Source organism: Aegilops tauschii, chromosome 3, assembly GCF_002575655.3.
Source record: "Aegilops tauschii subsp. strangulata cultivar AL8/78 chromosome 3, Aet v6.0, whole genome shotgun sequence".
NCBI classification, from domain to species: Eukaryota; Viridiplantae; Streptophyta; class Magnoliopsida; order Poales; family Poaceae; genus Aegilops; species Aegilops tauschii.
In genome coordinates this window covers 176,203,880-176,275,968 of record NC_053037.3, presented here as the reverse complement: position 1 = coordinate 176,275,968, position 72,089 = coordinate 176,203,880, and positions in this window count along the sequence as shown.

Below are 72,089 nucleotides of genomic sequence, written 5' to 3'. Positions count from 1 at the left end.
TAATGGTTTACCTTGCATGCCAACATGCTATTAAAATGGTTGTGATGTGGTATGATAGGGTGGTATCCTCCTTTGAACGATTCGAGTGACTCGACTTGGCACATGTTCACGCATGTAGTTGAAACAAAATCAACATAGACTCTATGATATTTATGTTCATGGTGGATTATATCCTACTCATGCTTGCACTCAATTTTTATTAATTTTAATGCAGGTTCATGACTGTTGTCGCTCTCTAGCTGGTCGCTTCCCAGTCTTTTGCTAGCCTTCACTTGTACTAAGCGGGAATACTGCTTGTGCATCCAATCCCTTAAACCCCAAAGTTATTCCATATGAGTCCACCATACCTTCCTATATGCGGTATCTACCTGCCGTTCCAAGTAAATTTGTATGTGCCAAACTCTAAACCTTCAAATGAAATTCTGTTTTGTATGCTCGAACAGCTCATATATCAACTAGGGTTGTCTGTATCTTCCATGCTAGGCGGGTTATTCTCAAGAGGAGTGGACTCGGCTCCTCACTCACGAGAAAATGGCTGGTCACCGGGATGCCCAGTCCCATGCTTTAAGCAAATCAAATCAAAATAATTGCAAACAAAACTCCCCCAGGGCTGTTTCTAGTTGGAGGCACTCGTTGTTTCGAGCAAGCCATGGATTGATGCTTGTTGGTGGAGGGGGAGTATAAACTTTACCATTCTGTTTGGGAACTGCCTATAATGTGTGTAGCATGGAAGATATCGAGATCTCTCAGTTGTTATGTTGACAATGAAAGTATAGCACTCAAAATATTATTTATCTCTATTTTAAAATCGAGCTCTGGCACCTCTACAAATCCCTGCTTCCCTCTGCGAAGGGCCTATCTATTTACTTTTATGTTGAGTCATCACCCTCTTATTAAAAAGCACCAGTTGGAGAGCACCGCTGTCATTTGCATCCATTACTATTAATTTATATTGAGTATGACCGGATCTCTTTTACCATGAATTACAATGTCTAGTCGGTCCTTGATCTTTAAAGGTGCTCTGCATTTATGTTTTGCGGTCTCAGAAAGGGCTAGCGAGATACCATCTTGTTATATCATATTATGATTGTTTTGAGAAAGTGTTGTCATCCAAGATTTATTATTATTGCTCGCTAGTTGATTATGTCATTGATATGAGTAAACATGAGACCCAAATGTTATTGTGAATATGGTTAGTTCATGATCTTTTCTGAAAACTTGAATGCTGGCTTTACATATTTACAACAACAAGAGCAAACAGAGTTTGTAAAAGTTTTTCTTTATCACTTTCAGTTTATCAACTGAATTGCTTGAGGAGAAGCAAAGGTTTAAGCTTGGGGGAGTTGATACGTCTCCGTCGTATCTACTTTTCCAAACACTTTTGCCCTTCTTTTGGACTCTAACTTGCATGATTTGAATGGAACTAACCCGGACTGACGTTGTTTTCAGTAGAATTGCCATGGTGTTATTTTTGTGCAGAAATAAAAGTTCTCGGAATGACCTGAAACTTCACGGAGATTATTTTTGGAAATAATAAAAAATACTGGCGAAAGAATCAATGCCAGGGGACCCACACCCTGTCCACGACGGTGGGGGGGCGCGCCTACCCCCTGGGCGCGCCCCCCTGCCTCGAGGGCCCCCTGGTGCTCCACCGACCTCAACTCCAACTCTATATATTCACGTTCGGGGAGAAAAAAATCAGAGAGAAGGATTCATCGCGTTTTACGATACGGAGCCGCCGCCAAGCCCTAATCTCTCTCGGGAGGGCTGATCTGGATTCCGTTCGGGGCTCCAGAGAGGGGAATCCGTCGCCATCGTCATCATCAACCATCCTCCATCACCAATTTCATGATGCTCACCGCAGTGCGTGAGTAATTCCATCGTAGGCTTGCTGGACGGTGATGGGTTGGATGAGATTTATCATGTAATCGAGTTAGTTTTGTTAGGGTTTGATCCCTAGTATCCACTATGTTCTAAGATTGATGTTGCTATGACTTTGCTATGCTTAACGCTTGTCACTAGGGCCCGAGTGCCATGATTTCAGATCTGAACCTATTATGTTTTCATGAATATATGTGAGTTATCGATCCTATCTTGCAAGTCTATAGTCACCTACTATGTGTTATGATCCGACAACCCCGAAGTGACAATAATCGGGACCACTCCTGGTGATGACCGTAGTTTGAGGAGTTCATGTATTCACTATGTGTTAATGCTTTGGTCCGGTACTCTATTAAAGGAGGCCTTAATATCCCTTAGTTTCCAATAGGACCCCGCTGCACGGGAGGGTAGGACAAAAGATGTCATGCAAGTTCTTTTCCATAAGCACGTATGACTATATTCGGAATACATGCCTACATTACATTGATGAACTGGAGCTAGTTCTGTGTCACCCTATGTTATAACTGTTGCATGAATAATCGCATCCGACATAACTATCCATCACCGATCCAATGCCTACGAGCTTTTCACATATTGCTCTTCGCTTAGTTACTTTACCGTTGCCACTGTTACAATTACTACAAAACTGCTACTGTTACTTTTGCCACCATTACCGTTACTTCCATACTACTTTGCTACTAAACACTTTGCTGCAGATATTAAGTTATCCAGGTGTGGTTGAATTGACAACTCAGCTGCTAATACTTGAGAATATTCTTTGGCTCCCCTTGTGTCGAATCAATAAATTTGGGGTGAATACTCTACCCTCGAAAACTGTTGCGATCCCCTATACTTGTGGGTTATCATCATGGTTCACATGTTTCAAATGATTCATAATCAAGTGATTCCAAAAGTCCATTGACATGGAGTTTCTTCATGCGCCTTACACCAATATGACCTAACCAGCAGTGCCACAAGTATGTGGTACTATCATCATTGACTTTGCATCTTTTGGCATCGATATTTTGAATATGTGTATCACTACGATCGAGATTCAACAAGAATAAACCATTCACAAGGGTGCATGCCCATAAAAGATATTGTTCATATAAATAGAACAACCATTATTCTCTGACTTAAATGAATAATCATCTCACAGTAAACAAGATCCAGATATAGTGTTCATGCTTAACGCAGGCACCAAGTAACAATTATTTAGGTTTAAAACTAATCTCGAAGGTAGACGTAGAGGGAGCGTGCCGACGGCGATCACATCAACCTTGGAGCCATTTCCAACGCGCATCGTCACCTCATCCTTAGCTAGTCTCCGTTTATTCTGCAGCTCCTGTTTCGAGTTACAAATATTATCAACCGAACCAGTATCAATTACCTAGACACTACTACGAGCACTAGTAAAGTACACATCAATAACATGTATATCAAATATACCTTTGTTGACATTGCCAGCCTTCTTATCTGCCAAGTACTTGGTGCAGTTCCGCTTCCAGTGATCATTCCCCTTGCAATAGAAGCACTCAATCTCAGGTTTGGGTCCAACCTTGGGTTTCTTCACGGGAGTGGCAACTTGCTTGCCATTCTTCTTGAAGTTCCCTTTCTTTCCCTTGCATTTCTTGAAACTAGTGGTCTTGTTAACCATCAACAATTGATGCTCCTTCTTGATTTCTACCTCCGCGGCCTTATGCATCGCGAAGAGATCAGTGATCATTTTCTCCATCCCTTGCATATTATAGTTCATCACCAAGCTCTTGTAGCTTAGTAGTAGTGAGTGAAGAACTCTATCAATCGCTACTTCATCCAGAAGATTAACTCCCAAGTGATTCAAGTGGTTGTAGTACCCAGACATCTTGAGCACGTGCTCACTAACGGAGCTGTTCTCCTCCATATTGCAGCTAAAGAACTTGTCAGAGGTTTCATACCTCTCGACCCGGGCATGAGCCTAAAATACCAATTTTAGCTCCTGGAACATCTCATATGCTCCGTGGTGCTCAAAACGTCTTTGGAGCCCCGGTTCTAAACCGTAAAGCATGGCGCACTGAACTATCGTGTAGTCATCATTCCTTGTCCGCTAGATGTTCATAGCGTCCACATTTGCGGGAGCAGGTGGTTCGCCTAGCAATGCATCAAGGACAAAAACTTTCTGCGCATCAGTGAGGATAATCCTCAAATTATGGATCCAGTCCGCATAGTTGCTTCCATCATCTTTCAACTTAGCTTTCTCTAGGAACGCATTAAAATTCAGGGGAGTAATATCGTGAGCCATTAATCTACAACGTAAATTTGCAAAGACATTTAGACTATGTTTATGGTAATTGGTTCATTTAATCAAATTACTAGTGAATTCCCACTTAAAACAACATCTCTCAAGTTGTCTAAGTGTTACATGATCCAAATCAACTACTCATGTCCGATCATCACGTGAGATGGGGTCGTCATCAATGGTGAACATCTCCATGTTGATCGTATCTACTATATGACTCATGTTAGACCTTTTGGTCCTCCGTGTTCCGAGACCATGTCTGTACATGCTAGGCTCGTCATGTTTAACCCAAGTATTCCGCATGTGTAAAACTGGCTTACACCCGTTGTATGTGAATGAAGAGTCTATCACACTCGATCATCACGAGGTGCTTCGAAATGACGAACTTTCGCAACGGTGCATACTTAGGAAGAACACTTTTATCTTGAAATTAAGTGAAGGGATCATCTTATAATGCTATCATCGTCCTAAGCAAAATAAGATGGGCAGAAAGATAAACATCACATGCAATCAATATGTGACATGATATGGCCATTATCATCTTGTGCTTCTGATCTCCATCTCCAAAGCACCGACATGATCTCCATCGTCACTGGCATGACACCATGATCTCCATCATCATGATGTCACGTGGTTGTCTCCACCAACTATTGCTTCTACAACTATCGCTAACGCATATCGATAAAGTAAAGCAATTACATGGCGTTTATTAATTGACACGTAGGTCATACAATAATTAAAGACAACCCTACGGCTCCTACCGGTTGCCATACTCATTGACATGCAAGTTGTGAACCTATTACAAAACATGATCATCTCATACTCAACATATATCATATCACGTTTTGGCCATACCACATCACAACATGCCCTGCAAAAACAAGTTAGACGTCCTCTACTTTGTTGTCACAATTTTATGTGGCTGCTAGGGCAAACCATAAGAGCCATTCTTATCTACACAAAACCACAACGGTGATATACAAGTTGCGTTTTAACCTTCTACAAGGACTGCCGTTCCCAAATCAGGTTAAACTAAAGTGGGAGAGATAGACACCCGCGAAGCCACTTTTATGCAATACTAGTTGCATGTCCGTCAGTGGAACCGGTCTCTTGTGCGAGGACAAGTAAGGTTGGTTTGAGCCGGTCACTACTAGGAAAATGCTTATACGTAGAACTTTACCAGTAGCGCCTATTTAGGCCCCCACGCTACTGGTAAGTACCAGCTGCGCTTGGTACAAAACGCGCTACTAGTATAACTTAGCAGCAGCGTTGGTTTTGCTCGGACGCGCTACTGGTAAGTGTGCCACACCGGACCCCCAGGTCAAGATATATTAGCAGCGTGGGTTTGCTAGGCCACGCTAGCACTAGCAATGTAGTGGTAGCGCGGGTCACTACATTGGGCTATAACTAAGCCCAGCCCACCTCCTCTGTAGACAACGCTCAGAGAACAACCTCTGCCACCGCTCAAAAAAAAAGAAGAAGAAGTGAACAACCTCTCTGCTTCCCACGGTCCTCGCCGCCGCCACCAACGCCGAACGATTCCGGCTACTTCCGGCGGCCCTCGCCGGAGCGCAGCACACCCACGAGCTCTCCTCGCGACGGTGCTTCCTTCCCTCTGGCCCGATCCGCTCCTCGCGGCCGCAAGCGCTCGCGCGCGACCCCTCCCCGCGATTAGGGTTTCGGCTGCCTCCAACTTCGGCACGGTGAGCTCTCCTCTTCCCTCGATTCATGCCGTCTCCTCTCACCTTCTTCCTTCTCTCCCCGCGCCCTCACTTAGTTTCTTCAATTCGGTGCAGCAGCCACCCTCCTCCATGGACGAGGACGATCACCACGGCCCGCACATGGTCGAGCTCGCCGTCGTCTGCTCCGGTGCGGTGCTGGGCCAACAACCTCCGTCTCCATGGCTCCTAGCTTGGGTAAGCACCCCCAATCTAGTTTGATAAGATTTTATGCCAACTAGATGGCTATGGAGTAAAAAAATAAGAATATACTTAACGACAACGTCGAGGATTCAATTGGTGTCTGATGATTAATTACTAGTGGTATTTATTGAGCAAGTTCTAGTAGGAATCTGAAGGAAGTTGTCGTTCTTGTTTTCTTGTTCTGTTTGGTTTATGGGTTCAGGAGTAGGAACAAAATGATTGCATTACCTATTTGCCTGTTGTATAATGCCTGAATAAATATGTGCCCGTCTTGAGAAGTAGAATATGAGGATTATTCATGCACTGAACTTGTCTCGTCGCGGGATGTGGGCAAACAAAACAGGGATACTTAGGATATCGTAACACCACTTTCTGTCGGATTTCGGGTTCCGGCAAAACCCTTAAGGTTCGAATTCTGGGGTGCGCGCGAAGATCTCTCCCTCACTGACCACGCCCTCACACGCTTCGCGATCTCTAGGCTAGCTCGACGAACTCGCAACAAAAGGGACACAAGATTTATACTGGTTCGGGCCACCGTTGTGGTGTAATACCCTACTCCAGTGTGTGGTGGTGGATTGCCTCTTGGGCTGAGGATGAACAGTACAAGGGGAAGAATAACCTCCTGAGGAGAGGTATTCTTGTGCTTGGTGAACTTGAGGGTGTGTGAGGATTGCTCTCGATGGGGTCCCCCTCCCTACTGTGGTCGCTAGTCCTATTTATAGAGGCCCTGGTCCTCTTCCCAAATAACGAGTGGGAAGGGATCCCACAATGGCCAGTTTGAAAGGGGACAACTAGTATAGCTTATCCTGACAAAAGTAGTCTTCGCCTGCCAAAGGCTCCGGTGGTGACTGTTGGGGAACGTAGTAATTTCAAAAAAATTCCTACGCACACGCAAGATCATGGTGATGCATAGCAACGAGAGGGGAGAGTGTTGTCCTCGTACCCTCATAGACCGAAAGCGGAAGCATTAGCACAACGCGGTTGATGTAGTCGTACGTCTTCACGATCCGACCGATCAAGTACCGAACGCACGACACCTCCGAGTTCAGCACACGTTCAGCCCGATGACGTCCCTCGAACTCCGATCCAGCCGAGTGTTGAGGGAGAGTTTCGTCAGCACGACGGTGTGGTGACGATGATGATGTTCTACCGATGCAGGGCTTCGCCTAAGCACCGCTACAGTATTATCGAGGTGGACTACGATGGAGGGGGGCACCGCACACGGCTAAAAGATCAAACGATCAATTGTTGTGCCTCCAAGGGGTGCCCCCCTCCCCGTATATAAAGGAGTGGAGGAGGGGGAGGGCTGGCCCTCTCTATGGCGCGCCCTAGGAGGAGTCCTACTCCTACCGGGAGTAGGATTCCCCCCTTCCAAGTAGTAGGAGTAGGAGTCAAGAAAGGGAAGAGGGAAGAGAAGGAAGGAGGGGGCGCCACCCCTCCCCCTAGTCCAATTCGGACTAGTCAATGGGGGGCGCGCGGCCTGCCTCTCCCTCTCCCCTAAAGCCCAATAAGGCCCATATACTTCTCCCCCCGTATTCCCGTAACTCCCCAGTACTCTGAAAAATACCCGAACCACTCGGAACCTTTCCGATGTCCGAATATAGTCGTCCAATATATCGATCTTTACGTCTCGACCATTTCGAGACTCCTCGTCATGTCCCCGATCTAATCCGGGACTCCGAACTACCTTAGGTACATCAAAACATATAAACTCATAATATAACTGTCATCGAAACGTTAAGCGTGCGGACCCTACGGGTTCGAGAACTATGTAGACATGACCGAGACACGTCTCCGGTCAATAACCAATAGTGGAACCTGGATGCTCATATTGGCTCCCACATATTCTACGAAGATCTTTATCGGTCAGACCGCATAACAACATACGTTGTTCCCTTTGTCATCGGTGTGTTACTTGCCCGAGATTCGATCGTCGGTATCTCAATACCTAGTTCAATCTCGTTACCGGCAAGTCTCTTTACTTGTTCCGTAATACATCATCCCGCAACTAACTCATTAGTTGCAATGCTTGCAAGGCTTAAGTGATGTGCATTACCGAGTGGGCCCAGAGATACCTCTCCGACAATCGGAGTGACAAATCCTAATCTCAAAATACGCCAACCCAACAAGTACCTTCGGAGACACCTGTAGAGCACCTTTATAATCACCCAGTTACGTTGTGACGTTTGGTAGCACACAAAGTGTTCCTCCGGTAAACGGGAGTTGCATAATCTCATAGTCATAGGAACATGTATAAGTCATGAAGAAAGCAATAGCAGAATACTAAACGATCAAGTGCTAAGCTAATGCAATGGGTCAAGTCAATCACATCATTCTCCTAATGATGTGATCCCGTTAATCAAATGACAACTCATGTTTATGGCTAGGAAACATAACCATCTTTGATCAACGAGCTAGTCAAGTAGAGGCATACTAGTGACACTCTGTTTGTCTATGTATTCACACAAGTATTATGTTTTCGATTAATACAATTCTAGCATGAATAATAAACATTTATCATGAAATAAGGAAATAAATAATAACTTTATTATTGCCTCTAGGGCATATTTCCTTTAGTCTCCCACTTGCACTAGAGTCAATAATCTAGATCACATCGCCATGTGATTTAACATCAATAGTTCACATCACCATGTGATTAACACCCATAGTTCACATCGTCATGTGACCAAAACCCAAAGGGTTTACTAGAGTCAATAATCTAGTTCTCATCGCTATGTGATTAACACCCAAAGAGTACTAAGGTGTGATCATGTTTTGCTTGTGAGAGAAGTTTAGTCAACGGGTCTGCCATCTTTAGATCCGTATGTATTTTGCAAATTTCTATGTCTACAATGCTCTGCACGGAGCTACTTTAGCTAATTGCTCCCACTTTCAATATGTATCCAGATGAAGACTTAGAGTTATCTGGATTAGTGCCAAAACTTGTATCGACGTAACCCTTTTACGACGAACCTTTTGTCACCTCCATAATCGAGAAACATATCCTTATTCCACTAAGGATAATTTTGACCGCTGTCCAGTGATCTACTCCTAGATCACTATTGTACTCCCTTGACAGAATCAGTGTAGGGTATACAATAGATCTGGTACATAGCATGGCATACTTTACAGAATCTATGGCTGAGGCATAGGGAATGACTTTCATTTCTTTCTATCTTCTGTCGTGGTCGGGCTTTGAGTCTTACTCAATTTCACACCTTGTAACACGGGCAAGAACTCTTTCTTTGACTGTTCCATTTTGAACTACTTCAAAATCTTGCCAAGGTATGTACTCATTGAAAAAACTTATCAAGCGTTTTGATCTATCTCTATAGATCTTGATGCTGAATATGGAAGCAGCTTCACCGAGGTCTTTCTTTGAAAAACTCCTTTCAAACACTCCTTTATGCTTTGCAGAATAATTCTACATTATTTCCGATCAATAATATGTCATTCACATATACTTATCAGAAATGTTGTAGTGCTCCCACTCACTTTCTTGTAAATACAGGCTTCACCACAAGTCTGCATAAAACTATATGCTTTGATCAACTCATCAAAGCGTATATTCCAACTCCGAGATGCTTGCACCAGTCCATAGATGGATCGCTGGAGCTTGCACATTTTGTTAACACCTTTAGGATCGACAAAAACTTCTGGTTGCATCATATACAACTCTTCTTTAATAAATCCATTAAGGAATGCAGTTTTGTTTATCCTTTTGCCAGATTTCATAAAATGCGGGAATTGCTAACATGATACGGACAGACTTAAGCATAGATACGAGTGAGAAACTCTCATCGTAGTCAACACCTTGAACTTGTCGAAAACCGTTTGCGACAATTCTAGCTTTGTAGATAGTAACACTACTATCAGTGTCCGTCTTCCTCTTGAAGATCCATTTAATCTCAATGGCTCGCCGATCATTTGGGCAAGTCAATCAAAGTCCATACTTTGTTCTCATACATGGATCCCATCTCAGATTTCATGGCCTCAAACCATTTCGCGGAATCTGGGCTCATCATCGCTTCCTCATAGTTCGTAGGTTCGTCATGGTCAAGTAACATGACCTCCAGAATAGGATTACCGTACCACTCTGGTGCGGATCTCACTCTGGTTGACCTACGAGGTTCGGTAGTAACTTGATTTGAAGTTACATGATCATCATCATTAGCTTCCTCACTAATTGGTGTAGGAGTCACAGGAACAGATTTCTGTGATGAACTACTTTCCAATAAGGGAGCAGGTACAGTTACCTCATCAAGTTCTACTTTCCTCCCACTCACTTCTTTCGAGAGAAATTCCTTCTCTAGAAAGGATCCATTCTTAGCAATGAATAACTTGCCTTCGGATCTGTGATAGAAGGTGTACCCAACAGTAACTTTTGGGTATCCTATGAAGACACACTTTTCCGATTTGGGTTTGAGCTTATCAGGATGAAACTTTTTCACATAAGCATCGCAACCCCAAACTTTAAGAAACGACAGCTTAGGTTTCTTGCCAAACCATAGTTCATACCGTGTTGTCTCAACGGATTAGACGGTGCCCTATTTAATGTGAATGCAGCTGTCTCTAATGCATAACCCCAGAACGATAGTAGTAAATTGGTAAGAGACATCATAGATTGTACTATATCCAATAAAGTACGGTTATGACGTTCGGACACACCATTATGCTGTGGTGTTCCAGGTGGCACGAATTTGTGAAACTATTCCACATTGTTTTAATTGAAGACCAAACTCGTAACTCAAATGTTTGTCTCCGCGATCAGATCGTAGAAACTTTATTTTCTTGTCACGATGATTTTCCACTTCACTCTGAAATTCTTTGAACTTTTCAAATGTTTCATACTTATGTTTCATCAAGTAGATATACCCATATCTGCTCAAATCATCTGTGAAGGTCAGAAAATAACGATACCCGCCGCGAGCCTCAACACTCATCTGATCGCATACATCAGTATGTATTATTTCCAATAAGCAGTTGCTTGCTCCATTGTTCCAGAGAACGGAGTTTTAGTCATCTTGCCCATAAGGCATGGTTCGCAAGCATCAAGTGATTCATAATCAAGTGATTCCAAAACCCCATCAGCATGGAGTTTCTTCATGCGCTTTACACCAATATGACCTAAACGGCAGTGCCACAAATAAGTTGCACTATCATTATTAACTTTGCATCTTTTGGCTTCAATATTATGAATATGTGTATCACTACGATCGAGATCCAACAAACCATTTTCGTTGGTGTGTATGACCATAGAAGGTTTTTATTCATGTAAACAGAACAACAATTGTTCTCTAACTTAAATGAATAACCGTATTGCAATAAACATGATCAAATCATATTCATGCTCAACACAAACACCAAATAACACTTACTTAGGTTCAATACTAATCCCGAAAGTATAGGGAGTCTGCGATGATGATCATATCAATCTTGGAACCACTTCCAACACACATCGTCACTTCACCCTTAACTAGTCTCTGTTTATTCTGCAACTCCCGTTTCGAGTTATTAATCTTAGCAACTGAACTAGTATTAAATACTGAGGGGTTGCTATAAACACTAGTAAAGTACACATCAATAACATGTATATCAAATATACCTTTGTTCACTTTGCCATCCTTCTTATCCGCCAAATACTTGGGGCAGTTCCGCTTCCAGTGACCAGTTCCTTTGCAGTAGAAGCACTCAGTCTTAGGCTTAGGTCCAGACTTGGGCTTCTTTGTTGGAAATATGCCCTAGAGGCAATAATAAATGGTTATTATTATATTTCTTTGTTCATGGTAATTGTCTATTGTTCATGCTATAATTGTATTGTCCGGAAATCGTAATACATGTGTGAATACATAGACCACAACGTGTCCCTAGTAAGCCTCTAGTTGACTAGCTCGTTGATCAACAGATAGTCATGGTTTCCTGACTATGGACATTGGATGTCATTGATAACGGGATCACATCATTAGGAGAATGATGTGATGGACAAGACCCAATCCTAAGCATAGCATAAAAGATCGTGTAGTTTCGTTTGCTAGAGCTTTTCCAATGTCAAGTATCTTTTCCTTAGACCATGAGATCGTGCAACTCCCGGATACCGTAGGAGTGCTTTGGGTGTGCCAAACGTCACAACGTAACTGGGTGACTATAAAGGTGCACTACGGGTATCTCCGAAAGTGTCTGTTGGGTTGGCACGGATCGAGACTGGGATTTGTCACTCCGTGTGACGGAGAGGTATCTCTGGGCCCACTCGGTAATGCATCATCATAATGAGCTCAATGTGACTAAGGCGTTAGTCACGTGATCATGCATTGCGGTACGAGTAAAGAGACTTGCCGGTAACGAGATTGAACAAGGTATTGGGATACCGATGATCGAATCTCGGGCAAGTAACATACCGATTGACAAAGGGAATTGCATACGGGATTGATTGAATCCTCGACACCGTGGTTCATCCGATGAGATCATCGTGGAACATGTGGGAGCCAACATGGGTATCCAGATCCCGCTGTTGGTTATTGACCGGAGAGGCGTCTCGGTCATGTCTGCATGTCTCCCGAACCCGTAGGGTCTACACACTTAAGGTTCGGTGACGCTAGGGTTGTAGAGATATGTGTATGCGGAAACCCGAAAGTTGTTCGGAGTCCCGGATGAGATCCCGGACGTCGCGGGGAGTTCCGGAATGGTCCGGAGGTGAAGAATTATATATAGGAAGTCAAGTTTCGGCCACCGGGAAAGTTTCGGGGGTTACCGGTATTGTACCGGGACCACCGAAAGGGTCCCGGGAGTCCACCGGGTGGGGCCTCCTATCCCGGAGGGCCCCGTGGGCTGAAGTGGGAAGGGAACCAGCCCCTAGTGGGCTGGGCGCCCCCCATGGGCCTCCCCCCTGCGCCTAGGGTTGGAAACCCTAGGGTGGGGGGGCGCCCCACTTGCCTTGGGGGGCAAGCCACCCCCTTTGGCCGCCGCCCCCCCTCCAGATGGATCTTGGCCGGCGGCCCCCCTCCCAGGGGGCCTATATAAAGGGGGGAGGGAGGGCAGCAATATTACAGCCTTGGGCGCCTCCCTCCTCCCCTGCTACACCTCTCCCTCTCGCAGAAGCTCGGCGAAGCCCTGCCGAGACCCGCTACATCCACCACCACGCCGTCGTGCTGCTGGATCTCCATCAACCTCTCCTTCCCCTTGCTGGATCAAGAAGGAGGAGACATCGCTGCACCGTACGTGTGTTGAACGCGGAGGTGCCGTCTGTTCGGCACTCGGTCATCGGTGATTTGGATCACGACGAGTACGACTCCGTCATCCACGTTCATTGGAACGCTTCCGCTCGCGATCTACAAGGGTATGTAGATGCACTCCTTCCCCTCGTTGCTAGTATACTCCATAGATGGATCTTGGTGAGCGTAGGAAAATTTTAAAATTATGCTACGATTCCCAACAGTGGCATCATGAACCAGGCCTATGCGTAGTTACTATGCACGAGTAGAACACAAAGCAGTTGTGGGCGTTGATGTTGCCAATTCTTCTTGCCGCTACTAGTCGTATCTTGTTTCGGCGGCATTGTGGGATGAAGCGGCCCGGACCGACCTTACACGTAAGCTTACGTGAGACAGGTTCCACCGACTGACATGCACTAGTTGCATAAGGTGGCTAGCGGGTGTCTGTCTCTCCTACTTTAGTCGGAACGGATTCGATGAAAAGGGTCCTTATGAAGGGTAAATAGAAATTGGCAAATCACGTTGTGGTCATACGTAGGTAAGAAACGTTCTTGCTAGAAACCTACAAACCACGTAAAAACTTGAAACAACAATTAGAGGACGTCTAACTTGTTTTTTTGCAGCATGTGTTATGTGATGTGATATGGCCAGAAGATGTGATGAATGATATATGTGATGTATGAGATTGATCATATTCTTGTAATAGGAATCACGACTTGCATGTCGATGAGTATGACAACCGGCAGGAGCCATAGGAGTTGTCTTTATTATTTTGCATGACCTGCGTGTCATTGAATAACGCCATGTAAATTACTTTACTTTGTTGCTAAACGCGTTAGCCATAGAAGTAGAAGTAATCGTTGGCGTGACGACTTCATGAAGACACAATGATGGAGATCATGATGATGGAGATCATGGTGTCATGCCGGTGACGAAGATGATCATGGTGCCCCGAAGATGGAGATCAAAGGAGCATAATGATATTGGCCATATCATGTCACTATTTGATTGCATGTGATGCTTATCATGTTTTTGCATCTTATTTGCTTAGAACGACGGTAGTAAGTAAGATGACCCCTTATAATAATTTCAAGAAAGTGTTCACCCTAACTGTGCACCGTTGCGAAGGTTCGTTGTTTCGAAGCACCACATGATGATCGGGTGTGATAGATTCTAACGTTCGCATACAACGGGTGTTGACAAGCCTAGCATGTACAGACATGGCCTCGGAACACACGCAATACACTTAGGTTGACTTGACGAGCCTAGCATGTACAGACATGGCCTCGGAACACGGAGGACCGAAAGGTCGAGCATGAGTCGTATAGAAGATACGATTAACATGGAGATGTTCACCGATCTTGACTAGTCCGTCTCACGTGATGATCGGACACGGCCTAGTTAACTCGGATCATGTTTCACTTAGACGACTAGAGGGATGTCTATCTGAGTGGGAGTTCATTAAATAATTTGATTATATGAACTTAATTATCATGAACTTAGTCTAAAATCTTTACACTATGTCTTGTAGATCAAATGGCCAACGTTGTCCTCAATTTCAACGCGTTCCTAGAGAAAACCAAGCTGAAAGATGATGGCAGCAACTATACGGACTGGGTCCGGAACCTGAGGATCATCCTCATAGTAGCCAAGAAAGATTATGTCTTAGAAGCACCGCTAGGTGAAGCACCAATCCCAGAGAACCAAGACGTTATGAACGCTTGGCAATCACGTGCTGATGATTACTCCCTCGTTCAGTGCGGCATGCTTTACAGCTTAGAACCGGGTCTCCAAAAGCGTTTTGAGAAACATGGAGCATATGAGATGTTCGAGGAGCTGAAAATGGTTTTCCAAGCTCATGCCCGGGTCGAGAGATATGATGTCTCCGACAAGGTCTTCAGCTGTAAAATGGAGGAGAATAGTTCTGTTAGTGAGCACATACTCAGAATGTCTGGGTTGCACAACCGCTTGACTCAGCTGGGAGTTAATATCCCGGATGACGCGGTCATTGACAGAATCCTCCAGTCGCTTCCACCAAGCTACAAGAGCTTTGTGATGAACTTCAATATGCAGGGGATGGAAAAGACCATTCCCGAGGTATATTCAATGCTGAAATCAGCAGAGGTGGAGATCAGAAAAGAACATCAAGTGTTGATGGTGAATTAAACCACTAAGTTCAAGAAGGGCAAGGGTAAGAAGAACTTCAAGAAGGACGGCAAGGGAGTTGCCGCGCCCGGTAAGCCAGTTGCCGGGAAGAAGCCAAGGAATAGACCCAAGCCTGAGACTGAGTGCTTTTATTGCAAGGGAGGTGGTCACTGGAAGCGGAACTGCCCCAAATACTTAGCGGACAAGAAGGCCGGCAACACCAAAGGTATATATGATATACATGTAATTGATGTGTACCTTACCAGTACTCGTAGTAGCTCCTGGGTATTTGATACCGGTGCGGTTGCTCATATTTGTAACTCAAAACAGGAACTACGGAATAAACGGAGACTGGCGAAGGACGAGGTGACGATGCGCGTCGGGAATGGTTCCAAGGTCGATGTGATCGCCGTCGGCACGCTACCTCTGCATCTACCTACGGGATTAGTTTTAAACCTCAATAATTGTTATTTAGTGCCAGCTTTGAGCATGAACATTGTATCTGGATCTCATTTAATTCGAGATGGCTACTCATTTAAATCCAAGAATAATGGTTGTTCTATTTATTTGAGAGATATGTTTTATGGTCATGCCCCGCTGGTCAATGGTTTATTCTTGATGAATCTCGAACGTGATGTTACACATATTCATAGTGTAAATACCAAAAGATGTAAAGTTTATAACGATAGTCCCACATACTTGTGGCACTGCCGCCTTGGTCACATCGGTGTCAAGCGCATGAAGAAGCTCCATGCAGATGGACTTTTGGAGTCTCTTGATTACGAATCATTTGACACGTATGAACCATGCCTCATGGGTAAGATGACCAAGACTCCGTTCTCCGGAACAATGGAGCGAGCAACCAACTTATTGGAAATCATACATACCGATGTGTGCGGTCCAATGAGTGTTGAGGCTCGCGGAGGATATCGTTATGTTCTCACTCTCACTAATGACTTAAGTAGATATGGGTATGTCTACCTAATGAAACACAAGTCTGAAACCTTTGAAAAGTTCAAGGAATTTCAGAGTGAAGTTGAGAATCAACATGACAGGAAAATAAAATTCTTATGATCAGATCGTGGTGGAGAATATTTAAGTCACGAATTTGGTACACACTTAAGGAAATGTGGAATAGTTTCACAACTCACGCCGCCTGGAACACCTCAGAGAAATGGTGTGTCCGAACATCGTAATCGCACTCTATTGGATATGGTGCGATCTATGATGTCTCTTACCGATTTACCACTCTCATTTTGGGGCTATGCTTTAGAGACTGCCGCATTCACTTTAAATAGGGCTCCGTCGAAATCCGTTGAGACGACACCGTATGAATTATGGTTTGGGAAGAAACCTAAGCTGTCGTTTCTAAAAGTTTGGGGATGCGATGCTTATGTCAAGAAACTTCAACCTGAAAAGCTCGAACCCAAGTCGGAGAAATGCGTCTTCATAGGATACCCTAAGGAAACCATTGGGTATACCTTCTACCTCAGATCCGAAGGCAAGATCTTCGTTGCCAAGAACGGGTCCTTTCTGGAGAAGGAGTTTCTCTCGAAAGAATTGAGTGGGAGGAAAGTGGAACTTGATGAGGTGATAGTCACCCCTTCCGAACCGGAAAGTAGCACAGCGCGGGAAGATGTTCCTGTGGTGCCTACACCGACTGGGGAGGAAGTTAATGATGATGATCATGAAGCTTCGGATCAAGTTACTACTGAACTTCGTAGGTCCACAAGGACACGTTCCGCACCAGAGTGGTACGGCAACCCTGTCCTAGAAATCATGTTGTTAGACAATGGTGAACCTTCGAACTATGAAGAAGCGATGGCGGGCCCGGATTCCGACAAATGGCTAGAAGCCATGAAATCCGAGATAGGATCCATGTATGAAAACGAAGTATGGACTTTGACGGACTTGCCCGATGATCGGCGAGCCATAGAAAACAAATGGATCTTTAAGAAGAAGACGGACGCGGATGGTAATGTGACCATCTACAAAGCTCGACTTGTCGCTAAGGGTTATCGACAAGTTCAAGGGGTTGACTACGATGAGACTTTCTCACCCGTAGCGAAGCTGAAGTCCGTCCGAATCATGTTAGCAATTGCCGCATACTATGATTATGAGATATGGCAGATGGACGTCAAAACGGAATTCCTTAATAGCTTCCTTAAGGAAGAGTTGTATATGATGCAGCCGGAAGGTTTTGTCGATCCTAAGAATGCTAACAAAGTATGCAAGCTCCAGCACTCAATCTATGGGATGGTGCAAGCATCTCGGAGTTGGAACATTCGCTTTGATGAGATGATCAAAGCGTTTGGGTTTACACAGACTTATGGAGAAGCCTGTGTTTACAAGAAAGTGAGTGGGAGCTCTGTAGCATTTCTCTTATTATATGTGGATGACATATTATTGATGGGAAATGATATAGAATTCTTGGAAAGTATAAAGGCCTATTTGAATAAGTGTTTTTCAATGAAGGACCTTGGAGAAGCTGCTTATATATTAGGCATCAAGATCTATAGAGATAGATCAAGACGCCTCATTGGTCTTTCACAGAGTACATACCTTGACAAGATATTAAAGAAGTTCAGTATGGATCAGTCCAAGAAGGGGTTCTTGCCTGTATTGCAAGGTGTGCAATTGAGCACGGCTCAATGCCCGACCGCGGCAGAAGATAGAGAAAAGATGAGTGTCATCCCGTATGCCTCGGCCATAGGGTCTATTATGTATGCCATGCTGTGTACCAGACCTGATGTAAACCTTGCAGTAAGTTTGGTAGGAAGGTACCAAAGTAATCCCGGCATGGAACACTGGACAGCGGTCAAGAATATCCTGAAGTACCTGAAGAGGACTAAGGATATGTTTCTCGTTTATGGAGGTGACGAAGAGCTCGTCGTAAAGGGTTACGTCGACGCTAGCTTCGACACAGATCTGGATGACTCGAAGTCACAAACCGGATACGTGTATATTTTGAATGGAGGAGCAGTAAGCTGGTGCAGTTGCAAGCAAAGCGTCGTGGCGGGATCTACATGTGAAGCGGAGTACATGGCAGCCTCGGAGGCAGCGCAGGCAGCAGTCCGGATGAAGGAGTTCATTACCGACCTAGGGGTGATTCCCAATGCGTCGGGCCCATTGACTCTCTTCTGTGACAACACTGGAGCTATTGCTCTTGCGAAGGAGCCCAAGTTGCACAGGAAGACCAGGCATATCAAGCGTCGCCTCAACTCCATTCATGAAAGTGTTCAAAATGGAGACATAGATATTTGTAAAGTACATACGGACCTGAATGTAGCAGATCCGTTGACTAAACCTCTCCCTAGGGCAACACATGATCAACACCAGGACGCAATGGGTGTTCGATTCATCACAATGTAACTAGATTATTGACTCTAGTGCAAGTGGGAGACTGTTGGAAATATGCCCTAGAGGCAATAATAAATGGTTATTATTATATTTCTTTGTTCATGGTAATTTTCTATTGTTCATGCTATAATTGTATTCTCCGGAAATCGTAATACATGTGTGAATACATAGACCACAATGTGTCCCTAGTAAGCCTCTAGTTGACTAGCTCGTTGATCAACAGATAGTCATGGTTTCCTGACTATGGACATTGGATGTCATTGATAACGGGATCACATCACTAGGAGAATGATGTGATGGACAAGACCCAATCCTAAGCATAGCATAAAAGATCGTGTAGTTTCGTTTGCTAGAGCTTTTCCAATGTCAAGTATCTTTTCCTTAGACCATGAGATCGTGCAACTCCGGATACCATAGGAGTGCTTTGGGTGTGCCAAACGTCACAACGTAACTGGGTGACTATAAAGGTGCACTACGGGTATCCCCAAAAGTGTCTGTTGGGTTGGCATGGATCGAGACTGGGATTTGTCACTCCGTGTGATGGAGAGGTATCTCTGGGCCCACTCGGTAATGCATCATCATAATGAGCTCTATGTGACTAAGGCGTTAGTCACGGGATCATGCATTGCGGTACGAGTAAAGAGACTTGCCGGTAACGAGATTGAACAAGGTATTGGGATACCGACGATCGAATCTCGGGCAAGTAACATACCGATTGACAAAGGGAATTGCATACGGGATTGATTGAATCCTCGACATCGTGGTTCATCCGATGAGATCATCATGGAACATGTGGGAGCCAACATGGGTATCCAGATCCCGCTGTTGGTTATTGACCGGAGAGGCGTCTCGGTCATGTCTGCATGTCTCCCGAACCCGTAGGGTCTACACACTTAAGGTTCGGTGACGCTAGGGTTGTAGAGATATGTGTATGTGGAAACCCGAAAGTTGTTCGGAGTCCCGGATGTCACGAGGAGTTCCGGAATGGTCCGGAGGTGAAGAATTATATATAGGAAGTCAAGTTTCGGCCACCGGGAAAGTTTCGGGGGTTACCGGTATTGTACCGGGACCACTGGAAGGGTCCCGGGGGTCCACCGGGTGGGGCCACCTATCCCGGAGGGCCCCGTGGGCTGAAGTGGGAAGGGAACCAGCCCCTAGTGGGCTGGGCGCCCCCCATGGGCCTCCCCCTGCGCCTAGGGTTGGAAACCCTAGGGTGGGGGGGCGCCCCACTTGCCTTGGGGGGCAAGCCACCCCCTTTGGCCGCCGCCCCCCCTCCAGATGGATCTTGGCCGGCGGCCCCCCTCCCAGGGGGCCTATATAAAGGGGGGAGGGAGGGCAGCAATATTACAGCCTTGGGCGCCTCCCTCCTCCCCTGCTACACCTCTCCCTCTCGCAGAAGCTCGGCGAAGCCCTGCCGAGACCCGCTACATCCACCACCACGCCGTCGTGCTGCTGGATCTCCATCAACCTCTCCTTCCCCTTGCTGGATCAAGAAGGAGGAGACGTCGCTGCACTGTACGTGTGTTGAACGCGGAGGTGCCGTCCGTTCGGCACTCGGTCATCGGTGATTTGGATCACGGCGAGTACGACTCCGTCATCCACGTTCATTGGAACGCTTCCGCTCGCGATCTACAAGGGTATGTAGATGCACTCCTTCCCCTCGTTGCTAGTATACTCCATAGATGGATCTTGGTGAGCGTAGGAAAATTTGAAAATTATGCTACGATTCCCAACATTCTTCACTTGAGCAACAACTCGCTTGCCGTTCTTCTTGAAGTTCCCCTTTTTCCCTTTGCCCTTTTCTTGAAACTAGTGGTCTTGTCAACCATCAACACTTGATGTTTTTCTTGATTTCTACCTTCGTCGATTTCAGCATCACGAAGAGCTTGGGAATCATTTCCGTTATCCCTTGCGTATTATAGTTCATCACGAAGTTCTAGTATCTTGGTGATAGTGACTAGAGAACTCTGTCAATCACTATCTTATCTGGAAGATTAACTCCCACTTGATTCAATTGATTGTAGTACTCGGACATTTTGAGCACATGCTCACTAGCTGAGCAATTCTCCTCCATTTTGTAGGCAAAGTACTGTCAGAGGTCTCATACCTCTCGACACGGGCATGAGTATGAAATACCAATTTCAACTCTTAGAACATCTTATATGCTCTGTGGCGTTCAAAACATTTTGAAGTCCCGGTTCTAAGCCGTAAAGCATGGTGCACTAAAATATCAAGTAGTCATCATACCGAGCTTTTGTCAAACGTTCATAACGTCTGCATCTGCTCCTGCAATAGGTCTGTCACCTAGCGGTGCATCAAGGACATAATACTTATGTGCAGCAATGAGGTTAATCCTCATATCACGGACCAAGTCCGCATCATTGCTACTAACATCTTTCAACTTAGTTTTCTCTAGGAACATATCAAAATAAAACAGGGGAGCTAAACGCAAGCAATTGATCTACAACATAGATATGCTAATACTACCAAGACTAAGTTCATGATAAATTTAAGTTCAATTAATCATATTACTTAAGAACTCCCAGTTAGATAGACATCTCTCTAATCATCTAAGTGATCACGTGATCCAAATCAACTAAACCATGTCCGATCATCACGTGAGATGGAGTAGTTTCAATGGTGAACATCACTATGTTGATCATATCTACTATATGATTCACGCTCGACCTTTTGGTCTCAGTGTTCCGAGGCCATATCTATTATATGCTAGGCTCGTCAAGTTTAACCTGAGTATTCCGCGTGTGCAACTGTTTTGCACCCGTTGTATTTGAACGTAGAGCCTATCACACCCGATCATCACGTGGTGTCTCAGCACGAAGAACTTTCGCAACGGTGCATACTCAGGGAGAATACTTATACCTTGATAATTTAGTGAGAGATCATCTTATAATGCTACCGTCAAACTACGCAAAATAAGATGTATAAAAGATAAACATCACATGCAATCAAAATATGTGACATGATATGGCCATCATCATTTTGTGCCTTTGATCTCCATCTCCAAAGCATCATCATGATTTCCATCATCACCAGCATGACACCATGATCTCCATCATCTTGATCTATATAAATGGTTCGTCACATGGTCGTCTCGCCAATTATTGCTTTTGCAACTATTGCTATCGCATAGCGATAAAGTAAAGCAATTATTTGGCGCTTGCATCTTATGCAATAAAGACACAACCATAAAGCTTTTGCCAGTTGCCGATAACTTCAACAAAACATGATCATCTCATACAACAACTTATATCTCATCACGTCTTGACCATATCACATCACAACATGCCCTGCAAAAACAAGTTAGACGTCCTCTACTTTGTTGTTGCAAGTTTTACGTGGCTGCTACGGGCTGAGCAAGAACCGTTCTTACCTACGCATCAAAACCACAACGATAGTTCGTCAAGTTAGTGCTGTTCTAACCTTCTCAAGGACCGGGCGTAGCCACACTCGGTTCAACTAAAGTTGGAGAAACTGACACCCGCTAGTCACCTGTGTGCAAAGCATGGCGGTAAAACCAGTCTCGCGTAAGCGTACGCGTAATGTCGGTCCGGGCCGCTTCATCCAGCAATACCGCCGAACCAAAGTGTGACATGCTGGTAAGCAGTATGACTTGTATCGCCCACAACTCACTTGTGTTCTACTCGTGCATATGACATCTACGCATAAAACCAGGCTCGGATGCCACTGTTGGGGAAAGTAGTAATTTCAAAAAAATTCCTACGCACAAGCAAGATCATGGTGATGCATAGCAACGAGAGGGGAGAGTGTTGTCCACGTACCCTCGTAGACCGAAAGCGGAAGCGTTAGCACAACACGGTTGATGTAGTCGTACGTCTTCACGATCCGACCGATCAAGTACCAAACGCACGGCACCTCCGAGTTCAGCACACGTTGAGCCCGATGACGTCCCTCGAACTCCGATCCAGCCGAGTGTTGAGGGAGAGTTTCGTCAGCACGACGGCATGGTGACGATGATGATGTTCTACCGACGCAGGGCTTCGCCTAAGCACCGCTACAGTATTATCGAGGTGGACTATGGTGGAGGGGGGCACCGCACACGGCTAAAAGATCAAACGATCAATTGTTGTGCCTCCAAGGGGTGCCCCCCTCCCCGTATATAAAGGAGTGGAGGAGGGGGAGGGCTGGCCCTCTCTATGGCGCGCCCTAGGAGGAGTCCTACTCCCACCGGGAGTAGGATTCCCCCCTTCCAAGTAGTAGGAGTAGGAGTCAAGGAAAGGGAAGAGGGAAGAGAAGGAAGGAGGGGGCGCCGCCCCTCCCCCTAGTCCAATTCGGACTAGTCAATGGGGGGGGGGGGCGCGACCTACCTCTCCCTCTCCCCTAAAGCCCAATAAGGCCCATATACTTCTTCCCCCGTATTCCCGTAACTCCCCGGTACTCCGAAAAATACCCGAACCACTCGGAACCTTTTCGATGTCCGAATATAGTCGTCCAATATATCGATCTTTACGTCTCGACCATTTCGAGACTCCTCGTCATGTCCCCGATCTCATCCGGGACTCCAAACTACCTTCGGTACATCAAAACATATAAACTCATAATATAACTGTCATCGAAACGTTAAGCGTGCGGACCCTACGGGTTCGAGAACTATGTAGACATGACCGAGACACGTCTCCGGTCAATAACTAATAGCGGAACCTGGATGCTCATATTGGCTCCCACATATTCTATGAAGATCTTTATCGGTCAGACCGCATAACAACATACGTTGTTCCCTTTGTCATCGGTGTGTTACTTGCCCGAGATTCGATCGTCGGTATCTCAATACCTAGTTCAATCTCGTTACCGGCAAGTCTCTTTACTCGTTCCGTAATACATCATCCCTCAACTAACTCATTAGTTGCAATGCTTGCAAGGCTTAAGTGATGTGCATTACCGAGTGGGCCCAGAGATACCTCTCCGACAATCGGAATGACAAATCCTAATCTCGAAATACGCCAACCCAACAAGTATCTTCGGAGACACCTGTAGAGCACCTTTATAATCACCCAGTTACGTTGTGACGTTTGGTAGCACACAAAGTGTTCCTCCGGTAAACGGGAGTTGCATAATCTCATAGTCATAGGAACATGTATAAGTCATGAAGAAAGCAATAGCAGAATACTAAACGATCAAGTGCTAAGCTAACGGAATGGGTCAAGTCAATCACATCATTCTCCTAATGACGTGATCCTGTTAATCAAATGACAACTCATGTCTATGGCTAGGAAACATAACCATCTTTGATCAACGAGCTAGTCAAGTAGAGGCATACTAGTGACACTCTTTTTGTCTATGTATTCACACAAGTATTATGTTTCCGGTTAATACAATTCTAGCATGAATAATAAACATTTATCATGAAATAAGGAAATAAATAATAACTTTATTATTGCCTCTAGGGCATATTTCCTTCAGTGACGCCGTCTTGGGCTCCACGGTGACCTCCGTCTTGCCGTCCTGCTGGTCTTGGTCTCGTTGCACCGATAGGGAAACCTTTGCTTGATGTCTAGGTACTCCTCGCCTACGCTTGCCCCCTTAGCACCAAAGGGGAAACAAGGACACTGTGCGCGCTGGCGCCCGCGTGGCGCCCGCCTGGTCTCGTTCTTCATGGCTCACGTCATGAGAACCTCGCAAGGTTTGCCTTGCCTTGATCTGTCCGCCCCTCGCGAGCCAGCCTGGTGAGGCCGCTCCCGAGGAGGTCTTGTGTCGTCCGCCTCGCGAGGCTTGGCCCCTCGCGAGGGTCTTGAAAGCTTGTTGGTGAAGATGGGCCGTATGGGCCCGCTCGCAGAGCCACGCCGTGGGCCGCAGGCAGGCAATCTGGGGACCCTCGTTCCCAGAACGCCGACAGTAGCCCCCGGACCCAAGGCGCGCTTGGGTTTGGCTTCGAGGCGAAGCTAAAGGGCAAGTGCGGAGCGCCGCGGGCCACAATAGCCTGCTGCCTTGGTCGACGCGTCGCGGTTGATTGGGCGTGGGCGTCTCCGCTTCCCCACGCTGCCTCGGCAACTGCCCGACTTGTCAAGTCCCTGCGACATGCAAGGAAAAACCATTATTACTTGTGATTGTGGGGGCGCTAATTAGCCTTCTCCTGCTATAAATGGGGAGGGGGGCAGAGCCCCCGTCGCCCATCTCCTCCATTCCGCTCGCTTCTCCCCCCTTGCTCCAATGCTAGCAGCGACACCAATGGCGCCGTCGAAGAGGTTCTCCGCCGCGGAGAAGGGGAAGGCCCCTCGCGAAGGGCCCGGCTCTCCGATGCCCAAGCGTGGGCATGGCCGTCCCTGTAAGCACACCGCGACCCCCGTCGCGGCCCTCCGCGGCCGCGGCGGTGCTGCTTCGCGTGGCAGGGGTCGCTCCAGTCGCGGCAGCCCTGTTGATGAAGGGAGACGCACCGTGGTCGAACGCCTCCCCGGCCGCGCTTCCACTAGGCGGAGGTACTGACGGAGTTCGTTGTCTGGTCGGAGGACCCGGCCGGCAACTGGCTTCAGCTCCCACGCTTCTTCGTCGATGAGTTGCCGGCCTCTGGTCCAGGCGGGCTCTGGCTGCAGGCGGGCTCTGGCTGCAGGCAGACGGCTGCTGCAGCAGAGCTTCCTGGGTTGCGGTTGAGGTCTCCGTCGCAGGCAACATAGCCCTGGCTCGCGGCTGGCAGACGTTTGCCCGCGCGCACAGCCTCGGTAGGTGGTGCACCCTTCACTTCAAGTACGACGGCGATGCGACCCTCTACGTGAGGGTGTTTGGGGAAGATGGTCGCCGCTCCGGATGTTGCCCCGAGGTCAACGACGACGATGAGGTTCTCGGCCTTGGCGATGGTCGTGATGAGGATGCGGGCAAACCCGCCCTTGGCGTCGACCGCGTCTCGTCCAGCTACGATGGCTCTTCCCCTGGCGACAGCTCCAGCAGCGGTGGTTACGAGCAGCCGCCGCGCCCGCTTTGAAGGTGGCAGCGGGTCGTCTCGTCGTCGCGCCCCTGTGAAGCACGAGGAGGGCTCTGGCTGAGCTCGGGTCAGCACCAAGAGCTCGCCTTCGCGATCTACCATAGGGGCACGCGCCCCTTTTATCTTGTTCTTCCTTTCCTTCCTATATTAAGAAAGAAACCAGTATGGGGCCCCGGAGGGGCGTGCAACAAACTATGATTTCCCAGTTATTATGCTATGTTCATCGTCCCTATGTTGTGTCGCAACATCGCAGTCTCCCCTCCACGAGGTGGTTGCTTCCTGGTGCCTGTCGAGGCCCCCTTGGCCTGGTAGGCGCTTAGAAACTGCTGAAAAAACTCGTTAGGAGGCTTAACGTTTTCCCGAGCCTTGGTCGCAGGCGCCGCTGGCCTTGACCCTGCGCTTTGTATCGTGGTACCCGTGGGGCATGGATTAAAAGAAATGCACCAGCTTGCGGGCTCGAACGAGGGTGCCTCGCGAAAGGCAGACAAAAGGCAGAACAAGAAAAACGCTCACGAGGGAAGGAAAAACGTTCACGAGGGCACCTGTCCAGCCCCCTCGCGAGGAATGCGAGAGAGAGTACAGGACAAGCCGAAAACGGAAACAGAGGCAGAAGGCAACGAAACCAAATCAGCCGAGAACACCAGAAGCAAACTTCAATTAAAGAGGGGCGAGCCAACTACGGAAAGCAAATGAAAAGCCACGTCCGGCACCTAGTCTAGTCTTCAAGTCTTCTCACCAGCGCGGAGCTAAGTGATGCCACTAAGACGTGGGAGGGAGCCCCCGAGGCCCGAGGGCAGCACTCCTGAGACTCCGGGGCATGTACAGCCCCACTCATTATTATGTGAGAGTGTCATGAGCGGAGACCTTCACAGGCACTGGGCCTTCTTCACAGGCACTGGGCCTTTCTTCATGCGTAGAACTTCCAGAGGTGTTGGATGTTCTAGGCGTTCTGGATGGGTACCCCGTCCAGCGTCTCCAGGCGCGCGGCGCTAGGCCTGGAGACATGGACGACTTTGAACGGGCCCTCCCACATGCGTGAGAGCTTATGCAGCCCTTCCCTGGAGAGGACCCGCCTCAGGACGAGGTCACCCACCTCGAGTGTCCTGGGGAGGATGTTGCGGCAGTGGTACCACCGCAGCGCCTGCTGATACCGTGCCGCCCGTAGTGCAGCTTCGCGGCGGCGTTCCTCCCCCAGCATGAGGTCCATCCCCCGCATGGCATCCTGCTGCGTTTCATCAAACGCCAGGACCTGTGCGGAGCGATGCTTGACCTCATGAGGGAGGACCGCTTCTGCTCTATAGACGAGGAAGAACAGGGTCTCGCATGTTGACTTGGTGGCGGTGGTGCGCATGGACCACAACATGGACTGGAGCTCGTCATACCAGCCCCTGCCCCAGGCCTCGAGCTTCTTCTTGAAGGTCCTGGTCTTGAGGCCCCTCAGGACCTCTGCGTTGGCGCGTTTGGCCTGTCCATTGCTTCGGGGTGCGCCACCGAAGCGTAGCAGATCTGCGTTCCAAGGTTAGCACAATATGTCGTGAAGAGATTACTAGTGATCTGCGAACCGTTATCAGTGATGATGCGGTTGGGGACCCCAAAACGGCCCACGAGACCCTTGATGAACTTGACCATGGAGCCAGCTGGGATGGTGCGGACGACTTCTACCTCTTCCCACTTGGTGAACTTGTTGATGGCGACGTAGAGGTAGCGGTAGCCCCCGGGCGCTCGAGGGAACGGGCCCAAGATATCCAGCCCCAGACCACGACCGACCACGTGAGTGGGATGGTCTGGAGGCCCTGAGCCTGCTGATGAATCTGCTTGGTGTGGAACTGGCAGGCCTCGCAGGACTTCACCAGTTCAGTCGCGTCGTTGAGTGCTGTGGGCCAGTAGAATCCACTGCGAAACGCCTTGCCGACGAGGGTTCGCGACGATGAGTGGTGCCCGCAGTCCCCGCCGTGTATGTCGGCCAGCAGCTCTCTTCCTTGCTCCCGGGAGATGCAACATAGGGAAACGACATTTGGTCGCTTCCTGTATAACTCACCGTCCTGGATGCAGTATGCCATGGCTTGTCGGGCCACACGCTCCATGTCTTCCTCCTCTTCCGGCAGCGTCCCTTGCATCAGGTATTCCTTGAATTCCTTGATCCAGCATCCCTCCTGAGGTTTGATCGCCAAGAGCAAGCGTGCTCCCGAGGTCGGGCCGCAGGCCGGGGCTCCTGAGGCAGGTGGTTGAGGGAGCTCCTTGCGAGGCATCGCTGTTCTTGAGAGCGGTGGCGTTGCTAATGGCTTGAAGAGCCACTCCTCAAAGATGCCAGGCTCTTGGGGTTGCCGCTTGGATGCTCTTCTGGCGATGTCGTCAGCTTCCTTGTTGGTGCCACGGGGCACATGCTGTAACTCCAGACCCGAGAACTGCTTCTTCATCTTGCGCACCTCTGCGAGGTATGCCTCCATGTGCTCGTCCTTTGTCTCATAAACCTTGTTGGAGAAGTTGACGAGGAGCTGCGAGTCGCCCTTGATGGTGAGACGCCTCACCCCCAGGGCCACAGCAGCCCTGAGGCCAGCTATGAGGCCTTCGTACTCTGCTATATTGTTGGAGACCTTCTCGCCCTGCTGGAAGCAGAGCTGCACGGCGTAGTAGAGCTTGTCCTGGGTGGGTGAGATGAGCACCGCTCCAGCCCCCGCGCCCTGGCATGAGAATGCACCATCGAAGTACATGACCCAGCCGTCCGGCGCCTCACTTCCTGGAGATAGGGATTGGTCCTCACCGGCTTCGAGTTCTGGGGCGTCGGTCCATTCAGCCACAAAGTCTGTTAGTGCGGCCCCCTTGATGACCCTGGTTGTGCTGAACTCCAAGTCGAACGCTTGCAGCTCGATGTTCCGTTCAGCGACTTGCCCGACAGCATTGGGGCTCCTGAGCACTCTTTCCAGCGGGTAAGCCGAGACGACCTTGATGGGGTGACCCTGGAAGTAGTGGCGCAACTTGCGCGAGGCCCCCAAGAGCGTGAGTAGGATCTTCTGAGGCATGGGGTACCGTGCCCTCGCACCCCGCAGCACTGTGCTGACAAAGTACACCGGGTGCTCGATGAGGGCGGGAGAGCTGACGAGGTCTTCGGCTTCTGGGAGCTGAGGTGTCTCTACGAGGGCTTTGGCTTCAAGGGCTTGGTGGTCCGCTGAAGCAGCTGCTGCTTCAGGAGCTTCGCCTCGGTGTCGCGCCGCTTCGTCCGTCCTGGTGGTTCCCCTTGGCGGGTCCTTGATCTGACGCTCTTCTCTGAGGGCCACCAGCGCTGCGTTGGCGGAGTGGGGTGTGGCGGACAGGTAGAGCACCAAGGGCTCGAGGGGCCGAGGTGCCATCATCACTGGCGGGCTGGTCAGATATCTCTTGAGGTCTTGAAGCGCTTGATCGGCTTTCGGAGTACACTCGAATGGGCCCTTTTTCTTCATCAGCTTGAAGAACGGCAGGGCGCACTTTCCCAGCTTAGAGAGAAAGCGGCCCAACGCAGTCACACGACCAGTAAGCTTCTGCATCTCCTTGAGGGTCTGCGGCGGGCTCATGTCTTCGATTGCCTTGACCTTCTCTGGGTTCGCCTCAATCCTTCTATGGGATACGAGGAAACCCAACAGCTTGCCAGAAGGGACACCGAACACGCACTTCTCCGGGTTGAGCCGTAAGTTCACCTGGCGTAGGCTTGTGAAAGTCTCCTCCAGATCTTGGATCAAGGTTCTCGCCTCCCGAGACTTCACCACGATGTCCTCGATGTAGGCCTCCACGTTTCTCCCGAGCTGCCACCCCATGGCGATGTGCATCAGCCGCTGAAAGGTCGCGCCCACGTTGCGCGGTCTGAAAGGCATGCAGGTATAGTAGTACACCCCACACGGGGTCAGGAAGGCGGTCTTCTCCACATCTTCTACCGCCATCTTGATCTGGTGGTAGCCCGAGAACGCATCTAGGAAGCACAGCAAATCGCACTCTGCGGTGGAGTCGACGATCTGGTCGATGCGTGGAAGCGGGAACGGATCTTGGGGGCAGGCTTTGTTGAGGTTGGTGAAGTCGACACACATGCGCTCCTTCCCGCCTTTCTTCGGCACAACAACGGGGTTTTCCAGCCACTCGGGGTTCCGAACTTCGTGAATGGCGCCTGCCGCCTCCAGCTTGCGGGTTTCTTGGACGATGAAGGCCTGCTTCTTCGTGGACTGTCGCCTCGCCCGCTGCTTCACAGGGTGTACGTTGGGGCACACCCTTAAGTGATGCTGAATCACCTCTCTCGGGACCCCCACCAGCTGCTTCGGTTCCCATGCGAATATCTCCTTGTTTGCGCGCAAGAACTTCACCAACGCTTCCTCTTGGTCAGGGTCGAGGTCAGCACCTATGGTGAAGGTGGCTCCTGAGGACCCGTCCTCATCGACGGGCACCTTCTTGGTTTCCGCCTTGTCTTGGGTGAACAGCTGCTTCTTCTTGGTTGGTGCGGCTCCCTTGGCCTCGGGGGCGCCTGCGCCGCCGCGGTGGTCTTGAAAGCAAGCTTGAGCGCCAGCAGAGCCTCCTTGGTGTCCCCCTCAATGGTGAGGACGCCCTTGCTCCCAGGCATCTTCATGAGGTTGTAAGCCGGATGGGTTGCTGCCATAAACTGGGCCAGTGCTGGGTACCCGAGGATGGAGTTGTACGGGAGGCTGATGCGGGCGATGTCGAAGTCGACCAGCACGGTGCGGTAATTTTCACGCGTGCCGAAGGTGACAGCAAGGCGGATCTGCCCCAGGGAGCGGGCGGTGTCGCCGCCAACTCCCGAGAAGGGCTTGCTGAGGCGGAGCCGCTCGAGTGGTACGTGAAGGAGGCTGAAGGCTTCCACGGAGAGCATGTTGAGGCTGGCGCCGCCGTCGATGAGGGTCTTGGTGACAGCCACGTTGCAGATGGTGGGAGTGCAAAGCATTGGGAGCATACCTGAGCTGCGGTGGAAACGAGATGATTCCCTGAGTCGAAGGTGAGGTCGGCCTCAGGCGCGGCCCAGCCCGGCAGAGCCCCCGGGAGCTTGGAAGCGGCGCCGATCTGGCGTAAGAACGGCTTGAGGGTGGTCCGAGGGCGGTGCTTGCGAGCCGCCAAGGAGGGCCGCGACCGCGTGGGGTGCCGGTGCCGCAAAGCGCGCGACGAAGAGATCACGCAGCTCCTCCCAAGATGCCACTGTGGATCCGGGGAGGTTGAGCAGCCAGGCGTGCGGCACACCGGCCAGGGCCATGGGGAGCCAGTTGGCCATGACCTTGTCGTCGCCTCCGGCCTTAAGGACGGCTTCTTTGTAGGCTAGCAGGAAGGCCACCGGATCTGCCACGCCGTCATAGCGTGGCGGCATCTCCGGCTTGAACTTGGGCGGCCATTGCACCAGCCGCAAGGCGGGAACGAGGGCTCGGAGCCCCCTGACCCTATCGTCAGCATCGGTCGCCGGGGCAGGAAGCGCTGCGCTCGCCATGGGGGCGGAGCACGGCGTCGGCGTGGAGCAGATCGACGGAAGGAAAACTCCGGCGCACCCCTACCTGGCGCGCCAAATGTCGGATTTCAGGTTCCGGCAAAACCCTTAAGGTTCGAACTCTGGGGTGCGCGCGAAGATCTCTCCCTCATTGATCACGCCCTCACACGCTTCGCGATCTCTAGGCTAGCTCGACGAACTCGCAACACAAGGGACACAAGATTTATACTGGTTCGGGCCACCGTTGTGGTGTAATACCCTACTCCAGTGTGTGGTGGTGGATTGCCTCTTGGGCTGAGGATGAATAGTACAAGGGGAAGAACAGCCTCCTAAGGAGAGGTGTTCTTGTGCTTGGTGAACTTGAGGGTGTGTGAGGATTGCTCTCGATGGGAGCCCCCCTCCCTACTGTGGTGGCTAGTCCTATTTATAGAGGCCCTGGTCCTCTTCCCAAATATCGAGTGGGAAGGGATCCCACAACGGCCAATTTGAAAGGGGACAGCTAGTACAGCTTATCCTGACAAAAGTAGTCTTCGCCTGCCAAAGGCTCCGGTGGTGACGCCGTCTTGGGCTCCATGGTGACCTCCGCCTTGCCGTCCTGCTGGTCTTGGTCTCGTTGCACCGATAGGGAAACCTTTTCTTGATGCCTCGGTACTCCTCGCCTGCGCTTGCCCCCTTAGCACCAAAGGGGAAACAAGGACACTGTGCGCGCTGGCGGCCGCTTGGCGCCCGCCGTCATGGCTCACGTCATGAGAACCTTGCGAGGTTTGCCTTTCCTTGATCTCTCCGCCCCTTGTGAGCCAGCCTGGTGAGGCCGCTCCTGAGGAGGTCTTGTGTCGTCCGCCTCGCGAGGCTTGGCCCCTCGCGAGGGTCTTGAAAGCTTGTTGGTGAAGATGGGCCGTACGGGCCCGCTCGCAGAGCCACGCCGTGGGCCGCAGGCAGGCAAGTCTGGGGACCCCCGTTCCCAGAACACCGACACTTTCCTCTCCCTCCATCGAGTTTGCACTTTAGCATATGCAACCTAACGGTGTATGACACACAACAGTGCCGGCCGGTGTTTAGCAAAGTGTTTCAGTTTCAGTTGTGCAAGTTGTAGCCTCTAATTCTGAAATTTCCTGAACCCAGGGGTTGGTCATCAAGTAACAGATATGCAGCTACATCACAGTTCCAAGGTTCTCATGCGCCCTGGTCTCCAGAACGACCATGAACAACAGTTACATAGTTCATCCATCGGTCGCAACTAGCTATCTGAATTGTGCTACCTACAGCTATTTGAAGCTTCCATGGCTCCTAGCTTGGGTAAGCACCCCCATCCCCATGGCCATCTGCTTGGCAGAAAATAGCATGCACTGTTATTTAAGTCATTGATGTAGTGGCTTGCATGCATCATCCTTTTTAGGAGACTCGCTGAGATTCAACTTTAGGACACTGCCATTCTTTGAAGATGATACAAGTAATTGTTTCTATTTGGGTGTACCTATATATGTGTGTGTAACTGTGTACATTGCCACCTACACTTTTACAAGTGTCTGCACTCTGCCTATTTTCCATGCATATTTTGCAGTCAAATTTGATTACATAATTAGTAAGTTGTGTTTGTGAAGAGAGTTTAGGAAGAAACATTACCTTCATCAAACAATGGCCCTTCTGTTGATAATACAAGGTAATATGAATTTCTTTACAAAACTTCAGTCTTTTTTTAGTGCTTTCAGAAATGAACTTGCTACTTTGTTGTCTTGTAGTACTAATGGATCACTGGCAGCACAATACTTCACCACTAGCAATCCTAAACATTCGGATCCTTTCTCTACCAAAGAGAAGTTTATTCATGCCAAGGTGCTTGCGAGTTGTTCTTTTGCAATTGCTTCTCTGCACTTCTCCCATTATTAGCAAATAAGTGTTGAGGACAAAGTTGTCTCCAGATATCCCGATGGGAAACTGATTGGGTAAATGATTCATGGTAGTTTATAACTCGAACATTTCTTAGGCTAAATACAGTTGTTGCCCGTCACGATTAGTTGCCAGATGGTACTTGTGCGATCCACTGATCATTTTAAGCCCTTGCAAATATTTTTGTTGTTTATAGTTGCAACCTCAGAGTTCCAGAAAAATTGTCTGTAGGTTGTATCCACATTGACAAAGTTGCTTCAAGTGCTTTTATTTAGTTTCCGTGGTCTACAAACTACATCAGGATTGACTTGTTATCGCACAGACGATCGTCCAGATGATCGCGACGCCGAAGGTCGCCGAGGTGGAGGACCTCGACGCTACCTTCCGGGGGGGAGGAAGGATTCAGATCCACCGGCGTGTGAACTCCGAGCCTTGGTAGATAGATCTAGAGAAGTTGTTTGTTTAGGTTGGTGGTGAACACTAGGGAAGGTACCCAAGTTTCGATGATGGTCGTGTGCGTCTGCTGTTAAATGGATTCTTGTGATCTCTTTCAGTTGAGATGGTTCTGTGACCTTAGTTTATTTTGCACAAGATGTGTCTCTAATTTCCATCCATTGAGTACTGCATCTATTTTTTATTTTTTTATTCCTAATTAGCTTGTAGTAGAGTGGGGGAAAAGGAGCACGCTACTAGTCCTAATTAGCTAGTAGTAGTGTGGGGGAAAAGTGCACGCTACTAGTACATAGGATAGTAGTAGCCTGGGTTACTAAAAAGCGCTATTGCTATCTTCAGTTACCAGTAGCGCTGGAACAAACAAGCGCTACTGCTAAAAAATAGCTGTAGCGCTGTAGCAGTAGCGCGTTTGCCAGCGCTACCGGTAGCAAAAAAACCAACGCTACTAGTAAGCATTTTCCTAGTAGTGGCTTCATCCCACAATACCGCTGAATCCAAATAAGACAAAGAAAGTAAGCAATTTGAACGTCAACACCCACAACTTCTTTGTGTTCACTCGTCCATATATATCTACGCATAGACCTAGCTCATGATGCCACTGATGGGGAACGAAACATGAAAATCAAAAAAATTCCTATGAACATCCATGATCTAATCAACGAGATGCAAAGCAGAGAGAGGGGAGTGTGTATACATACCATTGTATACCGAAAGCGTTAGCGTTGTAACTTGGTTGATGTAGTCATACTCTTCACGATCCAATCGCGATTCCAATTTGATCTAGTGCCGAATGGACGACACCTCCGAGATTAGCACATGTTCAGCTCGATGGCATCCTCTCCTTCTTGATCTAGAAAGCGAGGGAGAGGAGGTACATGAGATCAGAACCAACATGGCGGTATGATGGTGGCAGTGGCGGCGGAATTCCGGCAGGGCTTCGCCAAGCGCGTACCGCAGAAACGTGGGAGGAGTTGGGAGAGGCAATGGGCAAGGGTGAAGGGGTGGCTGCCCCCATGCGCCCCCCATTCTATATATAGGCTAGGGGCAGGGGAGGGCATCCAAAACCCTCCTAGGGACGGCCACATGGGAGAAATCCATTTATTGGAGATAACATCTTATCTCTAGATTCAACCCTTCAAATTTAGAGATAAGACCTTATCTCTAGATTTAAACGACATGTGCCATGGGGAATGATGCGGCCAACCCACGTGGGTTGTAGCCCCACCCCTTGGTCCATTTGGACCTTTCTCAGGTCATTGGGCCCCATGGTGGAACCCCCGGAACCTTCTAGAACCTTCCCGATACTCTACCGAAAATTCCTGAACTTTTCTGGAACCCTGAATATGACTTCCCATATATAAATCTTTGCCTCTAGACCATTCCAGAGCTCCTCGTGATATCCTGGATCCCATCCGGTACTGCGAACAACCTTCGGAGTTTCCGCTATTAATATCTCAATACTACCCTAGCACTATCAAACGTTAAGCATGTGACCCTACGGGTTCGGAACATGCAGACATGACCGAGACTCCTCTCCGGTCAGTAACCAATAGCGGGACTTGGATGCCCATATATATTCCTACATATTCAACGAAGATCTTTATCGGTTGAACCACAATGTCAATAAAATCAATTAATCCCGTATGCAATTCCCTTTGTCTGGCGATATGTTACTTGCCCGAGATTTGATTGTCGGTATTCCATACCTAGTTCAATCTCGTTGCTGGCAAGTCTCTTTACTCATTCCATAATGCATTATCTCGTGACTATACTCATTAGACACATGAAGCTTCTTATGATGTTGTATTACCGAGAGGGCCCAGAGATATCTCTCCGTTACACGGAGTGACAAATCCCAGTCTCGATCCATGCAACCCAATGGACACCTTTGGAGATACCTGTAGAGCACCTTTATGATTGCCCAGTTATGAAGTAACGTTTGATAGCACACAAGGCATTCCTCTAGTATCTGAGAGTGGCACGATCTCATGGTCTAAGGAACTGATACTTGACATGAAGAAAGCTATAGCAAATAACTAAACGATCTGATGCTAAGCTTATGGTTGGGTCTGTCCATCACATCATTCTCCTAATGATGTTATCCCGTTATAAAATGAAAACTCATGCCTATGGTTAGGAAACCTTAACCATCTTTGATCAACAAGCTAGTCTAGTAGAGGCTTACTAGGGACACGGTGTAGTTTATGTATTCACACATGTATTTAAGCTTTCGATCAATAAAATTCTAGAATGAATAATAAATATTTATCATGAAAGGGAAATATGATAATAACCATTTTATTATTGCCTCTAGGGCATATTTCCAACAATGTTGTGGAGGCTTGCACATGATTGTTTGCCATCGGGTGTCCAACTCCAACGCCGCCATATTCCGACGTCGGACCTGTGTTGTTTTTGTGGCAGGACTAAGCGTATCGAGCACACCCTTTTGTTATGTCAGTTTGCTCGGGAGGTCTGGGTGTAGGTGAAGCAATCCTTTGGTATTAAGATATGTCATTCGAAGTTTACTTCACCAAGGGAATGGCTATTCGACTTCCTCTCGCAGGCCAATGAACTGATGGCCACGGTGATGACTGTGACTATCTGGCACATCTAGGAGGCGCACAATTCATCTACGAATGATGAGGAGGAGCATCATCCACGTCGTACAACCTTCAAGATGACGACTTATGTAGACCTGATTGTGTAACACCTCTTAAAACTGTTTCCTGGGCATAGACGTGAGACCCTTGCTTCAAGCACTTCATGGTCTCCGCCATCATTAGGTACCTTATATTTTGTGTCTGATGCTGCCATTTTTCCCAATCTAGGCAAGCTGGGTGCAGGTGTTGTCGCACTGAATCAAGACGGTCAGTGTGTTGTGGCATGCTGTGAATCTTTCTCTGGGACACCTGCTACAGAAATGGCTGAAGCCCTGGCCCTTCGTCGCACGGTGTATCTTGCACGGGATAAAGGTTGCAGCTCGATAATCTTCGCCTCAGACTGCTTCTCATTGGTGCAACGAATAAATTCTTTTATTCGTGCTCACTCTGTGGTTTGATCCATGGTGGCGGACATCAAGCATGCAACTTTGGACTTTTATTCTTCGATATTTAAGCATATTCTGATGGATTATGGATGGGCTTAGGCCCATATAAGACAATAATCCCTGGTTAATCTCTAAGAACCATTAATGTGCACGGCAAGTGGTGGGAAGTGTGGGAAGTTTAGTAACATACTGCTACAGTAAGAAGAGTGAGACCTCTTTATAAGGGTTGCTCTACCACTTGCTATTGGGAGCTTGGGAATAGGAGTTGTACACGCGTGCTCCTCCTCCTCCACTGCCCGCCTCGCCTCGCCTCATCACGACGCGCGCGCCGTGGGTTGCGGGAATGAGCCGAGCCGAAGCTTATTTTTTCTGGTTAGGAATGGTTAATTAATCTTGGATTAATTAATGAGTCGCTTACGCAAGTGCCACTGTCCGAGACGTTGGACCATGGGCTGTTCGCGGACTCGGTCATGGGCCTGAGCCCATGCCCATATACCCGACGACCTATATAAGAAGGTGCTGACTAGTGGAGTGAACTCTAACTCAGTTCACTCACTCCCTCTTGCACAATCCTAGCCGTCATCTACTGTTCCTCTCTGTGTGTTGTTTCCGGCGATCCCATCCCGACGACCGCGTGCACGGTTGGTCGGGAGAGCAGGTGCCTCCAGAACCGTGTCGTCCGAGGTCCTTCCTGGGAGAATGGCAATAATATTTTTGGGAAGCGTCTCAACGCGACTGCTCCCGGTCCATCCCCTTCTCCGTTCGCCTCTGCTTCCACTACTTCCCCTGCATCGACACCATGGTCGAAGACGCCGCCGCCAAGAAGAAGGCCACAGACGTTGAGGCTGCAGCCGCCGCCGCGTTGGCCTGGCCAACCGGAGGGTATGATCTATTCATCGCTCGTTTACTCGTACATGTGCTAGCCGTATATATGTTGTTCATAAATGTTTCAGTTCTATGTACTGTACGTGGTCACATGCTTAGGTACCAGTATGAGATGCATACCGTATTTGCCATGTTTACTGCCTACTTGTGGATTAGATTAGTCGGAAACGTGCTAATATTTCCAACAATCCAAAAACCTTATTTTAGGCATTTTTTGACTCATGGCTTCGCCGCTACACTGAAACCGGAAAAGTTTACCGGGACGCATTTTAAGCGTTGGCAGAAGAGTACTACCTTGTGGCTCACAACAATGAACGTCTTCTGGGTTGGTGGTGTGTCTCCCACGATAACAATTGCTCTTGAACAGGAGAACACATTTAGGGAGGAAACCACCATCTTTGTGGGAACTGTTTTTACTGTGATCGGAGACAAGTTGGTTGACGCATATCTCCATATGCGCGTTGCCAAGAATTTGTGGGATGCGCTGGAAAAAAGTTTGGCGCAACCGGTGTAGAAGCGAGTTGTATGCTATGGAGTAGTTCCATGATTAAAAAATGGTTGATAACCGTTCTCTATTGGACCAGGCCCATGAGATACAATGCATCACTAAGGAGCTGGAGCTCCTGAAGTGTGAGTTATGGGACAAGTTTGTCGCAGGTTGCATTATTGCAAAACTCCCTCCTAGATGGAGTAACTTTGCTACTTCTCTCAAGCACTATAGACGTGAATTCTCTATTGAGGATGTCATCGATCATCTAAGTGTTGAGTAGAAATCGAGAGCAAAGGACTCACACGTGGAAGGGGCAAAGGGTTCTTATAGCGCCAATGTGGTGTAGAATAATTCCTACAAGTTCAAGGGAAAGAACTCTGTCCAGCAGAATATTACCTTTAAGATGAAGGGTAAGAAGAAAGACAAAAAGAGAGATGGCGGCTTTACTTGTGGTTCAAAGGAACACTGGGCAAACAAGTGCCCAAACAAGTACAAGAAGCCAGGACAGGATTCCAAGTCTATCAATGTCACTCTGAGCAACAATGATGGGGCATCTAGGTATGGTAATCTGTTTACCGTACTTTCAGTTTGTCAGTCCACTGATTGGTGGGTTGACACCGGGGCCAATATTCATGTGTGTGCTGATGTGTCTTTATTTCCTTCTTACCAGGTCGCACGAGATTGTTCCGTCCTGATGGGGAACGGCTCGCATGCTTCTGTTCATGGTGTTGGCACGGTAGATCTGAAGTTTACTCGGGGAAAGATTGTGCAACTTAAGAATGTGCAGCATGTCCCCTCCATCAAGAAGAATCTCATTAGTGGATCCCTTCTATGTAAAGAAGGGTTTAAGTTAGTATTTGAGTCCACGAAAGTAGTCGTATCTCGGTATGGACTATTTGTTGGAAAAGGATATGATTGTGGTGGTTTGTTTCGCCTTTCCCTAGAGGATTTCTTTAATAAATCATGAATGAAATTCATTCTAATGTGAACGAATCTGAGGTTTGACATTCACTTCTTTGTCACATAAATTTTGGTTGTATGACACGGCTGGCTAAGATGGATTTAATTCCGAGTTTCACTTTAGCCAAAGGCTCTAAGTGCCATGCGTGTGTGCAAGCAAAGCAACCTCGTAAGCCTCACAAGCCTGCGAAGGAGAGACACCTGGCACCACTAGAGCTCATACATTCAAATCTCTATGAGATGAGTGGTGTGTTGACTAAAGGTGGAAAGAAATACTTCATGACTTTGATTGATGATTCCACTAGATTCTGCTATGTGTATTTGTGAAATACAAAGGATGAGGCTCTACACTACTTTAAAATCTATAATGCTGAAGTTGAGAACCAACTTGAGAAGAAAATAAAACGAGTCCGGTCTGATCGCGGTGGAGAGTACTTTTCTAGTGAGTTCGATTTATTCTGTGCAGAACATCGTATTATTCATCAGAGGACGCCTCCCTATTCACCCCAGTCAAACGGGGTTGCCGAACGGAAAAACCGTACTCTAGCAGATTTGGTTAACGACATGTTAGATACATCGGGTTTATCCAAGGCATGGTGCGGGAGGCTGTATTGACATCATGTCATGTCCTGAATAAAGCTTCCGCAAAGGATAATGAGGCTACTCCCTATGAGCAATGGAAAAAGAAATGAACTACACTCTCTTGCGCACTTGGGGTTGTTTGGCGAAAGTCAATGTGCCGATCCCCAAAAAGCATAAGCTTGGTCCGAAGACCATGGACTGCATTAATTTGGGCTACGCTAAGAACAACGTTGGCTATTGATTTCTAGTAGTGAAATCTGAGGTACCTGACCAGAAGGTCGGTACAATTATAGAGTCTAAGGATGCTACATTCTTTGAGGATATTTTCCCCATGAGAGATATGCAAAGCACTTCTAGACTGGAATCAAATGAGACTCCTAAACCTTCCATTCCGATGGAATACTATGAACACAAAAGTGATGAAAGTTCCACGGAGGATTGATGCGGCTTGAACTACGTCGGTATTTCCCCAAAGAGGAAGGGATGATGTAGCACAGCTATGGTAGGTATTTCCCTCAGTGATGAGACCAAGGTTATCGAACCAGTAGGAGAACCACACAACACTACATGAACGGTATGTGCACACAAAGAACAAATAATTGCAACCCGACGTAAAAGAGGGGTTGTCAATCCCTCTCTGATAAAAGATAGGTAAAAATTGTACTAGATTGGATAAATAGATCTTGTGGGAACGGGCGATAAAATAAATAACAATAAATTGGAGCAAGGTACTTTTGGGTTTTTGGATTAATAGATCTGAAAATAAACGCGAACAAAAATAGATCTCAAAGGCAAATATGATAAAGAAGAGACCTGGGGGCCGTAGATTTCACTAGTGGCTTCTCTCAAGAAAAATAGCATATGGCGGGTAAACAAATTACTGTTGGGCAATTTATAGAATTTCAAATATTCATGACGATATCCAGGCAATGATCATTATATAGGCATCACGTCCAATATTAGTAGACCGACTCCTGCCTGCATCTACTACTATTACTCCACATATTGACCGCTATCCAGCATGCATCTAGTGTATTAAGTTCATGGAGAAACAGAGTAATGCAATAAGAACGATGACATGATGTAGACAAGATCAATTTATGTAGAAATAGACCCCATCTTCTTATCCTTAATAGAATTGATACATACGTGTCAGTTCCCCTTCTGTCACTCGGATCAAGCACCGTAAGATCGAACCCATCACAAAGCACCTCTTCGCATGGCAAGAAAAATCGATCTAGTTGGCCTAACTAAACCAAAGATTCGAAGAAGAAATATGAGGCTATAAGTAATCATGCATATAAGTGATCAAAAGACTCAAATAACTTCCATGGATAAAAACAAAGATCTGATCATAAATTCAAAGTTCATCAGATCCCAACAAACACACCACAAAAAAGAGTTACATCAAATAGATCTCCAAGAGACCATTGTATTGAGAATCAAAAGAGAGAGAGGAAGCCATCTAGATACTAATTATGGACCCGTAGATCTACAATGAACTACCCAGGCATCACCGGAGAGGCACCAATGAGCATGATGAACCCCTCCGTCATGGTGTCTAGATTGGATCTGGTGGTTCTAGAACTTGTGGCGGCTGGAATTGATTTTCATTGACTCCCTTAGGGTTTCTGGAATATTGGGGTATTTATAGAGCAAAGAGGCGGTGCGGGAGGCCACCGAGGTGAGCACAACCCACCAGGGCGCGCCTGGGCCCCTAGGCGCTCCTAGGTGGGTTGTGCTCCCTCGGGGCACCCCTCTGGTACTTCTTTGGCCCATCTGTGTCTTCTGGCCCAGAAAAATTCACCAAAAAGTTTTGCTGTGTTTGGACTCCGTTTGGTATTGATTTTCTGCGAAGTAAAAAACAAGCAAAAAACAGCAACTGGCACTAGGCACTATTTCAATAGGTTAGTCCCAAAAAATGATATAAGATTGCTATACAATGATTGTAAAACATCCAAGAATGATAATATAACAGTATGGAACAATCAAAAATTATAGATACATTAGAGACGTATCAGCATCCCCAAGCTTAATTCCTGCTCGTCCTCGAGTAGGTAAATGATAAAAATGGAATTTTTGATGTGGAATGCTGCCTATCATGTTCATCAGATATTCTTTTCTTTGTAGCATGGACATTTGAACTTTTATATGATTCAAAGCAATAGTCTTGTTTTGACATGAAGATTTCAATACTCAAGCATATCAACAAGCAACCATGTCTTTCAAAATATCAACACTAAAGCAAGTTATCCCTAGCCCACTATGCTCAATCATTGATCCATTCATGAAACACACTCGCATATTAGCTACACCTAATGTTCAAGTACGATCATAGTGCCCCTTCGTTGGTGCTTTATAAGAGAAGATGCAGACTCAAAATAAAATGGCATAAAGTAAATAGAAAGGCCCTTCGCAGAGGGAAGTAGGGATTTGTGTAGAGGTGCCAGAGCATAAAGCGAAAAAGATAGAGATAAAAACATTTTGGGTGGCATGCTTTTCCTGTCAACGAAAACGATCGAGTAGTTCCCAATACTTTCCAAGCTAGATATATCATAGGCGGTTCCCAAACAGAAAATAAAGTTAATTCCTTTTTCCACCATACTTTCACATTCCACGGCTAACCGAATCCACGGGTGCCGTCCATACCAACACTTTCCAAGGAATTTATTATTTGACAACATAAAGTAGATTCATTTTTCATTTCAGGACTGGGCATCCCTAATACCTTTGCCGTACTCTCGTGCAATAACAAGTGAATAAACACTCATCTTGAGAATAACACATCTAGCATGGAAATATATCAGCCACCCCCTACCATTTCACGAGCGGTACGAGCACACAAAAAAGAAGTTTATTTTGAAAATTAGAGATGGCACATACAAATTTGCTTAGAACAGCAAAAGAATACCTCATATAGGTAGGTATAGTGGACTCGTATATCATAACTGGTTTAAGGATTTTGGATGCACAAGTAGTGATCATACTTAGTGCAAATGAATGCTAGCAAAAAGATTGAGAAGCATCCAACCAAGAAACAAAAAATCTCATAAGCGAGCATTAAGAATAACTAGCACCGAATAATGCACCACAAGTAGGATGTAATTTCATTGCATACCTATTGACTTTCATGCTTGCATAGGAAATCACAAACCTTAACACCAATATTCTTACTAAAGCATAATTACTCATCAACATGACTCACATATTATATCATCATATCGCAAAACTATTACAAGTAATAAAGTTTATTTTGTCCAATGATCTTCATGAAAGTTTTTATTATACCCCTCTTGAATATCTATCACTTTGGGACTAGTTTCATATGTTGCTTTTGATAGCTCAAACAAATCTAAGTGAAGAACATGAGCATAAAAATTTCTTCTCTCAAAATAATTTAAGTGAAGCATGAGAGAATTTCTTAAAAAATTTACTAACTCTCGAATAAATCTAAGTGAAGCATGAGAGCATTTCTTCAAAAATACTAAAGCACACCATGCTCAAAAATATATAAGTGAAGCACTAGAGCAATTCCATAGCTCATAAAGATTTAAGTGAAGCATAGAGAGCAATTCTAGCAAGTCATAGCATAATTTTGGCCCTCTCAAATAGGTGTGTCCAACAAGGATTCAAGACTAGAAATAAAAAGCAAAACAAGCAAAGACTCATATCATACAAGACTCTCCAAGCAAAACTCATGATATGTGACAAATAAAAATATAACTCCAAGTAAAATACCGATGGTCGTTAGAAGAAAGAGGGGATGCCACTCGGGCATCCCCAAGCTTAGTTGCTTGCTTCTCTTTGGATAATAACTTGGGGTGCCATGGGCATCCCCAAGCTTAGGTTCTTCTTACTCCTTATTCCTTCATCCATCGTGATCTCACCCAAAACTTGAAAACTTCAATCACACAAAACTCAGCAAAACCTTCATGAGATCCGTTAGTATCACAAAGCAAATAACTACTCTAAGTACAGTTGCAAACCCATTCATATTTTATTTTTGCATTATATCTACTGTATTCCAACTTTGCTATGGCTCAAACCCCCCGAAAGAGTCCATAGATTCATCAAAATAAGCACACAATGCAAAGAAAACAGAATCTGTCAAAAACAGAACAGTCCGTAGCAATCTGAAAACTTCGTATACTTCTATAACTCCAAAAATTATGAAACATTAGGACGATGTAGGAAATTTGTATATCAATCTTGTGTAAAAAATTCAGAAGCTTTCGTCGCTTCTGTGATTTTTGAAAATTATTTTACTGGACGCAAAAGTTTTTGTTTTCAAACAAGATCAAATGAACTATCACCCAACATGATCCCAAAGGCTTTGCTTGGCTCAAACACTAATTAAAACATAGAAAACTCAATCATAACAGTAGAATAACTGTGTAAACACTCAAGAACAGAAAGAAAAAGACAAAAAATAATTTTATTAATTGGGTTGCCTCCCAACAAGCGCTATCGTTTTATGCCCCTAGCTAGGCATAAAGCAATGGTGCTCACTGATACGTCTCCATCGTATCTACTTTTCCAAAATCTTTTGCCCTTGTTTTGGACTCTAACTTGCATGATTTGAATAGAACTAACTCGGACTGACGTTGTTTTCAGCAGAATTGCCATGGTGTTATTTTTGTGCAGAAATAAAAGTTCTCGGAATGACCTGAAACTTCACAGAGATAATTTTTGGAATTAATAAAAAATATTGGTGAAAGAATCAACCGAAGGGGGCCCACACCCTGGCCACAAGGGTGGGGGGCGCGCACTCTGTTGTTGTGGGCCCCCTGGACCTCCACCGACCTCAACTCCTACTCAATATATTCACGTTCGGGGAGAAAAAAATCAGAGAGAAGGATTCATCGCGTTTTATGATACGGAGCCGCCACCAAGCCCTGTTCTTCCTCGGGAGGACAGATCTGGAGTCCTTTTTGGGCTCCGGAGAGGGGAGTCCATCGCAATCGTCATCATCAACCATCCTCCATCACCAATTTCATGATGCTCACCGCCGTGCGTGAGTAATTCCATCGTAGGCTTGCTGGACGGCGATGGGTTGGATGAGATTTATTATGTAATCGAGTTAGTTTTATTAGGGTTTGATCCCTAGTATCCACTATGTTCTAAGATTGATGTTGCTATGACTTTGCTATGCCTAATGCTTGTCATTAGGGCCCGAGTGCCATGATTTCAGATCTGAAGCGATTATATTTTCATGAATATATTTGTGTTCTTGATCCTATCTTGGAAGTTATAGTCACCTACTACATGTTATGATTCGGCAACCCCAGAGTGACAATAGTCGGGACACTTCCCGGTGATGACCGTAGTTTGAGGAGTTCATGTATTCACTAAGTGCTAATGCTTTGGTTCAGTACTCTATTAAAAGGAGGTCTTAATATCCCTTAGTTTCCAATAGGACCCCGCTGCCATGGGAGGGTAGGACAAAAGATGTCATGCATGTTCTTTTCCATAAGCATGTATGACTATATTTGGAATACATGCCTACATTATATTGATGAATTGGAGCTAGTTCTATGTTACCCTATGTTATAACCATTGCATGATGAATGCTGTCCGACATAATTATCCATCATTGAACCATTGCCTACGAGTTCGTTTCATACTGATCTTTGCTCCGTTACTTTTCCGTTGCCACTGTTACACTACAAAGCTGCTACTGTTACTCTTGCCATTGTTACCATTACTTCCATACTACCTTGCTACTAAATATTTTGCTGCAGATATTAAGTCTTTCAGGTGTGGTTGAATTGACAACTCAGCTGCTAATACTTGAGAATATTCTTTGGCTCCCCTTGTGTCGAATCAATAAATTTGGGTTGAATACTGTACCCTCGAAAACTGTTGCGATCCCCTATACTTGTGGGTTATCAAGACCTTTTTCTAGCACCGTTGTCGGGGAGCATAGCTCTATTCTCTGAGTCACTTGAGATTTATATCTGTTGATCACTATGAGGAATTTGAAAGATCAAACAACCAAGATTTTTCCCTCAACTACGAGGGGAGGTAAGGAACTGCCATCTAGCTCTGCACTTGATTCTCCTTCTGTTTTGAGTAAACTTGCGACACCCGCAACTGCTATTGATTCTGATATGTTGCATGTTATTGATGATGCCAGTTCTACTACGCACGATGCTTATGATGAAACTACTTCTCTGCTTGATAATACTGTGCCACTAGGTGAATTTCTTGATGAACAACTTGCTAGGGTTAGAGAGAATGAAATTACTGAAACCGATGATATTATTGAAACTGAAGATTATGATTCTCCCCCTAGATATGGATTGCCTGTTGTACCCGAGGGTTATATTATGGATGAGGAAACTGCTAGAGACTTTCTTGCTTCTAATGATAGAGATGATCTTAAGAAACTGCTAGCTAAGATGAAAGAAAAATCCTTGAATGCTAGAATGAAGTATGATCCCAATTTTGCTACTTCCACTACAAAAAAATAGACTTCCGTGATGATACGTGTTTGTCACAGTAGGTCGCGTTTTCTGTCATGCATGTACATCCATGACGATTTTATGACAGAATCAAGATAGTCATACCTGTGCTGTCGTAGAAGTGTTCCCTGACATTACCAAAATTATCATCACGGAAGTGTCCACTTCCATGACGATAAATCACGCATCACAGAAGTGCTTTCGTCAAGGGTGACCGACACGTGGCATCCACCGTAACGGAACGCTGTTAAGCTATCGGGTCGGGTTTTGGATCCGATAACCCGTTAATAGCCCCGACCAATGGGGATTTTCCACATGTAAAATCATCATTGGCTGGAGGAAATACGTGTCGGCTCATCGCTGGGACAGATGTCATCCACTCATTGGACAGAAGGTGCCTATTATACGTCGACACGTGGCACGGCCCAATAGAGGCCCATTCCTGTGAAAAGGCCGGCCCGTTTGACTTGGTCAAAAGGTGGCGGGCCGGCCCATGGAAAGCCTGTTAACGGCCTGTTCGCATATAGCCCATTTACAGCCCGCTAACCCAAGGCCCGTTACGCCCTATTCGAATTAGGCCCAGTAGCGTCATCTGGGCCATCCAATATGATTCCAGCCCGTTTTCACTTCTGGCCCATGTATGGCCCATGACGTCTTTCGGCCCATATGAGGCCCTATGTAACTCTTGGCCTATTAACGGCCCGTGGTGAAACTGGCCCGTAATGAACAGTGTATCACTTTACACCCATTAACGGCCCGTGGTGAAACTGGCCCGTAAAGAACAGTGTATCACTTTATGCCCATTAACGGCCCGTTATTCCGTTGGGCCGTTTCCAGCCCATGTTATCTTTCGGCCTTCTCAGAGCCCATTTATTCTTGGGCTATTTTCCAGCATTCGTTTACTTACGGCCCGTTACTATCATTTTCTGCTTGTGGGCCAAATTCAGCCCGTGGTTACAGTCGGCCCGTTTGTGGTTCGTTAATACGTTGGGCCGTTTTCATAGCGTCATCAAATACGGCCTACTAACGATGGCCCGTTATGGTCGGCCCATGAACGGACGATTCCAACTCTAGCCCGTATAAGGCCCATTGATGATACGGCCCGTAGAAGGCCCATTGTTTCTACGGCCCGTAGAAGGCCCATTGTTTCTACGGCCCGTAGAAGGCCCACTGTTTCTATGGCCCGTAGAAGGCCCACTGTTTATACGGCCCGTAGAAGGCCCACTGTTTCTACGGCCCGTAAGAGGCCCAGTGTCACTACAGTAAATATTAGCCCATGGTTATTGTGGCCTAGTTTTAAAATAGGTTATTGCAGCCACTAGCAAACTGCAGAAAAAGAACTGCACTGACTACAAGCAAACAAATAAACAAGACAACAAGGAAATAAATAAGCAAGCAACTTACACTAGGCTATCACGGCTATTACACATATTACATCATCCGGGCATCAAAGTTCGCCACCAGTGCAAATATAGGGAACACAGCAGCATATAAACGCTGCAACAAAACAAGTGCATAACTGAAACCGCTTCAGAAGAGCTCAAGAAACAATATCCTGGGTGCCCATAATGCTGGCAAGATGCTTAGCAAGCTTATTAACTTTCTCTTGTTTGGCGCTTAAGTCCTCCAGCGCTTGCTGTTGCACCAGAAATTATGCATCTGAATTCTGCAGGGACTTCCTCAGTCCTTTGGCTTCCAGTCGCATAACATCTGATCGATGTCTTTCAACTTGAAGTTGAGACTCAAGAAGCCGAACTGATTTAGGCAACGAGTTCGAAGAGCTGGTGCCAGCAGTGGTAGCCAGTAACTCGAACACTACATCAAGACAGGACTTTGGGGTTGTCTCAGTGTCTTCAATATAGTTTTTATCAGCTTTCTTGGAGACCAACATGGATGTCTCACTATCTTGAACCTTATCTGCATTACTTCCTTTACCATTACATAACAGGGTACTCTTCTCCAATATTTTATCCGCGTTCTAAAAGAGAAACAAACAAACACATCTCAGGTTTACAATGTAGTATATGAAACTCATTTTGGTAAACCAGTTCAGTAGTAAGGTGGACAGGATAACAGCATGAAACAAACATATATCTATGTAGTATGGTCACTGTATGGTCTATATCATTCTAGTTTATGTTGCCAAATCAAGATAGATACAGTTCGAATCATATCTATTTAAGACAAAGCAGCATAGACAAAATATAAGTGTGGGAAACTACACAGCAATAACAACACTTGTAATGTGCATGGCATGAGAACATAACTGTTTATTCAATTGAAACTGAAATCAACATAGAGCAAGTTACAACAACAAATAGCCAAACACGTTGAAGAAACAGGTTTAAAACATACCTGTTGCGCCATTGGAGTTTCAATTGCATCCTTCAAATTTGAAATTAGTTGGTATCAGTAAATACAGTGATGCAAGAGCAAAGTAGTATGAACCATAGCTACGGAACCTGACCTGAGAACAATTCTTCTTCTGCTTTAAGCATTGACTTCGGGTTCGGAGTGGTGGTCCTCGTGATTTGGGCACTGCAGTTGCCTTACTAACTGCTCGTGTTTGGGTGCTCTGTGGTGGAGACGGTGCTGTGTCAACGGGAACTGGGTGTCTATCTGCTGGGGTTGGGGTTAGAAGGGGTGTAGCTGGTTCTCTGTCCAACTGGGTAGGGGTACAATCTGCACGAGTGTGGGTTATGTGTGGTGGGGCTGGTTCTTGGGCAAGTACAACCGTGGTTCTATCTGCATCGACAGGTAGCACGATCTTTTCTGAAGACCGTGTTTTTACTCCCACAGATACTGCCATCACTCCCTCCAATTGAAATGGCTGATAAACAAGAAAAGTAATTGAATGTACAGACATTGTAAGATAGACAGGTGCAATGGATAGTAGAGAAGAAAACAGGGCATGAAATAATTCACATTTATGTTGTCTAAGCAAACAGAATAGCAGGACATAATTTCACATATATGAAGGCTAATTAAACAGGATAGCATGACACAATTTCACATGTATGATGGCTAACTAAACAGGATAGAATGACATACTTCAAAATATGATGACTATGTAAACAGGATGACATGATATAACTATACAATGTGTCTATTAAAGTGGTTGGCATGCCATAAATCACAAACATGCCGTCGATGGAAACATGATGGCATCATATAATTCACGGATAGAATGACATAATTTAAAATATGATGACTATGTAAACAGGATGAGATGATATAACTATATTATGTCTTTAGAAAATGGGTTGGCATGCCATAATTCAGATACATGTTGTCTATGTAAACATCATGGCATGACATAATTCAAATATATGATTTATATACTAAGGAAGTGAGCAGAGGGCAATCGCATATATGATGTGTCAACTAAGGAGATGGCATTCAATATTGTGTATATGATGTAAAAACTAAGCATTGCAATACAACATATGCATTATATGAGTAATATAACCCTGCCAAGTTTGAGCATACACCCCAGGGGGATAATAGGACTAGTCATCTGCCTCTGAATCCTCCTCTAAAGAGCTATCTGTAACCAGCAAGATATCTGCTTCAGCAGGTAGCTTTGTCTGCTCTGAAGACCTTGTTTTCACTCCAGATTTCTCCATCACCAATTCAAATGGCTGATGCACAGGAAGAGCAGTTGAATATACAAACATTGTCGACAAAAGCAATGAGAAATACAAAAAAAGGATGGCATGATATAATTCACATATATGACGCTTGCCTAAACAGCATGGCATTGCATAATTCACATACATAATGCCTTGCAACAAGATAACATTGCATAATTCACATATATAATGTCTTGCAACAAGATGGCATTGCATAATTCACATATATGGTAATTAGACACTAAACATGTGGCATTCACACAAAGCATGTCTAAACTAAGCAAATGACATAGCAATGCAAGATACCATACGCATGATATGAGCAACATAACCCTGCCAAGTTAGGGCATGCACCTCGGGGGGGGGGGGGGAATATGATTGGTCATCTGTCTCTGAATCCTCCTCTGAGGAGCTATCGGTAACCAGCAAGACATGCGCTTCGTCAGATAGCATTGTCTGCTCTGAAGACCTTGTTTCCACTCCAGATTTTTCCATGACCGTGCCGAATGGCTGATGCACAGGAAGAGTAATTGAATGTACTAAAATTGTTGACAAATTTAACACGTAATAAAAAAAATGATGGCATGCTATAATTCACCTATAAGATGACTGGCTAACCAGGGTGGCATTGCAAAATTCACATATATGATGCCTGGCTAGACAAGATGGCATTGCATGATTCACATATACGATAAAGAAACTAAACAGATGGCATTGACACAAAGCATGTCTAAACTAAGCAGATGACATCTTTAATGTATACAGGAAGCAATGCAAGGCACCATATGCATGATATTACCAACATCAGCATGCCAAGTTAGAGCGAAGACCTCATGGGGTAAATAGGAGTGGTCTTCTCCTTCTGAATCCCCCTCAGAACAGTTATCTTCCTCTTGATTACGATCCGAAATGAGTGGAGGGGGGCTGCCTTTGCGCCCACCATGGAACGACGTCTGCATGAAATTTTGTTGCCACGCAAGGCTCGTCTCTTTTGCTCTACATGATCAGTTCCATTGTGTACAATAACTAGCATGCATAGGAATAAAACATAGTGAGATTATGTAAGGAGTGCATGCACAAATCCAGAGTGATGGTAGAGAACTGTGGATAGACCCAAAACCAATGATAGCAGGCAGATAATAGCTTTAGTTAAAAAATACAGATAATGGCTCCTTTAATGTTTGTTTGCACCCAACATGAAACTCATAGTAGACACCGGAGATTAACCAGATAGTACTGATTGCTGCCCCAATACGTACCCCACAACCATTTAAAAACTCAAGTTTCAGCATTAGTTTGGACCTGACTCGGAGTCTAATAGGTGAACACGACGATAATGTAGCATGTCATCATATTAAGCGACGCATAACGTAAGCAGACACGGAAGAGTGCGACCTCTCTTGCGGACCCGTGTAGTCCTCAAGGTCATCTGCTCAGTTGATGATGGTAATGCAGTTGCCGTGGCTTCCGACGGCGGGGAAGAAGATCTGAGGTGGTGAAAGACAGTCTGGAGAGCGGATCCCTGCTGTGGTGAACCCTTCCATCGTTGGAGCAGCTGAGCTGGGGTGGAACACAGCGCCGCAGGAGCAGGACAAACCACAAAAGGTTTTGTTTGACAAATATCTGTAACAGAAGTAATTGAGTAAGGGCTTGTTTGAATTTGAGGATTCTAACAATGCAGGGATAGGAAATAGACAGGAATAGGATAGGAATGCACGTGCAAAACGGAGAATTTAAAAACACAGGATTTCTGCCAATCTGGGTGTTTGATTCACAACAATTGGAAGATCACAGGATGCAAAAAAGCATGGTGAGATTAAGTCAAACCACAAGAAAATGTACGGTTATAATACTATTATGCTACTATCTCTTAGTCTTGTGCTTGATGAATAGGAATATGAAAAGGAGGAGAAGTGGAAATTAGAAGTCCTACGGTTTTTCTTTCAAGGAGACACTAAAGGAACAAATCCTACAGTTTTCCTTTGCTCCATTCCTTTGCACCAAATTCATGAAAAGTAGTACCATAGGAAAATTTCCAATTCCGATGTTTTTCATTCACTTTTCCTTTCAGGCACTGGCGATTCTAGTAGGCAGGCTTGAGCAAGGAAAATCCTACACTAAAAAAATGTTTTTGTGCTACTTCTATTACTTTGGACCCAGGCCACTGCCATACTAGCTCAACTCCCAGGCCCATCGACAAATGCACAGCTCAAACGCGTAGAGATAAATAATGATGGCGTTCAAGAGAGTCCATCACGGATAGTTAAGTTGCCTGGTACCTCACTGCTTGTCATATAGTAGGATCAAATAATCGTATTTCCCATTACTACGAGTGTTCAGTGGACAATATATATAACATGTAGAGTAAAAAAGAGATGCAACAAGTGTACAACCTCTTTGGCGAAGCCATGTCGATCTCAGCGTGATTGGGTTGGCCGGTGAGGATGCTCCGGCTGACTTGGCTGTCGGAGGAGGGGAAGAAGATCTTAGGCGTCTGGAGATGGAGCCCGAGGTACTGCTCCGCTGTGATGGAGGGTTTCGTGGTTGGAGCAGCTCCGGTGAGTTGTACGACGCCGCGGCTGAAGCAGGACAAGAGAGACAACGAACAATGTTAACCTGAGTGGAATTCTAATAGCATCTCCAATACATGATGTAAAATACATAACCACAAAGTGCTAGATGTAAAATACATCAGCCGCTCATCTCTGAACTTAACTGTCGAAACTGAATTTAACAGTCAAAACTGAACTTAACTGTCGAAACTGAACTTAATTGTCGAAACTGAATTTTGCTGTCGAAACTGAATTTTGCTGTCGAAACTGAACGCACTAGCAAGGTGAGGCTACACGTCGGTCGACTGACTTTTTCATCTCTGGTCAGTCAATTTTGCAGCCGTTGGATACAAAATCAAGGGCCCGCGGTTCATCTTCAACGTCCACCCCCCTGAGCCGCCAGCCACCACCGGCCAAACAGCAGCCCCCCGCCGCCCCGCCCGCCCCGAAAACACTCCCCACCGCCGGTCCGCCGCCGCCCCGGCCATCCCTCTAGCCCCCCCCCCCCCCCCGTGCTGAGCTTTTTCTCCGGCGATCCCCATGCCACCGCCCCGCCAACGCCCTGCCACCGCCGGCGACCACCGCGCCCATCCTGAACCCTAAGATAGATAGTGGGGTACCTCTCCGGCGAGCCCCCCTCCCTGCTGCGGCTGGTTCTTCCTTCACCCCGGCGAGCCCCCCCACCCCCTGAAAATCGACTGACCCAAAAGTCGATTCAGTCGACTGAAGTGTAGCTAAATCAGAGCAGCATCGCAAGCAAGAGCAAGAGCGAGAGCAGCAGCGCGAGCAAGAGCAATAGCAAGAGCAGACCAGGCAAGGGACCGAGAGCAAGAGCAGAGCAGCAGCGCGAGCGAGAGCTAAAGCAGCAGCAACTCCTACTGATGTGGACGTCGCCGCCGAGGGAGCGACACCGTGGAGGAAGTGGCCAGCGATGCCGCCGTGGATGGAGCCGCGCCGTGTCGGCTCGGGACCGAGCGCCGGCAGCACCGTGAGATCGAATCAAGAAGAAAATGCGGCGATTAGTGTACAACCTCTTTGGTGGCGCCGATTAGGCCGCAGCTTCATCCGAGGAAACGGTGATGATGATGCTCTTCCGGTGGTGCAGGTGAAGACGGCGGTGTGGGAATGGATGTGGCGCGAAAGACGAGGGGAACGTCAGGGCAGCTCCTTGGAGGTGGAGGACGGGGTGGCTGAACCGGCGGGACGATGAGATCGACGACGGATCCTCATCCGGTACAGTGGATGAGGGACGTCGAGGTGTTGTTGTGGACGACGTCGTCGGGGAAGAGGCTCCGGCTGGGTGGCGGACGGAGCAGGGTGCGGGGTTTCGTCTTGGGTTTTCACGGCCTCGGTGTACGAATGGGTGGGCGGATGGGATGGCAGTGGGGAAACATGGCTTAGAGACGCGCTTGTCCGAAATGTGGGGTAAGTTACAAAAGTACCCCCACCAATTTGAGGCAGTTCTTTCGGTTCAGGGGTACCACGGGCATTTCGCGTGTCGGGATTTCACAGGAGGTGGGAGTTTTCGCGCGCGTTGTAATTTCGGAATAGCAAGGCACGGGTTGAGATGGAGGGAGTTGTCGGAGCACAAAGAGACAAAGATATATCTTAAATATTTCGGGCTAACAAGGCGCGGGTTGAAGAGGCGGGAGTTTCGCAGCACGATAGACAGAGACGCTAGCTTGAATTTTCGGCATAACAAGGCGCGGCTTGAAATTTCGGAAGAACAAGCTTAACGTGTACCCAAAAAAGACAATTTGCACCTCAACACGCACAACACACACACAAACACCATTTAGACTAGAGTAAGGTACACGTGCATTGCACGCATGAGATTTGGCAACCAAATTATGAATAAATACCACAGTATAGCATGCAAGGTTTGAGTCATATATGCATGAGTAGATGTTCGTTTAATTCTTATAGTTCATTTCATTCAAAATCATCTAGTTTTTATAAGAAAGCTAATCTATTTTAAGATTCATGGAATTGTGCGTCATAAGACATAAAGTAAAAACAAATAATGGCAAATCATGTAGAAAAACATTTGGGCAATTCTGATACGGAAGATTCTAGAACAAATAAGAAGTGCTTGTGTTTTGATGTTTGTGCATTATGCTTAAGTTCAACCATGGAGTCTTCTAGATTATACATGTGGCGAAATCTGGTGGAATCTAGATGATATCCAACGGCCAGTAGTGCTCAAATTTGTCATCTTTGGACCATCGGATTCGCCTCATCCAACGACCATCTTTCAAAGTTAAAGTTACCCGCACACAATATAAAAAATATAAAATATAATATATATATAGGGGTATAGATATAGATATGTGATGCGAAAGTCGCCCATCATCTCCAATTAGAATAGTGTGTCCATGCACGGATGCGACGTGGCCAAATGATGTCTACCATCGGTATCTCAAATTCAAATCAGTCTGACCTTGTTCAATGTGTATACATTACAACATGCTCGTTTCCAAACCACACCGCGTAGATCTCCGTTATATTCATGCATGCATGGGTTTCAAACATCAGGATCTCTTATTCAAATATTTGAATTCAACTTTACATTGATTATGACCTCACCTATTCTTTTACACCCACACAGTAGTCTTCTCTTTATAATTGTACCACTAACTTTCTCTCGTGCATGCATGCACACACACTACCAGTCGGCATTATCCGTCGCACGCATGCAATCTTTTTCTTCAGGTTGGTCTCCCATGAAGGCACACACCCACACACATCGCCCTCTCCATCATATCGGGCATTCTTTATATCTCACGCGTGCATGCGCAACGATCGATGTTCCTCTATGTATGTGTGTATATAGCTAGGTCTTTCATAGTTTTCCACACAAACCGATCAATCGATATATCCAGTGAGGTCTCACCCTCTTTCCCACGTCCACATCGATCAATCTATACCTCTCTATATAGGATTAACATATATAGCTAATACACCCACATTAATTATATATCCAACGTCCCCCTCTCATCATCCATGCCTTCCGCTTCATCTCTCAGACGCGTGCACAATGGCGAAGACAGGGGGCAGTAAGGGCCCTGCCCCCCTCCCCCCTAACATCACTATTTATCGAGGCTAATATGAATGTGATCATTAGACAATTGCTGCTAAAAATGGTTTAAGTTCATGAATTGACCCTCCTCGTAAAGGATTAGCAATGCTTGGCCCCGTAGCTCATTTATTTTTCATGGCTCCGCCACTGCGCGCAACAGCGCACGTGTTCGCCCCCTCTCCCTAAATATCGATCTCGCACTTGTGCATTCCTTCATAGTCTCCCTCCACTCGGCCCCTCGCACCATCTTCTAGCCCCCACCGGATTTTGCCACATGTACAATCTAGCAGACTCCATGGTTGAACTTAAGCATAATGCACAAACCTCAAAACAACAGTGGTTCTCTTTTGTTCTAGAATCTTCCGTATCATAACTGCCCAAACTTTTTTTCTAGTTGAATTGCCATTATTTGTTTTTACTTTATGCTTTACAACGCACAATTCCATGAATCATAAAATAGATTAAGGGCTTCTTTGATTCAAAGGATTCTCAAAGGAATTTTGGAGGATTCTAATCATTAGGAATTTTTCCTATCTTGGTTGTTTGATTCGTAGGATTGTAAACCATAGGAAATTTTTCATATGATTCATTTGCACTAGATTTCATAGGAAACATCCCATCTACTGAAACCTCTTTGAAAGAATTTTGCGTTTTTCGCACAATCGCACACTCGTACAATCCTGTAGGATTCAAGACGACATTCCACCATAATCCCATGTTTTTCCTATTCCCGCGTTCTTAGCTTTTTTATAAAAACTAATTGATTTTGAATGAGATGAACTATAAGAATTAAACGAAGGGCTACATCAGGCATATATGACTCAGAGCTTACATGCTATAGTGTGGTATTTATTCATAATTTGGTTGCAAAATCTGATGCGTGCAATGCACGTGTACCTTACTAGTACTTCGAGTATGTGCAAAACACGTAAATTAGAATACCAATGGCACGCTACACAGTGTCTCTCTTACAATTCATGAAGCCACGTGGCACATGTGGAGGCGTTGTCGCGACCTCCTTGCGTGGATTGATCACAGTGATGTGCTGCTAGTTCCAGAAGAATGTACTCGTCCTCCCTGAGCCATACTGGCGGTACATGCACGAAGCGAAGATGTGCACGCACGCCACGCACGCACTCATTCCCTCGCACGCACACGCGGGTACACGGGCGGACGCAATTTTGTACCAAGATCTACCCCATGTGATAATTTGACGCGTGTAAAGTCGTTCACTTCATTGATGGTCAATTAATACAGCGCATGCAAATTGAGTGGACGTGAGGGCGGAAGAAAGACATTATTACTCCACTGCGCGCATGCGAGTAGTTAAATCGTGGGTTGCTAGTAGTACTTCCATTGGTCTCCTTCGTATTTTGTGCCAATTTTTGATAGTAACATAATATTTACGCATTTGAGCAGTGTAGTACTTGAAATTTATGTTCCGCTAAACTCATCGAGAGCCATTTCGGGCCTCGAAACTAAAACCGTCAATTAATCTTTACCTTGTTCCCATCACATTCGAAAGCCTGCTCACACCTACTAGTACGTACCAAACCTGAACGTGTTCCCACTATGCAGGTATTAGAACTAGTGCTAGTACTTGGGTTATAAAAAGGGGAACTACCTAACCGAAAATTACTCTACCTTTCCTCCTCATAAGTGCTTCTTCTTCGTCCGTCGTTGCCATGACCGGTGAGTAGAGCTCTAGGTCGAGAACTACTTGTAACAAGGGAGCAGCAACCAAGGCTGCGGAAAAAAAAGAGGGCTCGCCGCCACGCAGAGACCTCGAAAGATCTCTCACGGGCAGGCGATGGCTCCCAGGAGCGCCCTAACCGCGGAGGCGAACATGCTGAGCCGGCGGAGCTGGAGTCGTTATCCCTCGACAGCATGCCCGATCAGCTCAATAAGCAGAAGGAGTTCATCCAAGGCTTGATGGAGTTGCTGAAGGAGAGCCTCGATGACATGCCCGCTGAGCTCAATTAGCAGGGGGAGTTGACCCCCGGCTTGGTGATGCTGTTGAAGAAGAGCATTGCCTCGGAGAAGAAGGCGACCGGCGAAATCCTGCGACTTCAGGAGGACAAGGCGAAGCTCTGCCACGAGATCGACCTGTTGAAGGAGAAGAACGCCGGCTAGAAGAAGCTGCATGAGAATAGTAGTTCCTCGATGAAGATGCTGCAGGCCCTCGTCATGGAATAGAAGGAGGAGTTGGCGAAGCTCTGCATCGAGCACCCGGCTGCTGTCAAGGTACGTAATGCGGCCGTGGAACAGATGATGAAGGCTCGCGTCGAGAAATCCCACGTCATGGACAGAATGAAGAAGATGGCGGAGGAGACGCGCAAGGAGATGGAGGTCGTGGAGGCGATGAAGAAGCAGTTACGACTCCACGGCGAATTAGATCATTTGGGGTGATAATCTTCCTTCTTCTTTTGCTCCTGTGTTTCATCTTTTGCTTCGGGTGTTTCGCCGCACGTGTCACGTTCTCTGCGAGGCATGAATAGAACAATGGTTTTTTTAGGGAATGAATAGAACAATGCTAACAATGAGATGACTAGCAAATTAGATCATTTTTTATCACCATATGGCACTGGGCTGCCGTGTTTCGTGCTCCTCCGTCGCAGTACTACTCCAGTGGAAAACTTGAGTATACCGCACGGTTCTTTGCTCCTCGTCGATCAGGTCGTTCGCGCATTTATACGAGCAGTCAAATCACAAGGCCCCGCCTTCCAGCAGTAATGAGCCGTCAAATCACAAAGGCCCTCGCCTCTCGTGAAACCGACCAAGCTAGACTGCCCCGCCCTCTAGCCTATTAAAAAATGTATACTTTTGTACAGCAGTAGTATCGATGGATTGCGCCATGGAGCAAAACTTGAAATTAAAAAAAAGGTGGTACATATAGAGAGCGCTCGTCGCCAAATTATGCATATAGTACTATTAAAAAGGCTAGTCACAATAATGGTGTCCAACACAACCCACCCCTCAAATAAAACTAAGAGGGTGCTTGGATACATTTTAGTCCCATGACTAAAAGTAGTGGGACTAAAATATGCTAGCCTCACCCATGCTTGGATCCAAATACTAAAAAGGCTAAAATCAAGTTAATGAGCATTTATTATCCTCCAAACCCTCCAATCCAGAACTTGCCTGTGTTAAAGGAGAGGAGTTAAATGAGTAGAGAGAGGACTAATCCACATTTTAGTAGGGGTACCCCTGACTAAAAAAATTTAGTCTCAAGACTAGTTTTAGCCCCTCTTTAGTTAGGGGTGCTTGGAACTTTAGCCTCTTAAAGAGACTATTTTTAGTCAGACTAAAATAAGTCCCTTGGATCCAAGCACCCTCTAAGCATCCTGGAATTCTTTGACAAAACTAAGCACCCTGAAATTCTTTGACAACTAAACTGCTGGCTATATGATGTTGGCCATATATATTGTACGTATATAATGTGAAGAAACGAGTGGTAGTACTATACCAACTAAAAGATGAAATGTAAGAAATACTAGTATGTACGTACTGAAGAGTTAAAGTAACGAGAAGAAACATAACATAGTTCTGCTGGGGGCTCAGCACAACACACCCCTCAAATTAAATTAAGCACACCTGAAATTAAAATTTGCAACTATTCCGGTAGACACTGCATTAGAACCACCATGAGCAACGACACTGCCACCTTACTCGGAGTCCTTGTCCACGTCCTCGACTTCGTCCTTGTCCCTCTTCCTCTTGGCCGATACTTCTTTGCTTGAACCGCACACTTGGCTGTTGCTCTTCATCCAACCCTTGTAGATATTGAAGCAAAGGTAGCCATCCATTGCAGCGTAGTGGATGTGGTCTATATCTAGTACATTCCGCTGCCATGCATGACGATGAAACGTGTATGGAGGTTTCTCCAGTTTACCGTACGAAGGATGAACCATGGCTCCTGCCAGGGTCAGCATTGAAGGCTGACGAGAGGACACCAGCCGATTCTTCTGGAGGTCGAAGGTGTTGCCTACAACGAGGCCTATCCGACGCAGGACTTCTTTGTCGTTACCAAAGTCTACAGTAACGAATTTGACTTGGTTGCTCTCGAGGAAGTCCTTAAAATCCTGGCACTCAACGTCGGCATGGCATATGTGGTAGACCAAGCATAAGTCATGCACGCAAACCTGGATCACGGCGGGCTTCTTCCTCTCTTTGTCCTTTAGATCCTTCTCTCGTCCCAGGACTGTGGTGTACTCAACATCTAGCCCAGCGACCCACTCATCATCTGAGTCTTCGAACATGCTTCTGAAGCGAGAAAGGCATCCTTTCACCGTCGCGGAAGAACGGGTGTAGATGACGTCGAACTCATCGCCGGTGATGGTTCTAACCTTGTACTCACCGCCGATCGGGGAGATTTGGGACGCCATGGATTTGGGAGGAGGGTTAGGGTTAGTGGAACTGCCGTAATGTGAATGGACGGGACGACTAGGAGCGAACCGCCATAGTATTGAAGGATGTGCGGGGACGAGTAGGAGCGAACTGCCAGCGTGCGAACGGCAGGGTAGTGGCTTTCCATTCTCCCATGATACGGGCTTCCGAGAGCCCATGGATCTGAGATCGAACGGTTGCATGGCGTGATTCTAGACCTATGGGTGAATATCCTATCCTGGAGGGTTATTCTGCAAATTTTCAGCAACTTAGCATGCGACCGTTTGATCTCAGATCCAAGGGCTGCCAGCAGCCCGTATCGTGGTCGCGCCTACCACAACCGTCACGTCGCTCGTGCGGTCGCGCCCTTGGAGATTTAACACGGTGCGTTAGGCTATCTGATGTTGGCATGTCATACATAGTCATCACTTAGTCACTCATACTACAACAAGGTTTTGGCTATAAGGTTGGCTATAAGTGTATTTTTTACTTCTCTCTATCTCTTTCTTCGTACTCCCTCCGTCCCATAATATAAGAACGTTTTTGACACTAGTGTAGTGCCAAAAATGTTCTTATATTATGGGACACAGGGAGTACTAGTATTTATTGCATTTGCAAAGGAGTGACCTCTTCCAATGAAATGGTGTTGCTAAGTTTGCTTCATTTAATTAGCTATAGACTCAAAATTGTCTTTTCACCTAGGTACACGCACTTAGCACCGTTTCTTCCTTGGGTCACCAAACTAGTCTCTCTCTTCTTGATTAACTTGCCACATCAGACTTTATGCCTATGTGGCAAGCTTAAGCACCTGTAGGAGCAAGTGAAAGTAAGTACAATAGTGCGCTTTACATGGCATTTTTGCATATGTGGAGGAAAGAGAGGCAAGGAAAAAGTGGAGAAGTGGGCTCTCATGCAAGAGCCAGCCTTTACTACATGGTGGAGCATTGGGAGAGGCACCTGTATGGAGGTGGTCAGGAATCGGGAGAGTCACGCCGGTCGTAGCGCCGCAGTTAAAATGATAATGGCAAGTCAAATCACGGGGCCCCACCTGTCCAGCAGTAACTCGCTGTCAAATCACACAGCCCTACATTTGCAGCAGCCTACTCCCTCGTCTTCTCACGTCTCTGTCGAACCGACTAGGCGGAACTGCCCCGTCGCCTACCGCGCAGGAAAAGCCCCGCCCTCAACTTTTAAATAGTATACAATATACTAATTTTGTATCCATGGATTGCGCCCGCGCCATGGAGCAAAGCGTCTACACATGTACGGAGTATACAGCACGCCCGTCGCGTTCGCGTCGCACCCCAGACGGTCGGTCGGTCTGGCACGCTGCTCTCCGAATGGAACGCGCGTCATATTGCGTTTGCACACACATGTGGGACGACAATTGAGAACCGACCATAGGCACACTCCCCAGCCCCGCAAGTCAGGTGACTTAATAGAAGAGGGAGACGAGCGATAGTACTAGAGAAGTGTTGTACTATGTTGGTGCCTGGAAGATCCCTGCAAGACACGGAAGATCAGTTCGTCCATGCATGTGACCAGACTCCAGCAGACACGCCTGGATTGGCTATCGTCTACATATCGTGCATGCTGTCTTGTACATGGCTATAGTTGTGGTGAGAAATCTAAAAAAAGGTTTCTTGTCATCTCGCAAAATTAGGTGTCATGTGCTTCGGATCACTGCGAGGGTTAAACAGCGACAACTGAGTTGGGCTAGTCATTGGGGGCACATGCATGAACAGTGACTAGTCGGCTGCCATCTAGGTCAAGCCGGCTATGTTAATTAGGACATCTATCGACGGACCCCTTTTCTACGAGTTTATCTTTAATTTGAGCTTTGTTCGTCATCTAGTTTGTCCGTCGGGATTCATGTTGTCTCCTTTGGGTAGTGAGGTTATGATTTCTTGTCATGTGGCATTTTTTCATGTTATATGTTATAATCCGGCGCTTCAGATTAAAATGACGACAACTGCGCCTCCGGGCCACATGCGTGAAGACTTCTCGACAGTCATTGACGAGGTCAAGCCGGCTCCGGTAGACAAAAGAAAACTAGTACTACTCCACTATATAGGCAGGAGCCTCCGCGCTTGCTTGCTAGTGTTGCTCTCTTCACACTGTGTCGGCCTCTCCAGATCTAAACACGACAGCGGTGGCCACACACTCTCTCTCTCTGCTCACCGCTGGTCACAGATCCAGCCGGATCCTCTCCGCCGGGGAAGGTGAGAAGGTGCAACGTGTTGGAAATATGCCCTAGAGGCAATAATAAAATGGTTATTATTGTATTTCCTTGTTCATGATAATTGTCTGTTGTTCATGCTATAATTGTATTAACTGGAAACCGTAATACATGTGTGAATACATAGACCACAACATGTCCCTAGTAAGCCTCTAGTTGACTAGCTCATTGATCAATAGATGGTTATGGTTTCCTGACCATGGACATTGGATGTCATTGATAACGGGATCACATCATTAGGAGAATGATGTGATGGACAGGACCCAATCCTAAGCATAGCACAAGATCGTGTAGTTCATTTGCTAGAGCTTTTCTAATGTCAAGTATCATTTCCTTAGACCATGAGATTGTGCAACTCCCGGATACCGTAGGAATGCTTTGGGTGTACCAAACGTCACAACGTAACTGGGTGGCTATAAAGGTGCACTACAGGTATCTCTGAAAGTGTCTGTTGGGTTGGCACGAATCGAGACTGGGATTTGTCACTCCGTATGACGGAGAGGTATCTCTGGGCCCACTCGGTAATGCATCATCATAATGAGCTCAATGTGACCAAGTGTTTGGTCACGGGATCATGCATTACGGTACGAGTAAAGTGACTTGCCGGTAACGAGATTGAACAAGGTATTGGGATACCGACGATCGAATCTCGGGCAAGTAACGTACCGATTGACAAAGGGAATTGTATACGGGATTGATTGAATCCTCGACATCGTGGTTCATCCGATGAGATCATAGTGGAACATGTGGGAGCCAACATGGGTATCCAGATCCCGCTGTTGGTTATTGACCGGAGAGTCGTCTCGGTCATGTCTGCATGTCTCCCGAACTCGTAGGGTCTACACACTTAAGGTTCGGTGACGCTAGGGTTGTAGAGATATTAGTATGCGGAAATCCGAAAGTCGTTCGGAGTCCCGGATGAGATCCTGGACGTCACAAGGAGTTCCGGAATGGTCCGGAGGTAAAGATCTATATATGGGAAGTCCTATTTTGGCCGCCGGAAAATGTTCGGGATTTTTCGGTATTGTACCGGGAAGGTTCTAGAAGGTTCCGAAGTGGGGCCCACCTGCATGGGGGGACCCACATGAACGTGGGTAGTGGGGGCAAGGCCCCACACCCCTGGTCAAGGCGCACCAAGATCCCACCTTAGAAGGAATAAGATCATATCCCGAAGGGATAAGATCAAGATCCCTAAAAAGGGGGATAACAATCGGTGGGGAAGGGAAATGATGGGATTTCTTTCCCCCACCTTTGCCAACGCCCCAATGGACTTGGAGGGCAAGAAACCAGCCCCCTCCACCCCTATATATAGTGGGGAGGCGCATGGGAGCAGCACCCCAAGCCCTGGCGCCTCCCTCCCTCCCGTGACACCTCTTCCTCCCCGCTTGCGCTTGGCAAAGCCCTGCCGGGATCCTGCTACTTCCACCACCACGCCGTCGTGCTGCTGGATCTCCATCAACTTCTCCTCCCCCCTTGCTGTATCAAGAAGGAGGAGACGTCCCTGCTCCATACGTGTGTTGAACGCGGAGGTGCCGTCCGTTCGGCGCTAGGATCATCGGTGATTTGGATCACGACGAGTACGACTCCATCAACCCTGTTCTCTTGAACGCTTCCGCTCGCGATCTACAAGGGTATGTAGATGCACTCCTCCCCTCTCGTTGCTAGCATCTCCTAGATTGATCTTGGTGACACGTAGGAAAATTTTGAATTTCTGCTACGTTCCCCAACACAACGTTCACGCGGTCGTCCTCGGCGACGGCTCTTACCCACTGCTGGGCGCGTGCCGATCAGCCTGCCTTTCCGTTCTCTCCCAAGCACCGCTGGCGAGAGAGGGCCTCCGACCCCTTCTTCCTCGCTGCCATAGTGTGGGCAGATCCGGCCTCCCGCCGCCCACCTAGTGACATCCCGGCGACCATCAGGTATAACTTCCTTCGAAACCGGCCTTGCTCTACTTCCCGAGCTCCTGACGTCGCTGCATTTGTATCTTTTACTATTTCTCAAGCCCCCTCGTAGATAGGATCGATCGGCTGTTCAAAACCACCTATTTTTTACGTTTAAGAGGTAAAACTAGTTCATGCACTCGAATCTAGTACTACTTGGTTCAAACAAGGAAGAAAGGGGGTGGGGGTGGGGGAGGATTTGTTACCTGAATCTAGGACTTGGTCGAAAGAGGAAATAATGGGGGCGAAAAGTAGCAGAGACTGGCTATCCAACTGGTCTCTAGGTCTAATAAGGAAATAAAGGGAAACGCAGTACAAACTCAATATAAACCCGATCTATTGGTTGAAAAAGGAAAGAAAGTGGGGACTGGGGGACAAGTCAACAGAGTAAGTCCAGCACTAGATTTGCTAGCCTCACACAGTATAAGGTGGCTGTCGGGTGGTAGGTGCGACATATGCCAACGGGTGGCTTATCATTGTGGGAGCCAGTAAGACATCGTCGGTGCCTGGAAACGGGATGAGGCGAAGACATGCACGCCGGCGAATCTTACCCAGGTTCGGGGCTCTCTGTGGAGATAACACCCCTTGTCCTGCTCTGCGGGGTCTCCGCATGATCACTAAATCAACACAAGTGGCTACAAATGCTTCTTGAGCTGTTTGGCTAGAGGAAGAAGAAGGGCAAGCCTAGCTCTCCTTTTCTCTCTATGTGGTGTGTGAAACTATGTGAGATCAACCCTTTGCATGGGTGTCCCGGGGGGTTTATATAGGCCTACCCCCTAGGGGTACAATGGTAATCCGGCTGGGCGCGGATCCCAGCCGTCAGTGTCTGTGCTCGCCGGCTTCTCCGCCGGTCGTTGGGGCCCGCCGACTGGTGGGTCCCGCCGGCTGCCGGCCTCTTGGCCGACAGGCCGGCCCCACCACTTGGGGGCCTTGTCGGCGGCCGGTTACTGTTGCCTCGCCTCCGATGACGAGGGCTTTGTCGAGGTAAGCGTGGCTACAGTGCCGCCGCCTTGCGGGCTCTCACTGTAGCCTCACCTCGTCTTGTCTCCTTAATGATGCACATGTTTCGAGGGAGAGAGGTAGCCGGCTATTGGGAGCCGGCTACGCCCCAGGCCGACTAGGGGAGGCCGGGCCGCCTTCGAGCGTCTCTCTGGCTAAAGGGGCCCGCCGCCCGCGGGCCGTACTGGCGCCCGTCGTGGGTGACGTTGAGGTCAACATGGCTACAGTGCCGCGCCGGATGGGGGATGGCTGACCCGTACAGCGCCCTGCGGCCATGCCTGTTCCGGGATTCGGGGTTAGTGGGCTGTACTACGGCCACGCCCCGTCTTATCACCGTTATGTGGATGCAGTCTTGGTGGGTGCAGTCTTGGCCGGCTTCTGGGAGTCGGCTCTCTTCATGGCCGGCTTCTGGGAGTCGGTCCTCTTGGGGCCGGCTTCCTGGAGTCGGCCATCTCGTAGCTTTCTTCCGGAAGGTTTTTGAGGCCAGGTCGCCTTCTGGTAGTCGGCCCTGGGGATAGCCGGTCGGAGGAAGGCGGCCCCATGCTTTGGATACTTGAAGGCTCGAATGGCCTGATAATTTTTCGAAGAGCCAGGGGGAGTCGGTTAGGCTACCCGTGGCCATTTACTCTGACAGTAGTCCCCGACGTTGGTTGGGCTTCGTGGCTGAGAGGAGGTCGAGAAGCTCGGTCAGCTTCTTATCTTGACGAGCCAGCTGCTGGGAGCCGGCTTCGGTTGGGCGCGCCGTCTTGGCGGAATTTCTAAAGTCGGAAGGCGGGAGTCAGTCGGCGGCGCGCCGGGCTGCGGGCTAGCCGCCCGCCGCCCGCGAACCACGTGGCATCCTCCGGTTGAAAAAAGCCTGCCAACCCACGCGCACGACAGTACGTCGCCGCAGGCCGGGGGCCCACCACTCCTACGCCTAGGCCCAGGCGCGGATTCTCTGTGGCCCAAAGCTGCCCGCACGCCTTCCGGCGGCGGTTTCCGCACGCCGTTAGGGCGCAATAATTGCGGGACGTGGGGGAGTGGGCGCAGTTAATCCCACGTCCCCCCACGCCTCGCCTCCTCGGCTTCGCCGCACGAGGCTATAAGTAGGGGGAGGAGGGGAAGCGGCAGACCTCGCACGCTCCTCTCCTCTCCGCCATCTTCTTCCTCCTCCTTTCCATCACAGCAGCGCCTCGCCGCCGCGCTGTCCCACCATCCTTCACTCCGCCCCGCAGCTTTGCCGCCGCAGGGCTGTGCTTTCTCCGTCGCCGCACCCTCTCTCGCCAGCTTCTCGCCGTCATGCAGTACGGCGGGGACTGGGACGGCTCCAACGTCCATATGGACCACATCGACTTCCTCCGCAAGATGCGGCGGTTGCCCGGCAGGGACCAGGTGCGGGTCCGTCTCGCGCCGGAGAAGGAGATCACGCCGGCGCCGGAGGAAGGCGAGCGGGTAATCTTTCGCTCGCACTTCCTGCGCGGCCTCGGTCTGCCCGCGAGCGCTTTCTTCCGCTCCTTTCTCGAGTTCTATCAACTCCAGCTGTACCACCTCACTCCGAACACGGTGTTGCTGTTGTCCGCCTTCGTCACTCTGTGCGAAGGCTTTCTTGGCGTTCTCCTCACCCTCGAGCTTTGGGGGGAATTCTTCCAAACCAAGCTCGGCACTCGCATGCAGGGCGTGCCGGCTCAGAGCGGCGCCTTCATCGCGATGCGGAGGCCGGCAGCCGACAACCCCTTCCCCGTCATCACGCTGATCCAGTCGGTGAAGCGCTGGCAGAAGTCGTACTTCTACGTGAAGAACGTCGCCCCGCAAGGCGACTACGTCAACTTGCCGGCTTACGTAGCCGGCCCGCCGGCTGGGAGGCAGCCCCAGTGGTCCTATCGGGCCGTGACGCTGTCGCCGGCTGGAGCCACGGCCGTCGCCCGACTCCGGGTAATGATCCAGTCGGAGGGCCTGACTGGGTCCGACTTGCTGGCCGCCTTCGTCGCGCGCCGGGTGCTTCCGCTTCAGATGAGCGGCCAACTCGATCCGAGTCGGATGTGCACCAAAGATATGCCGCACGACGAGGTGGCTCATATGGTGAATTATCTTGCAAACTGCAAGCTCTCCGCAGAGTGGCGGTTTGGCAAGGAGCCGTACTCCCGTGCTCATCCCCCGCCTACGGTATGTTCTCTTTATCCTTTCTTCTCTTAGTTTTGTCGCCGAGTTTTTCTTGGCCGACTCTGACCAGTCGACACGTCTTGGCAGAGCCCTCTCCTTCGACCTGCGGCCGGGTCGGGGGCGGATCGCCGATTTCTCCCCAACCGGGCGGAGCATGACTTGGAGGACCACGACTTGGGGGCGGCCGCCATGGATGACAACACCGAGGCGGGAGGCGGCGAAGCAGGCGGCTCCGGGCTTGGAGCTAGCTTCCATGACTGGCCGGATGACGACGAGGCGGAAATCGTCCCACGCCGCCAGCCGGCGTCCGGCCATGGTGCGGGTTCCTCCGCCGCGCCGCCTGCTCGAGGCGGCGGGCAGAAGCGCCGGGCCGCGTCGGGCTTGTTCGGCAGGTGGCCGAAGAAGCCCAAGGGCGGGGCGGCGGCAACCAGGCGGGATGAGGCGGCCGTGAAGGCGGCCCGCTTCCGCAAGGTGGTGAAGCAGCCGCAGACGGTGTCGGCGTAAGTGTATATTCTTTTGCATACTCTTTCTTCTTTTCTTGTCAATTTTTGAATCCTTGTCTTTTCTCAAAAATCAGGGCTCCGCTTTCTCTTGAGCGGGTTGCTGCCGCCTCCGTGGTTGGATCGCTGGGAGGATCCGGGAGCACCCGCCGTGTGGACCCCCGCGCCGAGCTTCAGGCGGCGACGGAGCGAAATGCGCGGCAGGAGTGGGAGGCGGAGGAGCTGAGGGCGGCTGCCGCCAAGGCGGCACAGGAGGAGGAGGAGTCGGCGAAGGCGCGTGCCGACGCTGCGGCCAAGGCCCAGGCGGAGGCTGTAGCCGCGGCAACAGCGGAGGGGGCCTTGCTTGTCACCCCTCCGTGTGTCGCGGCGCCCGAGGTCCCGGAGCCCCCGCCGGAGGAAGCCGGCTCGGCGTTGCACTAGTCTTGCCGAGATCTCATCAGTCGGCAGCTCTTTGTTGACTAGGAAGTTGAGGATGGGCTGGGCCCATGATGGAGCTGTGACTTCTTCTATTGTCAGTACCGCCACTGTGACCCGGGTGGGTTGGTTGGGTGGTGGAGAGTTGGAGTCGGCCACCGCCTCTTGTGTCGCTGCAATCCCCGGGCCGGGTTCTGAAGTCCCCGAGCCGGGTGCGACTACGGCAGTCCCCGGGCCGCTTGTCGAAGTCCCAGAGCCGCCTGCTGGGTTCCTCCAGTCGGATCCGGCTGCATCAGGGGCGGGCGGTACGAAGATAGAGTCTGATTCTGGAGACGGCTTGATAGACGGTTTGAGGAGGCGCTGGAGAGAGACACCGGTTGGTATAGCCTGTCGGGTGGAGCCGATCCGTGCCAGGGCATCTGCTTGGTCGTTGTCGGCCCGTGGCACGTGGAGGAACTCGCACCCTTCAAAGTATCCACTGATCTGCTGGACGAGGAATCGATAGCTCGCCATGTTTGCGTCCTTGGCGTCCCAGTCGCCAGATGACTGCTGGACCACCAAGTCCGAGTCGCCATAACACAGGATCCGGCGTATGCCGAGCTCTTGGCTAGCCGGAGCCCGTGTATGAGCGCCTCGTACTCAGCCACATTGTTGGAGGCGGCAAAATGGATTTGCAATGTGTATCTGAGCTTGTCGCCTTTGGGAGAGGTGAGGACGATGCCGGCTCCCAAGACGGTGCACATCTTGGACCCGTCGAAGTGCATCCGCCAATGAGTGGAGTCGGGAGCCGGCGGTAGGTACTGGGTCTCGGCCCAGTCGACAAGGAAGTCGGCCAATGCTTGGGACTTGATGGCGGTGCGGGGCTGGTAGAAGATCGTGTAAGGAGCCAGCGCAATGGCCCACTTAGCCACCCGGCCGGATGCATCCCAGTTGCCTATGATCTCGGCAAGCGGGGCGGTGCATACGACCGTGATGGGATGCTCTTGAAAGTAGGGCTTCAGCTTCTTGGCGGCAAAGTACACTCCATAGCACATCTTCTGGTAGTGCGGGTAGTTTTGCTTTGAGGTGGACAGTACTTCGCTTAAATAATATACCGGCCTCTGGACTAACTGGACTCGGCCTTCTTCTGGGCGCTGGACCATGATGACTATGCTTATCACTTGGCTAGTCGCAACAATGTAGAGGAGCATGGGCTCCTTCTCAGTCGGCCCCGCCAGGACAGGTGGAGTGGTCAGCATCTTCTTCAATTCACGGAAGGCTTGGTCTGCTTGGTCGTTCCACTCGAAATGGGTGGATTTCTTCATAAGTCGGTACAGGGGGAGAGCCTTCTCTCCTAGCCGGCTGATGAAGCGGTTTAGGGAGGCCAGGCACCCGGTGAACTTCTGAACATCTCGCAATTTGGTGGGAATCTCCATTCTCTCAATGGCCTTGATCTTCACAGGGTTGCACTCAATGCCGCGTTCGGAGACAAAAAAGCCTAGAAGCTGGCCGGCTGGTACTCCGAACACGCATTTCTCGGGGTTGAGCTTGATCTGGAGTCGGCGCAAGTTGGCAAATGTTTCTTTGAGGTCTTCCAGCAGGGTGCCGTGCTTCTCCGTCTTCACCACAATATCGTCTACGTAGACGTGGGCATTTCTGCCGAGTTGCTTGAGGAGGCATTTCTGCATGCAACGCTGAAAAGTGGCACCAGCATTCCTCAAGCCGAATGTCATAGTCAGGTAACAGAAAGCTCCGAATGGTGTGATGAAGGCGGTCTTCAGGCGGTCAGCTGGGTCCAACTTGATCTGGTGGTATCCTGAGTAGGCATCCAAGAAACTCAACAGCTCGCATCCGGCTATGGAGTCTATCACTTGATCAATCCGTGGTAGGGCAAACGGATCTTTGGGGCAGGCTTTGTTGAGGCTAGTGTAGTCTATACACATACGCCATTTGTTGTTCTTCTTCAACACCAAGACCGGGTTGGCAAGCCACTCTGGGAAAAACACTTCCATAATGAAGCCGGCGGCCAGGAGCCAGGCTATCTCTTCTCCTATGATTCTTCTCTTCTCCTCCGACAGTCGGCGGAGAGGCTACTTGACTGGTTTCGCGTCCGCTCGGACGTGTAGCTTGTGCTCGGCGAAATCCTTCGGAACACCCGGCATGTCCTTTGGGGACCATGCAAAGATGTCTCGATTCTCACGGAGGAAGTCTACGAGCTCGCCTTCCTATTTACTGTCCAGGTTTGCACCAATGACAGCAAACCTCTCCGGGTTCTCCGGGTCCAGAGGTATCTTCTTCGTCTCCTTGGCCGGCTGGAAGGAGCCCTGAGCATCATATTCCTTGGGGTTGGGGGACAGGGCCGGCTGCTTGCCGGCCATGGCCACAACTCGCTCCAGCATCTTCTTCTCTTCAGCAACCACGAGGGACTCGGCCAGTCGGCTGCTGGCTGCAACGCACTCGATGGACTTCTTGTAGTCTCCGGCTACAGTGATGATCCCCTTCGAGCTCGGCATCTTCATCTTGAGGTAGGCGTAGTGGGGCACAGCCATGAACTTGGCCAGGGCAGGTCGGCCAAGCAGGGCGTGGTAAGGGCTCTCTAGGTCCACCACTTCAAACCAGATCGCTTCTCGGTGAAAGTGATCCTTGTCTCCGAAGAGAACATCCATCTTGATCTTGCCGATTGGGGAACAGGATAGGCCGGGTACGATGCCATGGAACACGGTCCGGCTTGGCATGAGTTGCTTCGCCTTGAGGTTCAACTTCTCCATGGTGTCGCGGTACAGTATGTTGATACTGCTTCCGCCATCAATCAGCACACGGGAGAATCGGGCACCTCGCCTCTCCGTCGCGAGGGTGATGTCCAACACCAATGCGTAGGAGCCAGGAGACGGCATCACCTCTGGGTGATCGGCCCGGCTCCAGCTGATAGGCCTTTCAGACCAATGCATGAACTCGGGGTTGCTGGAGGCGACTGCGTTGACCTCTTGGTGCTGTCGGCGCCGGCTGCGCTTGTCTTCAACCTGGCTCGTGAAGACGACGTAGGCGGCGTGCTCATCTGGGAACTCATACTGAATGGCTCCAACTGCTGGTCGAGCAGCCGGCTGCTGGGGGCTGGAGGCGGCGGGCCGGGAGGCGGAGGCGGCACCAGCCCCTCGCCCTTGGAGATCCGCGTGAGCCAATGGCACTTCCGGGTCGTGTGGTTGGACGGCTTCGCGCCGCTGAGGAATTTGCAGGGGGCATCGAGAGTCTGCTCGTAGGAGAAAGCCGGCCGGCCGCCCTTCTTCTTGGGTGCGGGCCTCTCTTCGGGCTGCTCGTCTTCGACAGTGGACACCTGCTGACTGGTGGAAGGTGGCATAGGGGCCTTGCGCTTGTGGTCGTTCTGGTAGGGGCGTCGGTTGGAGTCGCCAGCCGGCGTCTTGGGAGCCGGAGCGAGCACCTTTCCAGAGGCGTCCACTCGGAGCTCGGTCTTCATCAAGGAGTCGGCCATGACGTACTTGTCTGCTATGACCAGCAGCTCGTCGAGGGTAGTCGGCTCGTCGCAGAGGAGTCGGTGCTTGAGTAGGGTGCCCTCTCGGCACCCGGCGGTGAAGTATTCTATGGCTTGAACCTCATGCACCCCTTCGCAGGAGTTGCGGAGCTCGTCCCACCGCGTGAGGTAGTTGCGAGTCGATTCGCTGGGCCCTTGGACGCACAAGGAGAGCTGGCGGGGCTTGGGAGGCCGCTTGTACGTGCTGGTGAAGTTGCGGACGAAGACTTCCATGAAGTCCAGCCAGCTGTTGACGCTGTAGGGCTTGAGGTTGTTCAGCCAGGTGCGTGCCGTGCCTTGAAGCATGAGAGGAACGTACTTCACGGCTACGCGCCTATTGCCGTTCGCTATGCTGACAGCGGTAGAGTAGTCGATCAGCCAATCTTCCAGCTTCACGGAGCCGTTGTACTTGGGCATGTCTCTGGGGAGCGAGAACCCTTTGGGGAAGGGCTCGTCGCGGATGCGGGGGCCAAAGCAAGGCGGGCCGACATCGTCTTCTTCTTCTAACGCCAGGGATCACGCTAGGCGGTCGATCCAGTGGCGGGCATCATTCTCGCCGACTCCTTCGTGGTGGCCTAGTCGGCCACCGAGAGTCGGATGCGTGACAGGCGGCGGGGTGGGATATCTCTCCCCACGAGGCGGGGGAGGAGGCGGATTGCCTTGGCGTTCCACCGCTCGGGGGCGGCCTTCTGCGCCGCGCTCAATGGTGATTCGAGTCCGGCTGCGGCTAGCAGCCGGCTCC